This window comes from Haemaphysalis longicornis, unplaced genomic scaffold (genome assembly GCF_048455015.1).
Source record: "Haemaphysalis longicornis isolate Haplotype H1 unplaced genomic scaffold, Haemaphysalis longicornis Haplotype H1 scaffold_76, whole genome shotgun sequence".
NCBI lineage: Eukaryota > Metazoa > Arthropoda > Arachnida > Ixodida > Ixodidae > Haemaphysalis > Haemaphysalis longicornis.
Genome location: NW_027526436.1, coordinates 130,806 through 193,529, shown reverse-complemented (window position 1 = coordinate 193,529; position 62,724 = coordinate 130,806). Strand labels below are relative to the sequence as shown.

Sequence of the window (62,724 nt, the reverse complement as noted above, 5' to 3'; positions counted from 1 at the left end):
CACACTAAAAATTTTTACGCCCAAAAGGGTGCTTCAGCTTGTCGCCGCAGGAGCACCCTAAAAACTGAATATTTTACGCCCTTTAGGGTGCTTGGATTTTGTCGCCGCAGGAGCACCCTCTGTGAAGCACCCCAGAAGACAGGTGCCCTATAAACACCCTTTTCCGCCTAAAAGTATCCTAGGGTGCTACTTAGCACCCCAATCTGTAGGAGCATCTTCTGCAAAAGCACCCACCTAAAGGGGTACGAAACGGGTGCGTCATCCTCGGTTCACAGGTGCAGCAGGTGTGAGACCACATATTGCACAATATCACACACGATTATGGTATGAAACATTCGTGCTTTTTAAGCTCGGTTCTGTGAGACATTCCATTGAAGCTTAACATCAGCTGATAATTTCCTTGAACTTGTGTCACCGATTGTTAAAACATCAATTTAAAAAGTCAGGAGCCACATCTCAGTACAGTTATAACTTTAGAGCTAGTTGATTACCCAAAACTTCGTAAAAAACCAATTATATGTTCACTTTGCCGAACTGCAGTACACATCCTTCGAGATTCACTGCAGAGCCTAACCATGCTGTGCAGTGAAAGCAATTAGGTGTGCAACACTTCAACCACACAAAACTTCCTTGAACCTTAAAACCCGTGGTTTCTTAGTATTGCATCAAACTTCCAATCAAGGTAGCTACCTGCAATCAAGGTAGCTACTTCCAATCAAGGTAGCTACCTGCAAGGTAGTGCCTTATTCTTGAGCTGAGCAGGAAGGTTCAATATCAAGGAAGACAAAATGCAAAATGTATAGTTTCCTCTGTAATGCGGCTCATAATATAGTTCCCTCCGTACTGCGGCTCATAATCTACTTATAAAAGTTGGGTACCCAAGCCATTTATTTTTGTTTGCATTATTCTTTTTGCTTTACGGAAAAATATTCATATGGTACAGCACTTGCAAGGTTTGGTGGTATTTGGAGTTTTATAAACATACCTTTAGACTAAATGACCCCACATAGCAATAACAAGAACTGCAAACATCACAGAACAACGCATACAAGTTCCCTGGTGAAGCCCATGGTTGAAATGTAATGCCATTGTTCAGAAAACATTATTTTATCATGAGGCTAGCTTGTACATGGTGCCTTGCATTATGTCCCTGCCGGTGGATGTGGGTTCATTTGTCACTGTTGCAAATGAAAAGCCAACAGCCAGGGCCCATTAGTTTTGGCTAGTATTACGAGGTGCCTCACGGTAAGCATTCTACGTCGATAGACTTTTTTAGAGTTGACTAGAACTGAAATCAGCAAAAGATTCTCTACAAAACACTCATTCTATCCGCAGCTTTAGGGTTTGCTAATTTCCATAGTTGGGTTTCTTCTGCCTTTCTTAACAACATTTTTCTTTTGATAAGAAGGTGCACAACCAAAAGCAAAAAGCTTTTCTGTAAACCTTTGGTAGCTATATAATTGTTACAAAATATTTTACTCTAAATATGGCAGCTTAAACTAAAAATATTTGCATTTAAAAACATTAAAATAAGTTTAAATTGATCATAAATTTTTAGCTGTTTTTACGCAAAACTGTACATGGGATATGAAGTGCACCACAAGGAGGGCTTTGGATTAGCTTTAGCAAATTTGGGACATTTAAGGTGCACTGAAATCTCTACGCATGCGCTTTTTCACTTTCTGTATCCACCAGGAAAATGGCTGCCAATTTAGACAGCGATTCTAAATAGTAGTTGACGTGCATTTTAAAATAATCACAAACATTATAGCCACAAAATTAATTTTTACAAGTTGTAGACATTGCCCGTTACACCAGACATTGGACTACACTGTCAAGAGCTTTGACATCTACAATGACATCTACATCTACAATGACGTCTACAAAGCAGGCTTATACTGGTAGAATGTTTCATACCATAATTACTGTGTGTTCAGAGCTCACGTGTGAAGTATGGATACTGCTGCTTCAGCAAGAACCGAGGATGAGCACCCTTCCTGGTTCTGAAAAAAAATAACAGAGGAAATGCCTTAAGCAGGATTCTGAAACGGGGTTGAATGAAACAAGAATGAACAAGAAATTCTTTCAAAACATGTAAAGCAATGCAAACAACTATTTATTTCAACTTATTTCTACAAAAGACCACCTCATGAAGACTGGTGGTGGGGTATTGGCTCAAAAAAAAAAAGCAGAGAGCACTTATACAAATGCTACAGGGAGCCTTCGCAGCCAACAATTGTTTGAACACACCTAAACTAATTACTGTTCAACAAACTCATAAAAAATGTTTGAATGCATAAAAAACCAGTGGTAAACACAGGAAACAGTTAAAACAGAATGACGGCACAAGTTTGTCCCGTCGTTCTCTTCTGTGTCCTGGGTTTTCCTATGGTTTTTCATCCATTCAAACATGTACCAGCTAGCCCAGTCCAACGCCTTGGTATCATAAAAATATGGATAGTCAATCCTTACACAAAGTTGAAAAAAAAAGAAAGTATAAAGTAGGTGACAAAATTAAAACGACAGCAAAATGGTTGGCTTTTAATTTTAAATGATAATATAAAAAATAATGGCATGAATGAAAGTGCGCAGCACGCGAAGTACCTTGTTGCTAGCCCGACATTCCACTTTGAAGCAAAATGTCCGCTTTCAACACTACATAGGCTAAACATGCAATGAGGCATTCCTTTAGGCACACAAAATATACCATAATTGTTAAAAAAGCTACGAATTAGTTGAAAAAACCTGACCACGACAAATTGGAATTAGTGACTAGATACAGTTTCAGAAATACACAGCGACATCATATAAAAATATATGGTTCCCATACAAAGATTGATCATAACAAAAATTCAGGACATTTATCAGACTGGCATCAATGTGCAAAGCAGCTTAATGAAGGAAGACGGTCTTCACTAAAAACATGTTAATATTGGGAGCTCATGTGCTTCCCTGCAAGTTGGGTGTGTAAATCCACTGACATCTTAACTAACCCGCCTGAATCATCACTTGATAGACATTGAGGAATTTTACGAATTGGTTTATTGTAGCCAGCTGTCTAGTTTATTTCCCTATTTTTCTTGGCATTTCGTGTCTAATTCTAAATTTGGTGACTAGATAGCTTTTACTTTGGTCATGCACTGGTGACAACGAATATTTGATTTTACTTTTAAAAAATTTCAGTTTTGTTTTATTGCTCACCAGCCAACAATCTGAAATATCAGAGGTGCTTAAAATGTATGTTGGCATTTCCTTCCTGCAGTGTAGTACAACTAATCATGACTTTTACCATAATTTGTTCACAAATCGTAATATGTGGAAAGTATTCAGCTTAATGAAAATGTCATTTCAGAAGCATGCACAATCAACAAGGCCTCAATGACTCTCATGACGTGGTCCACTTGTTTCTGTCACAAATAACCTGAGTGCAGACACATTCCACCGAAGACGAAGGTAACATGCCCTCTTGGGTGATGAATAGTTAAAAAGCCTTACGAGTAAATTTGCTGCTCAGCACGTGAAATTGTGGCATTAAAACAAAAAATCCCTCTGCGGCATCTTTCACTTGGAGGAGCGCTTGACCACAAACTTTGAGAAGCTGGAAAATGCTCCATGAACCGCTCCAGCCAGCAGAAACGATGCAGGACACAAGTTGGTAAGCGGACCGTTGGCATCCTGCGATTGTGAAGATATTTCTGTTTAGTAGATGCTCTTCTTTTTGTACCACTGTTTATTTCACCTTTAACAAGCAGCTGAACTCCTTAACGTTCGCATAATAAAATGCTGCAACGCGGAACAGTTAGCAGGGTTAACTCAATTTTGCTTTTCTACGAATTAACACAATGTAGGTAATCTGTGTCAAGAAGTGTCATCTCCTTCTTGTAAACGGCAATGAACGGACGTGGTTTTTATGCATGTAAAAGTTCTCCATCATTTTTTTTGACAGAGTGTTTTGTTTCTAAACAGCGGGGCTGGCTGGTCGAGTACTGGCCTTCATGCGGAGTCCCCACAATCCTTGCAGTGCGCCGCTAAGTGCGAGTTGGAGGTGACTCCTTTCAGACTGCACTTCTGTTCGCTCAACCTTTCCATTTAAACACCCCCCTGGTCTGTCCAATATACATCCGTCTGCATCCGAGATGAATCTTGTACATGACTCCCCATGCGCAATTTGCGAACCTCTCCACGTGTTTTACACTGCAAGTTGACCGCTGGCGTTCGCTTCCTCATTGCAACCGCTTTTGAAAAGCTCGACAAATGCCGCTGAGCGGTTCCTTCCCGAGAAAACCACCTTAGTACGGTACCGGGTTCCAATCTTCTTCAGCCGGTGCCAAAAGCCGTATATGCATAGTATGACGGCCACCTGCTTGCGTGGTTCGTCCTCGCCCATGTTCAATGCCTGCTCCTTTTCTTGTTTGAAGCGCTTCAGGATCATCTGTGCTTCCGCCAGCGCAATCGACATAGGACACCCGACTTCATCCAGGCTTTTACTGCGAAGTAGTAAATGTGTAACTCCACCCTCCCGGTCTCATTCCTGTGAAGCCGATTTACTTTGAGCCTCTCCGTGGCTTCGCCTCGACAGAGCCGACCCGTTTTTCAAAACTGTCATTCCCCTCGTCAGTACGGACGCTTGTTTCACAAGTCATGCGATCGGCTGATAGCGGCGGTTGGGCGGCCATTAGCGAGTTTTAGCTGACCGTCTTTCACGGTCCGCTCCGCCCCGATAACAAGCGGGAGCGCCACTGCGCATTTGTGGCGTGCTTGACCGCGAACGGCATTGGCTCCGGTTGCGCTGAGCGTGCCGCCGATTCCAGATCAAACCGTCGGAAACGGTTTGCTAAAACCCTCTATTATCAGATGGTTGAGGAGAAAAAGAGGAGCGTGAATGGGCGTAAAAACGCCCGAAAGCCGCTTACGCCGCTGCCAACCATGCAGCCACCGCAGTTGTCGCCTGAAATTCCCCCTCCGTGCATAGCTGTGAACTGGTCCAGGTTGAAGAGAACTTGCCTGGTAGGTGTATTTCGCGCCTAAGCATGCGCCCATCACTGGTGGCGGTTTATGCGTGCAAGGGTTTGGGGTGGAAGGAGGCAATGTGTACGCACAGCTGGGCTTCATGCCGCTACCGATAACACACCCGTTGTTCTGGTGGGAGACATAAACGTGGAAGACTCATGTGTAATACACCCTGTCAGCTGCGCTCATGTAATTGAGCGGCTTGGATTTGGGCTGATGTGTTACGCCGACAGTAAGATGCGTACGGTGGGAGAGGAAAGTGGACAGCCACATCCTTGTTAGCTAGAAAAAAGCTTGAGGCCTTTCCCGCTTTAACTCGCTATGGGACGGACGCTTGTCACTCGCCTAGAACAAGAAAAGCGGGAATTGAAGAAGCGTCGGCCCGAACAGAAGCGCGAATGGGCGAAAAAAAATGAAAAGCCGCTGTGCCGCCTTTGCCGCCTCAAGTTACAGGTGGTCGAGTAAGCCGATAGTATTTATTCAGCCTAAAGGCTTTCAGAACGACAATTTCGACGGTGTTGTTCTCTTCTAAGCACGCGCACTCAACCGATTTCCGGTTTAGGCATGCACATGTTGAGAATGGAGGGAGGGTGGCCGTGCACGCACAGCTATAGGTTTCATGCCCTCACTGATAACATGTCCGTTGTACTGGCGGGAAGGTTAAATGCGGGCGTAAACAGTCCAATGCAGCCTGTGCGGTGTCTTCAGTGGTCGAGCGGATTAGGTTGGTGTGTTACGCAAACGGTAAGATGCCCACCCCGCCGCAAGGAAACACACACCTTTGTTTTCATCGGCAGAAATGAAGCTTAGGTTCTTCCAAGTTTTATTCAGCTTATAGGCTGGGAAGTATGCTCAATTGCAAGTTACAAACAAACATGCTTTCGTTAGTGCACTCCGTGGGCTACGTTCAGCTTCACAGATCATCCTTCATCACAAAGTGGAAAGACTGTAATATCTTTTTACCTGGTCCGAACCACCTCCCGCTATGTTGCGCACGCACCTCTTATTCAGCGCCGAATAAATAAATGAAGGCCTTACCACCACCGGGGTTAAGGCCACTGTGGAGCATGCTCAAAATCCTCCACCAACACGACAGACGCGCGAACCATAGAGTTTCATACTAATATATACTAAAGGGAAAGCTGGTGCTGCATTCGCGGGCCGCCATGGGCGGCGCCATCGCTGCTAGCGACGTTCCTCGCCTCCTTGGCTTGGTTAGCCACATGGCTTCTTTTTCGCCTTGGAGCCAAAATCAATAAAAATGAGTAGCATTGGCTTTTTATTCTTGCATGAAGCTTATAAATAATCTCTAACAAATATATCTTTCTGGAGGTTTAATTTTATAATAATATAACAAATTCGATTTATTTTCTGCAGTAATATTGTTGAATTTTTGCAGCCAGAAGCAATTTGTCAACCTATTCGTGAGCCATGCCAAGGACAAGTGGAACGTGCGAGCCCGGTACATGACCGAACGCTCGCTGAAGCGCGGCTCCCCTAGACAGTGGCCCCAGGTTTCCCTCTAGTGTATATGAGTATGAAACTCTATGGCGCGACCTTCGGATTCGGACTCCCTTTGAAGAAAACGAACTGGTCTCGGCCGATACTCCCGTCTTCTTCGACAGTCACCCAGTAACTGCTCGCGTCGATAACGGCGCTGATAATTCGGTCTTAAGCTTTCCCGCCCAAGCAAGCTGCGCAAAGCCACGACGCCGTGGTGTGGGCCCCAAATATGCACAGCTGGTGTCTGTACCACCCGAATCAGATTTCAAGCTGCCACCTTCCCCGGTTGTTTTGTTGTGCTGCGGGAATGCTCAAACCCGAGAACACTTGATTTGGACTTCCTTCGAGAATACAGAGCTGTTATCAACTTACGGGAGTTCGTTGTTGCATTTTTGACCTCGCGTCCTGTCAGCGATGAGGGACTTTGCGTCTACACTTTACGTGTTAGCGGCGACAGCGTTGCCCTACCCCCTAGAGCTAGCAAGTTTGTTACTGTCGAGTGCAAGCGATAGGCTTTTAGTGCGGGTATCGTCCAAGAAAGCGTTTCACTGCTGCTCGCCCAACAAATCTGTGTAGCACAGGGTCTTGTTGACGTCCCCAACGTGAGAACGGAAATACGCATTACGAACGTCAGCACGGAACGCCAGCATTTATCGAACGGGACTGCAGTCGCCTTCCTGGAAGCAATAAGTGATCAGAACACACCAGGAAACCTAGGAGTACAGTTGAACAGAATGAACCAGGAAACGCCATGAAAGTTGCCCTAAATCCTAACCGGACACCATCACAACCGCAACAGCTTCTCAGCGTTATTAACTCGTTTACTGACTGTTTCGCGCTGTCATCGCAAGTACGGCCAACGGTGATAACTAAACATCGTATCATCACTGGCGAAAGCGGACAACCTATTCGGCAGCACCCTTACCGAGTTTCGACTAAAGAAGAGGACGCTTATCGTCGTCAAGTGAAGGAAATGCTCCATGACGACGTCATACAACCATCGACAAGCCCGTGGGCATCAGCGGTCGTCCGCGTTGAGGAGAACGATGGTACTCTCATTTTCTGTGTGGACTACAGGAAACTCAACAAAGTAACAAAAAAAGGACGTCTACCCTTTGCCACGCTTTCACGACCTGTGTGACCACTTGCGCCATGCTTGATTATTTTCGTTCATTGATCTCCGCAGCGGTTACTGTAAAATAGAGGTAGATGAAGGAAATCGCGAAAAACAGCTTTTATAAGACCTGATGGGCTGTTCGAATCTAGGGTGCTTCCTTTCGGATTGTGCTCGGCCCTAGCCACTTTTCAACGAATGATTGGCACTTTTTTGTGTGAGCTAAACTGGAAGGCATATCGGGTGTGTCTGGACGACGTTGTGGTGTTTTCAAAGACGTTTGAAGAACATTTCAACCACCTTCGTGCCGTTCTTGAAGCCATCCTCTCCGCCCAGCCATCACTAAAGGCAGGAAAGTGCCACTTTGGGTACGAAGAGCTTAAATTTGTGGGTCACGTAATACGTCCTCAAAGCGTCCGTCCAGATCCCGAAAAAAACAGATACGGTTGCTGCTTTTCCAACGCCAACCGACCAAAATACTGTACGTCGTTTTCTAGGTGTTTGTGCCTACTATGGCCAGTTTGTGGAAAACTTTTTCAACAGAGCGGGACTGTTGACGTGGTTAACAAAGAAAGATGTGCAGTTAAAGTGCGGCCAGGATGATTCTGCAGCATTTGACGAGATCAATGGACGCTTTCGGAGCCCACCTGTAGTCAGCCACTCCAATGAGGGCGCTGTCGCTGAGCTGCACACAGATGCAAGCGCCGTTGGCTAGGGCGCCGTACTCGTTCAGTGGAAAGATGGCGTGGATCGGGTCATAGCTCAAGCGACCCGTACTCTGTCACGTGCGACAGCCATCTATTCCACGACTGATAAAAAATACTTAGCCGTCACATCGGCCATCACTGAGTTTCAACCATATTTGTCCGGGATACATTTCAGGGTGTCTACTGATCATCAGCCTCTATTTTGGTTGGAAAATCTAAAAGATCCTTGGGGGCGTCACGCTGGGTGGAGTCTCAGGTTGCAGGAATTTGATGTATCACTTACGAGTGAGGTCGTGAGAACAGCGACGCGGACTGCCTCTGCCGTTCCCCGATGGACTGAACCTCGAACGACAAAGACGGCAACGAAGGCTTTCTTGGAGCCATGACGCCCTCTGCCCTTGCTCAAGAACAACGTAGTGATGCGGAGCTGCGCCCTGTCAGCGATTACCTGGAGGGGCCCATCCCTCGATTGCGAAGCTCGCGCGCCCCTAGTCGTACGTCGTTTTGTTTTCGAAAAACATCCTGTGTAAGAAAAATTTTGCTGTCACAGAAATTACGTGCTTGCTTATTCCTCCGAAATCCCTGTGTGAAGACATTTTACAGTTACGTTACGATGAACCATCCTCAGGCCATCTAGGCTGGTCGAGAAAGATACAACTCGTCGAGAAGATACAAGATAAACTCGTCTAGAAAGATACAAAATTCGTCGTATTTTCTGCGAGCGGATTGCATGTTGAATGCAAGAGCTATAGAGGCGATACATAATTTCGTACAATCGTTTGCCCAAGCGTACGTGGACAAACACACGATTTATTCATGTTTGAGTTTTTCAGTGAGGCCATAATAACGCGGGCACATGTGAGGCTGTGCATGCAAAATAGTGAAACATCTAAAATACCCAGTGCAGGTAACATAGATGTACATTGCAAGTTCGTTTCGAAATCTTGTCAGCCGTTTGCAATAGAAGGTAATGCCGCAGTTTTGAAAACCAGGTGCAGAGAAAGCAGGCATAATTGACCACCAGGAGAACACCGAGGTGGCGTGTAAAAAGCGTTCACTAATCAAGAAAAACTTGGAAGTCATAAACGCAACGCGAAGTGTATTGGTACAAATTAAGAACAAATGAACGTGGGCAGCGCAAGTAATGCGAAGGAAAGATAACCGTTGGTCATTAGGGGTAGCAGAGTGGATCCCTAGAAAAAGCAAGCGTGGCAGGCGGCGCCAGAACGTTAGATGGGCAGATGAGATCAAGACATTTGCGGGGAATGGTTGGCCGGAGTTAGCGCAGGACCAGGATAATTGGAGAAAAATGGGAGAGGCCTTAGACCTGCTGTGATCTAGAAAGACTGGTGATCATGATGATGATGACGAAGTACTTCCTCAAGGAACGTTTCATTCCCCTCGCAGACTACACAATCTGACGTCGTTCATGTCGCAAGAACGAAGCTGTACTACACCCGCCCGACCTCACATTGAACTGCTCTAGGACTGCGCATCGGGACGATGCATCCACAGGAAAGGGGGTAATGCCGCAGGTATTACCTGTTTTGAACTGTGGCACACGGCTATTTTCCCTACCGGGTCATGTACGATAGTACAAAAACATGGCTCGGAGAAGAAGAGAAGCTTGACGAGCTAAAGCTTCAGCTTTTGGTGCTTCGGTTCCACAACATCTTGTGGGTCCTCTGCAAATCCGGCTGGTCCAGTTAATACTGGTTTTGTGTCGGTATTTGTCACAATATAAAGAATCATCCACCTTCGAAGTTTCATAATCGCCTTCAAGGTGCTTTGTTTTATGTCATAATATATTTCAAGAAATTCAACAGCACGCTCTCCTAGCACAGAGGAAGCGCCTGGTCACTGCAGGATCAAGAGAGTTCTTTTATAGTAGAGTAGCGAGCCACCGCAGAAGAAACAACTAGAATCCCAGATGGACACGTCCCCGAACTCGCGACTCTCCATAAAAACTCTCCCCGTGCAGAAAAACCTGTGTCGAAACCAACACAAGGCCAGGCGTCAATTCGGGACCCAATGTTTTTCGAGAAAACTTCTAGCAATATGAAAACATAGTATACACCGATGCGGTGATGTTTGAAAGTACGAAGACAATTTTCTCAGTATACTGCCCTGGTAACCTTTGTGTCTTCGTCAGCTCCCTTATCTGCTGTGTAACCGGGCAATATACGAGGTTAGGCTCATGAGTGGAACTGAATCATTACATAATGCACTATTATGGATACATGCGAGGCAGCCCTGAACAGGTCGTCACCTCAAGATTAGTGTGAGCTAATTGAGAGGGCAAGAGAGCCATGCTTCGGCTGCCTACAGTACGTTACCCCATTTTCTGAACTTCCAGTATATTTTGCTCAGTGAAGGTATTGCTGTTCTGTATTAGCAAAAGCCAAAGAACTTCAGTAAAGCCACGAATTCAAATTGTAAATACTTCTAAACGCTGACACCGTCGACTTGTGCATCCAAATAGCCAACATCACTAAGCCGCAATCTTTCTCGGCCACGTATTAAGCCACACAAGCGCAGATGGCCTGTGTCTTTCTTGTGCCACGAAAGATAAAACCTGTGGTGGCTAGTTGTGCTCGCTACGATGGCCTTTATTTTTTGGAGAGCACTGAAATTTAGCAAATGCAGCAACTCTGCTCGAAAAGAACCCTCGACACCGAATCAACGCTATCGCGTGTTATATCTTCAGAGCTAAACGTAGATGTTATCTGCAACTTTTTGTTTGAGAGATTATTGACGCCAACAGATTGGTGCCAGCAAGTCGGGAGCCGAAAACACGAGAAACACACGACTTACGGGCCACAATTTCATGCATTGGGAGAACCGGCACATGTAAGGTACCGCCACCGGTCGGACCTATTGAGAGTCCTTATTTGGCCCAGCTACGCTTCTGCTGCATAATATTTCGGTCACAAGAATCTCCGCCAAGGCCGTAATTGTTTCTTTTGAAACACCCGCCCTTTTTCAGCGGTGAACCGAGATCATTACGATTGGGCCAACATGACGCCCTCAGTATTTATCTACGGCAAGGTGCAGGTGGTTTTGGCAATTGACCGTTTCATAATTTTCGACTGGGAGGAACCACAGCTGAACATTCCTTTTTGAATTGCGGACAACATATTCAGCAAACATTTCCACAGCTACTGGATAAACAGACGTGAAGGTATCACCAACGCGCTGTTTCCAGGTGATTGCTTTTATGTAAATCTATCGCTATTGAACACTTTCAGTACGTCAGAGGTTCTGCTGTATTTACATAGTTGAATATTGATTAGCTTAAACCTTGTCAAATTTCTAATAGCAATGCGGTGTCCGTCTCGCTGATGAAAAGTATTAATTCGTCGCTTGGACAGCATTCTAACGGGCGGCAATTCCCCCCGAATGCAAACAACATAATCGTAAGTAGGTGAGGCCATGGTAACGCTGCTGCAGTCACCCACACGAAGTACACATTAACTTCCAATGCGTAGTTGGGGACGCACACAACGCGTCACAATGGTCGCGTTGTTTGTCTTCCAACAGTTTGTCTGCCTACTCAACTATCCCAGTGATACTTGAAGCATTAGAAACCGCGTCTTCACCCGGTACAATGAATGGAGACTGCCGCAATTGTGTGCTAATGCTCTGCTCTCGTGGATGAAGCCCTCAGAATTTTGATGAAACCACAAGCACAGCTGGAGAATAAAATGAGCACTGGAAGTGGGAGCGCCGATGTCCGTTCCAGGTTCTTTAATCGAATTGTGCTGGGCACATGAAGGGAATTGCTGCGATGCAGTACCAAGTAGCCCGCATAGCCACCTCAATTTGACTAAAGTCGTACACTCTTTGCGGCATGAAACAGCGCGTAAGAAGTCAGTACTCAACCCTCGCGGGATGTTGAACGGGGTGGGCATTTTCCAGCGGAACATCTCCCACATAGTGGCCATGGTGAGCGGCATGTGCACGTGGTCCTCCCAGGTGGGAGCCCGGTCACGGCCCACCACGGTATCGATCTCCCGCTGCAGCTGCACCTGGAGCGTGTCGGATCGGTTGGCCAGGTTGAGCAGGTGGCAGTACAGGAACACGGGGCCCGTGGTCACGGCGCCCATCAGCAGGTCTATCAGGTTGCCCACAAGCCGGGAGACTGCGCATGAGAAAAATTTCGCGTCTACACAAAGTGAACCACGACGAGCGGGCGAAGCAATGTGGATCGTTTTTACCGGAAATACCCCAGTAGAGTGCTTACTACTGCTAAAATGATTTCCAATCGAGTTCAATCCAATGCAATTAAATTACATCCAATCCAATTCGTTTCAATTCAATCCAAATCCAATTCAATCCAATCCAGTACAATCCAATCGTCCTCGCGCATGCGAAGCACGGCTCTGCAGGAGCACCTCTGAACATTTCATTTTGTTCTTGTTAACCTTTTCTACACATTTTGTTCACACATGTTTCGATTTACACGGTGCTGTGTATCTCTCTCTCCCTCTCTCACTGTATTTTCTCTCTCTCCCTTTCTAACTTTTTGCAACCTTTTGTTTTGTTCTTGTTAATTTTTTGTGAACCTTTTGTTCACAGAGGTTGTGATTTAGAGGGTGCTTTGCCGTGAGCACAGACGCCGGACGCCGGACGGAGAAGCCTCGCACTTAAGGTGCTTCACGCCTAGAAAACTTTACGGCTAGGCCTGTTGCACCACAAGACCATTCTCGCACGACACAGTAGTGTTGATACGCCAAAACCAGCATTGGGCTAAGTTATTTCTTTCGAATTAGACGAGCAATTCTTGAGACGGGCAGGTAGAGGCAGGTAGAGGGAGGTGGATGAGACGGGCAGGTAGAGGCAGGTAGAGGGCAGGTAGAGAACTTGGGAAAACACGGCGCCAGGTGCGATTGACGTATGTCCTTCGACTACGTGTGACTAAAACTAAAAACGCGCTAAAAAACGTGCGTGGCGCGGAGTGTGTGGTGCGGTAGACTGCAGAGGTTGATTATGATGACGGTTGAATTTTTATGGCACAAGGCCAACTGGGGCAAAAAGTGCAGAATTTTCGGATTGTGGAGCAACTCCTTCGAGCCACACCGACTTCCTCTAGACATGCCCGCATGCAAGGCACTAGGAATCACAAACCCCCTAGAAATAAAGTAGTTCTAGTCATACAGTACGAACTAAATGTACTTCAATCATGGGAACTCAGCGCCCTGCAGGGGAGCGATTTACTATAAGATTTCGCTGACATAAGCATAGGAACGATTGTAAAAAATGCGAGGTGTTTCGGGGTTCTCTTTGTAGTGGCCTGAGTGTTGATAAACTTTGCTTAGGCGCAGATATACCCGGAGCATTGTTCACAGAGAAATTTTAGTGAAGTTGTGCGCTGTGTTTTTTCTTGTCCAATAGACGTATTTGTTTATTTTTTGCATGAATGGTGGGCGAGATACAGCAATCTTGAGGGGAACGGTAATAAATCATCTGAAAAGCATCCGAAAGGTGGAGGCATTAAACTTTCTAAATTCGGCAGCTTCCTTTTTTGCTTTTGCAATAAATTTAGAAGGAAAGCGGAAACGAACCGCAATCAGAGTTGTATAAACTGCAAGAAAGAGTCTATGTGAAGCCTTAAAAGATTACCTGAAAAGTACTGGCTTCCGTCCTTCTCCGCTTGACGAATTCTCTCCATGTAGATGTCGATGTAACTCTCATTCCGTTCACCAGTCCGCGTGGACTCATTTATATCCACCAAATCCCTGGGGAAAAGAAGTCGTAATGCCTAAACAGACCTGATTTTCGTATAGGGTACATAAAACTACCAGGAATACTAAGAATAAAATTGTACGCACTATAACTGTCAGTGTCCTAACAGCAAATACAAGGAATAATGGTATTACGTCCGCTTTTTCTGGAACGGAGCAGAGAAGACGCTCTAATACCTGGAACTTCACCAGCAAATGCAAGACGCGAGGTTGATCGGGTGTGACCATGAGTATGACGATCGAAACAGTTAGAGGGTGTGATCTCGACGATCTCGATAAAGATTGTCGTCAGAGTAAGTGGGGTACAAGGCTCCAGAGGACTTCACTCAGCCATTTGGTGGTCGAACATTTCAAGAAAGATTTATTCCGTTTGGAGCTGTGGACGAGAAAGTATAATGAATTAACATTACGTACTTAAGTGCGGGAGCTAGGTGGACCGTTCAGAGTATTACTATACTGTCTTATTACTATACTGTTTTATTACTATATATTACTATACTATTTAGGACTTTTAACGTGCCACACGTGAAAAAAATAACTCCCTGAAAGAAGAAAACATCCACAAGAAGCAGGATCATTTAAACCCACCATTCCTTCTGATTTTTTTAGTTTTCCGCCTAACACGGAAGGGCTCCTTGCTTTCGATCCACAGCTGACCTGGCCAAAAACGCAGTTATGGCAAGATTTTTGCACTACACGTTTCCAAGGCGACGAGAGCCAGGTAGGTTACAAAATACTGACAAAGAACGTAGGAGGTTGAACGAAATGTTATGCGTAAGCCACCGGTAGGTCTAGAAGGCGCTATCCAGAGTGAGAGCAAAGTAGAAAATTTATTTCAAGGGCAGCGGGAGACGGCCGTAGACATGGCTCTTGAACCAGCCTCAAGAGCTCAACTTCATAAAACGCTTGAGACCACCTCCCTATGACCTAAACGCACACCAGCCCTCCCCAAACAATCGTTGTTAGTTGTGCGATGGCTTAGCGTTTGAAATTTAAACGGCAAGCCAGTAAAGGTGTTCTTGCACACCAACGCATGGTTGGGCTCCCCTTACCGGACCACTGCGTGAAGCTTCGTGAACAGGCGCTCTCGATTGGCGCTGGGCGAAGAAGGCATCAGGCGGTCTAGCAGCACCGTCCTCAGCCAGGCTGCGCGGTGCTCCACAGGCACCGTGGCGGACTCAAGCTTGAAGCCTTCCAGAGCTTCGTCTAATGGCCTCCGACGAGGGTCTTCTAGGTCGTAGCGGTAGCCCAGTAAAAAGCGACTGATCGTGTTCACGGCGCTCCTGTGCAGGTACTGGCGGCAGGCTACTGGGCGCCCTTCGTGAGCAGCCAGGGAATCTGCAAGCTGCTGGGCCTCCTCCTAAAATCGGAAGCGAAAGCTCAACATCCGCTGTGAATACACTAACCCGTGTTTCAATATCCATTAATATTTATTTCGATATTCAAGAAGACGTGAGACTTTACTCTGGATTGTTGGCCAAATTGTTGATTAGACGTCATGGTTTTTATCTGCGCAAGAAAGGGCAGTGGGTGAAACCTAAGAACAGGCGGAACCACTGCGCAAAATCAGTTAATTTGCACTGTCCTGTGCCTGTCGCTCGCTTACGTCCAGTGTCTCTTGCGCAGTTGAAACTATGGCGCTCAAGAAAATGTTATCACTTGCAAACACCAGTCTCTTACGTGGTAAATCATGTCCCTACTACCTGCCAAATGATTAGCCATATTTCGACCACGTTAAAGAATTTGGTGACGGCGTTGTTTGAATGGGGAACACATTTGCATAAGCAGCGGCTGCGCTCTCAGCGGCTGGGCTCCAGATACCACAGCTTACCGCTTTTCTACAGTGACCTCACAAAGCTACAGTGTCTCGTTCTTTGTGTCTCATCTTTGCTTTCGGTGTGTATATTCCATTGAACGTGGCATTATAAGCTAGATGCCTGCACCTTGTTCAGGTGGTTGGGATAAGATTTTATTTCAGCAATTTTTGTGCTTGAAAATATTACCGGTGCGATATTCCGCCAAAATATGTTATCAAACCTTAACCACCATCGGCAAATTTTATACATATCCACTGTGCTTAGCTCACAGTTGGACACTAGAAATTATTTTGGATGAAAGCAAGTCGATAACCAGCTCTCTAGCGTTATTGCAGTTGACAATATGCACTTTTGCGCATATTGCGATGAGTGGTTTGAAAAATTTGCGCCGGAAAGAGTTTGGGTACACCAAATGGCAATATAAATAAATATTAGTTGGTATATTCATGTATCGCTTCATATAAATTCGTAAACCATCGCACGTAGAAAGTACAAAATCCTTAAGTTTGTGCACTCCTTCAGCTGGGGAACAAAAAAGCCACCAGGGGGCTGCGCAGCGCACAGTCACGTCGCATGTGCTCCCGCTTTTGGACTCCTTGGCTCCGAAACGACAACCGCCACCACAGCAAATTTACTACGAAGGTGTTTGTAGCGTCACCAGCTATTCGCCGATACCACCCATGACCCAGTCTGTGCATCCGGTGGACCACAACCAGCGCTTCAAGATTTCAGGTGGGGGAACGCTGTTAACCCAAACCGGTTCCTCGCAGTGCGCGCAGCGGCTGCGCGTGCCGCCGGGCACGTCGCGATTCACATCGGCAGCATTATACTCCTCGTGCACGCCTCCACGTGCCATGGATGAATCAAACCAAATGGAACCAACGCATGATCCCGCCAGTGGACGCACACTCCCGCGCTATGACCCGTGGCAACAAGTGCGCCATGCCCGCCATCAACGCAAGAGAGTCCCGCAAGCCGATCAACCGCTTCCCGCTACTCCCACCCCACGCAAGCCAACACTCCCAAAGGTGCCCGCAAATGACTACAAGATCATCATTTGACCTCCAGGCGGCCTGCGAGTCGACGCCTGGACAGCCCGACAGTTGACCACCAGTATTCAGCAAGCAAGCAACATTCCTATACAGGTCTTCTGCTCAGAAGTCATCACGTATCCACAACCCGCTCAGAACCTCATCACGCTCAGCACATCCAACAAAGCCTGCGCAGACGCACTACGCAAACTTACCAGCATTCACTTGGGCACCACCGACTACGAAATCACGACGTACCTTAAGGACCCTCCGGGCACTTGTCGTGGCGTCATACAAGGCATAGATCCTGGCACCTCTCCCGAGCAGCTCCTCACACTCATCACAACAACAGGACCCCAGATACTGGAAGCTCGCATGCTCGGTATGTCCGACACGGCGACCATCACCTTCGACGGCCCCCACGTGCCTTTCTACGTGCGTGTCTACAGAACACTTGTTTGCTGCAAACCCTACCGCAACACCTATGAGTGCTGTGTGCGCTGTGGTGAACTCGGACACCGTTCCGATGTGTGCCCCTCTCCCCGCCCGAGCATCTGCCCCCAGTGCCACACACCGGATCTTGCTCCCGACCACCTTTGCCGCCCCCAGTGCAAGCTCCGCGGACTAGAACACCTTACTGCCAGCAAAGAGTGCCGCCGCAAACTGCGACCACCTCCACCCCCCGCACACGTGCGCATCCGTCAGCAAACACAAAAACGTCGCCATCTCGACCTCTCCACCACCAGAAGACCCCCACCTCTGAAGCCGGATTCCCAACGGAAACCACAGGTGAGCTGGTCATGCGTCGCCGCCCCCCCCTCCTCCCACTACAGCCGACTTCCCACCCCTTGATCCCCATCAGGAAACAGCGCCAACTACACAGTTAGACGCCTTAATCCGTGAAAACGCCCAGTTGAAAGCGCAAATAGTTGACAATGAACGTCAAATAACCCTACTTCAAGAACAAACATCAGAGTTGCGAACACTACTTAACACAAGCACTCAGCATACACAGTAGTACCCCCACCAGCCGACTGCCTTTTCTCTATCTCACCTTTGGCAGCCCTTACTTCTTCCGTTGCCGACCTTGAACTACTGTTCCAGTCAGAATTCACTGCACTTGTAGTCAGAATTCAGGCCTTGGAAGATAAAGCAACTGACACCACCAAACGGAAGAAGCAACGCAAGCCGGGCCCTGCTCTCACCCCTGCCTCGTTCGCTGACGCCATTATGGACGGCGATGCCTCCTCCAAGTTCTCCACGTAAACTCCGCGCGCCTACCCAACCCCTCACAATATGGCACTGGAACTGTCGATCATTCCGTAAAAAGAAAGCCTCCCTCCAACCATATACATCACAACACCTCCCAGCCGTCATCACCCTTCAAGAAGCTGTCGCACAGCCCCGACCCTTCAAGACTACAATACCTTCCAAAACGAATCATCCATACGCACAGCTACGCTCGTCCACAAGCGATATACTGCCCAGCACCATGCCTTGACATCCACCATCGATTGTATCTTCGTGGAAATACTACCAACTCGAAAGGGTGACCGCAGTATTTTTGTGCTAAACGTCTATAGTCCCCCTCAGCTCACTCTGGCCGATTTCCCCTCCCTTTTAAAACAAGTACTTTCCCTCGCTAAACACCACCAGGTTGTGATCACTGGAGGTTTTAATGCTCCGCATATGGCCTGGGGCTACCCCTGTAATGCCCGCAAAGGCACCATCGTACGGGACGCTATGAATCAACACCGGCTTACGCTCTGGAACCTCCCGAACACTCCCACCAGGATAGGCAACAGTGTATCAAGGGATATAACGCCAGACCTCACTTTTGTTCGCAACGAGAGGGAATACACATGGAAATGCCTCCCTGACACTTTTGGTAGCGACCACCACATCATATTCATCATATTCATAACTATCCAAGGTATTGCTCCTTCTCGCATAAGCACAGCCCGACTCACGGACTGGAAAGCCCTTCGCGAACATTTACCCGCGGAAAAAATTAACGACCCCGATAGATGGACGGCCGCTCTTTCGGATGTACTGAAAGCCCACTCAAAAGAATTCCCTCTCACCACCGACTATACAGCCGTCGACCAACGCCTCAACAACTTGTGGACTGCGAGAAACAGCCTCATCAAGCGTTGGAAGCGCAATAAAAGAAATCGGAAGTTGAAATTACGCATTGCGCACCTTACACGGCAAGCTGAAGAATATGCACAATCCTTAAGCCAACACAACTAGATGCAATTCTGCGATCGCTTGCAGGGCAATTTGGGCACCCGTAAAACATGGCACCTAATACGCTCCTTAATGGGAATGAAAGAGACAAAATCGACTATTGAACAGCGCATTCAACGCCGTATACACAACCACCCAGGCACCGAGCAAGAATTAATTTACACCTTAATAAAGAAATTCGCACGTGACCCGTCACAACCTTCTCCTCAATATCCGGTGTACTCGGGCAACTGGACACCGTAGAGCGCAGTAGGCAAGACAAAAGACGAAGGGGACACGGACGAGCGCTCCGTGTCCCCTTCGTCTTTTCCCCTTCGTGTCCCCATGTCCCCTTCATCTCCGTGTCCCTTTCGTCCCCTTCGTCCATAGCGCTCGTCCGTGTCCCCTTCGTCTTTTGTCTTGCCTACTGCGCTCTACGGTGTTTAGATGGAGTACCAACTAGCTCGTACCCATACGTTGTTAAATTGTACTCGGGCAGCAACAATGCCGCACTTGACGCACCCGTCACCATGCAAGAACTCGAAGCCGAACTGAGTAAACTCATCCGCAACACTACGCCGGGACACGACCACATCCCCAATAAGCTCCTCCGCAATCTGGACGACTTGGCTCTTGAGAATTTCCTCCAATACATCAATGACCACTGGGCCCGCGGCACGCTCCCACCACAGCGGCGCCATGCCGACATCACACTTATTCCAAAACCTCAGAAATTCGTCTCCCTTTCAAACCTACGTCCTATTTCTCTTACCTCGTGCGTCGGTAAGCTCATGGAGCATTTGGTTCACACTCGCTTGACTGATTATATAGAAGACAATGCATTACTACCAAATACCATGTACGGCTTTAGCCCACATCTGTCCACTCAAGATATTCTACTTCAGCTAAAGGAAGACATCATCCTTCGTATACCTAAAAATCACAAATACTGCATTCTTGCTTTGGATATCAAAGGAGCCTTCGATAACGTCCCTCACGACGCCATCCTACACGGCCTCGCCACCCTCAACCCCGGTTCTAACAACTACAACTACGTTAAGGCGTTTCTAACAGAGCGCACGGCGAGAGTGGTATTTGGACACCTACGCTCACTTAAGTTTACCGCTATTCCACGTGGTACCCCACAGGGGTCTGTCATTTCCCCACTCCTTTTCAACATCGCTATCAAAGATCTATCTGCCCAACTCTCTGCCATACCGGTCCTGAAGCATGCTTTGTACGCAGATGACTTAACTTTATGGACAACCACAGGATACATCGGAGACCAGCAAGAAGCGCTTTAAACAGCTGTTGATTACACATGCAGGTACTTACAGGAGCGCGGTCTTACATGCGCACCAGAAAAATCGGCCCTCCTTACCCTTCAACAACGCACAAAGGACAGAAGAATCTCCCCAGTATCACAGCATAAACTCCATATTTAAAACTTTCCCATTCAAACTGTTACCCACTTGCGCATACTCGGACTCACCATCCCACAGGACGGATCGGGCTCCCATACAATCCTACAACTTCAACCCACCATGACTCAGATAGCCCAATTAATTCGCCGTATCACGCACAAACGTACCGGACTGAAAGAACCAGACCTCATCCGACTCATTCAAGCCGTGCTTATCAGCCGTGTTACGTACGGTACGCCTTACCTGTCCCTCAAGCCAGCCGAACGGCAAAAGCTAAATATTCGTATCCGACAAACATACAAAACGGCCCTCGGACTTCTACATGCACATCGAACGCCAAGCTGTTGCAGCTGGGCTTGCACAACACCTGGGAAGAGCTCTGTGAGGCACAACGCACTTCACAACTCCAACGGCTCCAACTCACTAATGCTGGACGTGCGACCCTAGTGCGCCTTGGATATCCACCGCCTCCGGTCTCCAGATGCAGAATACGTGTTCCACTGTCTATACGAAAACACATCCGCGTTACCCCAATTCCTAGAAATATGCACCCTACTTATCCCATTGGAAGACGAAGGGCCCGCGCCAACTATCTTCAGGCAAAATTCCAAAATCAAAAGGAGGTGCTGTACACAGATGCCTCTCCCTACGTCACCAAAAACGCCTATGCGATTTCAGTTGTAAATGATACACTTCAGACCGTAGCCACAGCCACTGTCCTGACCACGGACACCGCCATTGCAGAGGAAGCAGCAATAGCCGTGGCAGCCACCACAACACAGAGCGACTACGTTACGATACTGACCGATTCTCAAGAGGCTTGCCGCAACTTCCTGCGAGGCACGCTCTCCCCAGCAACCCTCAATATTCTCAAAACCAAAACTCACCTACCTGACCTCTGCATTATCTGGGCACCAAATCATTCAGGCGTAGTCGGCAATGAAGCGCCGCATACCGCGGCTCGAGAAGCAGTACACCGGGCCATTGCGGACCGCCACAACCCTATGCCCACCACCCCCACTAACTATACGCCCCAACCCCTGCTAACATACAACGACATCCTCCCGCCAACAGTTTCCTCCCCCACATAAGCAACTGACCAAAGAGGAAGGAGTTATACTTCGTCAGCTCCAAACTAACACCTTTTCCCACAACACCCTCTGGCACAAAATATTCCCCACCCAATTCTCCCCTCAGTGCATCGACTGGCGCCGGAGAGGAGTCGCTGGAGGTCGATAGTAGAGGCCTTCATCGTGCAACGGACCTAGTGGCCTGCTGCTGTATGTGATGATGCAAAAGCCGCGTTTTCCACGAAATTCAAGGCGCCGCCAGCTTTGCTGTATCCCCAGCCTTGCACCACTTGTTTAAAGTAGCTTCGAATACGTTCACGGCTGCAAGCGAAGGAAAGCCGGCCAATAGTCACTTCACCTTTGTAATGATGTAATTTAAGCTCCCGAAGAACGCCAAAACCACGAACGAGAGAAACATCTTGGAGCAAGTCTCTAAGTGATCTGATGGGCATAGAGCAGTAATGTTTGGCTGAGGTACAATGCGATCTTGTAATATAAGTACTGGATGTGATGTTTGATCATGTTCTGGGAGCATTGGGGATTGTGGAAAAAGGAAAAAAAGTGTTGCACGGTTCTTTCAAAGCAGTTGTGAGAAATTTTCGTTTCTATGGGCAACGAACTCGTTTTCGTAGGCCTTAACGTTTCAGAGTGACGATTGCCTATCGTGATTGTGTTGCTAGATTATCCATTGAAGCATTAGGTAACTGCTTTCAAATCGTATTCTATCGATTTGTATCGGCTTTCGTATCGACGTTAACTTCCCCCTGCTCTACGATTGTTAAAACTACCGCCGTCATCGTCCCGAGGTTCTTGCATTTCTTAAGATATAGAAAGGCGGTGAAAACTTCACCTTTAATCGCACCAATGTTTCTGCTAGTATTTGCGCTGAACCTTTTCAGCAGCAATAAGAGTGGCAATGGTGTGATGAGATGGGGTGTGAGTCAGAAGGCGTCGACGACAAAGTTTTTTTAGAAGATCAGATATCAGAACGTGGACATTCACCCTCGGTGGGTACATGTCGGCAAAATGTCGCCACAACGGGACCGCTACATTAGCCAGAAAGAAAAAGGGACCGGAGAAGAAAAAGAGGCGATCGTGGCTGGTGATGGGGGTCATGGCAGAGGAGGGGAAAGGCTAGTGAGGGCTGCCCGCAAGACACTGTATCCGTGGTCTCCCGAGGCCGTTGTCGAAGACGCCCGGAAACCCAACCTGGATGCCTTGCCAAATGTGCCTACCTGCAGGACGTCGACGACCACGCATTGAAGCGCCGGCATCGACTGGGCGACGGGTTGTATCCCGTGCCCAACTACAACAGCCGCCTAAAATCGGGACTTTTTCAAAGCCTCAGCATCGAGTGCCGTACCACGTTAGGCGCTTAACCTTTTCACAGGCAGATTTATAGACTGAACTGTGTACTGTTATTTTTGCTTTGTTGCCCTCGCATGACTTTGTATCTCTAGGAGAGAGTTTAGTATCTCATTCTGTTTGTAATTTTAACGTCCTTCTCGTTAATCGTCTCGTCCTGATACATGTATTCTTGGTCTACTCCGTCCGTCTCAAGCGCCTGTCTCGTTTCTGTGACGCGAGTCTCCAAAAGTAGCTACCAATACCACTGCAAAGAGTAATAGTATGACCCGCCATCAAGGCTGAGTTGCAAAAATGTAGTGCCCAATGACATGGTCCAACCATGACTGCAGCGGCTGTTTCTCTGACGGAGGGAGAAAACGAAGACGTTCAATATTTTTAGGCAGTTAAAATCAACCGAGATCCCACCAATACGGCGTGCCCTACGGCCCGGTGCAGCTTTGGTGCGTCAAACACCCAAATAATTTAAATTGTCCCGGTGGGCCATTCTATTCACGGTTGCGCTTGATGTGGATGTTTCGAAATGTAGAAAAGAGTATAGCGCGTTAGGTTCTTCAGCATGCAAGTATTGCCACATCCTAAAGTGATGTCAAGTCCCATGATTACGTTGGCGCTATTTCAAAAAAAAAAAGCGTTGGTTAATATAAAATTTTGAACTGAACTCATGTATAATATCATGCTTGAACACAACGTGTCGTGATACAAGTATGAGGTAAATTTCACAAGAAATGAAAGTATGGCATCGTTTCGAAATATTATAATGCTCTGACTGGATTATCTGCATTCGACCACCAAGCAGCTCATGCGCATCGAGATTTTGTCCGCTTAGATGACTCTTATGTAGTATGTAAAATTCGCACTTGAGTGTGCTTGAGGTCGAGGTACAGATAAGCTATGAGGCAGTTCACCAAGACAATGACTTTCTTATGAAGATCCCGACCAGGAGGAAATGGAGGCTAAGGCTTAGGCACCAATACTTGATTGTAAGTTGCAAACTAGTCTTAGCTAAAAATCATTTTCTTCCATGGGTGAAAACCGAATACTGGAAAACGTAAGCGCAGTTTTGAAATTTTTCAACGTCCATAGCTTTGAACAACGCTACCTGCCAATTAATTTTTGGGTATTTCGCTTGGCTGGCTGGTCCGTCAAGCCGAAGATAATACGATGCATAACTGGATCGGAAGCAAGACAGTCTTCACTGCGATAGAAGACAGATCTACACAACTCCCAGAGAAAAATGGAACAAAAGGTAGCCTTAGGGAACCCCCTAGTGTAAGTCACCACCAAAGCTTATTATTAGCATGGTTCGTGGAAATAAGATTCAAATTATGATTTTGCGTAAAGCGGCGTACACAATATTTCGAACGAGATAGAAGATTGTGTTAATATAATTGCCAACCTGCCGTAAGGTAATTAACTAGCCGCGAGCAATATAAAATTCAGGAATCTTTACCCTCCAGTCCAGAGTATACAAATATATTCTGAGGTCGGAACAGGGCAAAGCACGCTGCCAGAGGGAAAAGCTAAGTTCGGGGATATGTTTCATTAGCTTTGTTGGTATCTAACGGTTGTGTTACGGTATTGCATAGGTTCAGACGAGCGAGACCAGTGACGGCATGGAACAACGAACGTTTAATGAAGAAGTAGAAGTATCATGCGCTCGCGCGAAGGAGCAGTCTTCTTGCTCTTCTTCTTCAAGTGCCGTGATGATGATATTTAACAGCATATATTTAGTGACATGCGCTTCAAGCGCGGCCTGTAGGGGCACCACTGAAGTCGCCCTAGCAGCCCGTTTAGAAAGCAGCCGCGGGAGTCCGCGTCCCTCTCCCCACTGTCGCCGCTGCTTTTGCGGTACGTTCACAACCGAGATTTACCGTTTTCAGGCGTTTAAAATCCATGTTTATGTGGAGCAGTCACTTTGCTCGCAAGTTGAGTGTGCTTACGAGAGTGGAACTGTTTGTGACGCGATCTTAGTGTGGTATATTCGGTCTGTATAGGGGCCAGGTGTGTGTCACAGGCCAGCGTTGCGGAACCGGCGTATGATGGAGCCGATTGTAGTTACACTGCCCTGAATTTACTAGCAGTGTCTTCGTAACCACCGGTTCCTGAGATGTTCATGCTACCGCTATACACTACGATGTAAATCAGTTTTGTGCGCTTACAAATTGAGCGGAGCACTCATAGTTGACAGCACGCCAGTTACGTTTTCCAATATTCTACCCCTGATATAGATCACCACCATTTACAAGCCAGTCTGTGTTAATTATGGGAATATTCAACAAAAGTACGATGGACAATGCATAATTGTACTCGTGGATCAGCACACGACAGAGTCGTCGTGTCGTCAGGTGAGCACCCGCAAACATTCATCTGCTACATATATCCTCTGAGAGCAGCCCGGAGACCGGCTTGGAATATAATCCGCAGCCGCGACTAAATGCTTCTTCGAAATATTGTCATTTGGCAGAGGGAGCCTGTAGAATAAAGCAGCAATGGAAATCAGAGGGCCTTATCACAAGCCACACTCTTCCAACGACCCCTTTCATCGCTTGGTGAACTACCTACCCTGTATACTTCCAAAAATGCCTATGCCGTACGATCAGCTGTTCGTTGAAGTTGAAAAACAAAAGGACAGTGAACGCGAGATTTGTGTGTGCGATTACTAAAACGTTCATTGCTTGATTTCGCTCCGTATTTGTACACAGCGTCCCCCTCATCTCCGCCCCACCTATGTCTCGCGAAATAGCAGTGCATTTCGCGTATAGTTGGTCTGGTGAACCCTACCTGGCTTAAGTTTCGACGAACGTCTTGAGCATGTCACAAGCTGTACTGTTTTTTTTTCATTTCCGTTACAGCTATTATTATTTTTCCGCACTTGCACAGCATTTATTTTTTCGTGGTTTCAATAACTTGCCTTGGTTCTTGGTATAAGGCGTGTGAGGGCAAATATTTAACAACGCACAGGCTTGGAATATACCTAACATTTTCGCATGCTTTATATTCTAAAAAAAGGCATAAGTTATGCTCCGGGATTGGGTAATCATATCTCTGAAACATATTTTTCTGCAACGTATCTATTCGAAACAAAGCCGCATTCGTTGTCTACGCTGCAAAATGATGCCAACCTCTCACTGCTCCAGTATCAGGTCTAAACGAGGCGACAGTAGAATTCATTTGTGCTTGACGTATGTAGAGGTAACAGTGGTGATATGCTGCTACCATCGCCGACGCTCGGAAGAGCGGCGACGAAGTGCGCAGTACCGAGTCTCCGGGTAGCTCTCGCATGCCATCGCGTACTCAACGAAGACGCAGCTAAGTTTTAAGTGACCTTAACCTACTCTTTGCTTAGTAACGTCAGCATAACAAGTTTTTTTAGGGCGTGGAAAGGCGAAAAGAAGCAAAACAGAACCAAAACACTGCACGAGCCCCTATCAGCCACGCAGCGCAAATCCCGTCAACGCCGCGGAGAAGCGGCGGCAGGCGGCGCAGTGATCGCGAAGCTCGAAGCCTATACTTGGACAACGTCTTCCAGTTTACGCTCATCCAGTTTACATCCTCTTTACATTGATTCATTCCAACGATACAGGTCTTCAGTCGTGGGGATATGGGCGGCGGCATTGACAGGCAGGTGCCTTTTATGCTTTTATGCAATTTCCCTTGTTTCAAAAGCTCATAAACATTGCGAAACCATGGCGACAATTGGCAAGTCTTTCAGTTAGGGATGTTTTCTTCCATGGGTAACAAGAACATTTCGGTAGCGCACTTGGCTACCTCTGCAATGAAATGTCAGAGATCTCCTTAAAAAAATACCATTTTTCGATGTAATGAAAACACACGATGACCTGTCAATAAGTGGTGGCACTCATCTTAAAAAATCATAAGAGTCAATCGAAAGCATGATAAGTGAGAGAGGTAATGGGTTTATGCTGCGACAAAACTTTAGTGGGTTATTGTTTAAAGTTGACGGTAATTTATCGCCAAATATGTAATGGTGTCTCTGATTAGGCGAGGTTTGATATTAGTGGTCACTTTCAAAGGTCGGCCTGTTTCTGTGGTGAGAATATAACGTAAACTGCGAAAAATACCGCCGCATGCTCTTGTGTATGCACGCCATGACACTTTCATAGCCGTCCTCACCATGCCCGCTTCATATTAACCGCTTTTATCAGTGTAATTTCGTTCTTATTTAAAATGAAAAGCACTGGAGGTTGATACGACAGGATCTTGATCCTACGAGGTCATCAAAATTGAGTTCCGCTGGCATCGCTCACGGCGACCGCTAAAATCATAGAAGGTGTGTAATGAAACACCGCCTATGTACAGGTAGCATAAACACGTAGACGGGGACCCACAAAAACCTAAGAAACAATTATTTGCGCGTGATGAGACGCACAAAAAGGATTGCTATGACGAAGTTGCAACGTGTGCAAGGAATTAGTTCCTATGGTTTTTGGAATCCCCAACAACACAAAAATGGCAACAGCTTATACAGTAGACGTGGTTGTACTAGCGAAAGCTTGCTCAACAGGCGTGGCGCAGATACACCAGCTTTCAAATTCCCTCCTACCATCGCGCGACGGCTGAACATTAACACCGGGGGGCTATAGCTAGAAGCTGCGAGGTGGCAGAGAGCGCGGCGCCGTCTCCCTTTAAAGATATCGGGTAGTCAGGTGGTTAGTCACCTCGATAAGGGTTGCGAGGCGGCGGTAGGTGCACGTTCTGGAGCTGCAGCGAAACACGTGGTATCAATGCTTTAATTCAAACTAAAACTGTCGCACACGGCTAAACTCGATCGACTAGGCCAGCAAAGCTTTCGCTTTAACAACGAACACAGGAATCCCACACCGCCAAGCTAAGATACGGCAAAACAGCGTCATTTTAAACAAACCTGATGATTCACGCCTTGCGACATCAGCACGGGTTTTCCCGTTGCGCTTCACTCCCTAATTTCCGCAGTCCAACTCTACATATCTGGATTTCATTTACTGACACTTTATTATACATCTTTGGGATCGCGTTGAGGAGTCTCCTGATGAGTGACATTCATGTGTGAAAATTCGGAAGAATTGGAATTATTGCGTTCATGTGGAAAGGGTAAGTGATGTCCCACGCACCCCTAACCGTGGAGATCTGACTGAAGAATACTGATTGCTGGCTTCCATCCGTTAGGATTACACCGATCTCATGTTCCGCGATTTGTCCGTTATACAATTATTCCTTTTGTATTGGATTCTTATTCCATCCATGCCCTGCAAACACAGGAGTTGCGATACCCGAAAAAAAAAATATTGGTTGCGCTCCGTGCAGAACGCAAAATATGTGAGCACTATTGCACTCACCACAATGTGGCACTTAAATTCTTATTGTTAGGTGTACCATGCAGCCCGTTTACCTTATTTTAGAATAAAGAATTTTAGAATATATTTATACGTATCTGCGCGCAAAAAAATTCGATTGTATAGTAACAAAATGGACAGTAGGGCGAGTTGGTCCTGTGCATTCTTCCTCTCCCCTTCTCATGTCTGCGCTGTAACGTTTCGACTGTATGATCGATCAATCAAAAAAGCACTCTTGTACGTCTTTTTAGTGGATGTGGAAGGCTGACTGTCCCATGTTAAGCAGTTACAAGTTGGCTGCAAACGCACGTATAGAAGTAGTCTGTTTCACCAAGGCCGTGTCAGAGTTTTTGTTATGGCGCCATTTTGCCCCAGGGCCTCGAAGTGATGGAAAGATACGCACTTACGTGGCGATGTAGATATAGGAACAGGCAAACGTAGCTTAGGTAACCACGCCTGAAGCATGTCATTAGGAGATGCGGCCCCTTACCTGGATCTGCCTCCGCATCCCCTCGCTGGACACCTTGGCAAGCGCTCGCGCCGACAGGTCACGGTTGGCTTTCCATTCCTGGCCGTTAAAGGCGGAGAAACCTGAAACGTGGCAAAACAGGTAATCTTATCATCTGCCATTGCGTTTAAAAAGAAGCCCATCTCATTATATAGAAAATCATCATAATCTGAGATTTGTTTGTTAGGGTTAAAATCTTCCCACGTTCACTTGGCCTACAGCAGCTTCCGAACCTATTCGCGCCTCTGCAAAATTTCCCTCTTGTATTTTGATCACGGTCAAATCCCTGGGAGTTTTCTTTGACACCTAACCTTCTGTAAGGGTGTTTACTCTACGCAACACGGAATTTTGACAGGGTGCGAATGGTTTCCTGAACCCGCTAACGACTACTACCTGTACGAAAATTATAATCCCATTAGAATGCAACTGCGGCTGCAAGCTATACTGGGAGTAACGTGGTTCTCCCGACGGTAGTTTGGCCCTCACTCAGAAAGGGTTAGTAAGGTATCAAATGTGGTCACATTTTGGAGACTTTCCAGGTAATACGCAGTTTAACTTTCTTTGTTAAATTTTTACATTACCTTTCTCTATGCGGGACAGACCCCAGGTTGACGGTCGATACTGCAGCTCCGGCCTGCTGAAGAAATCCCTTATCTGCTCGAAGTCACTCAGAATCACCACGTTCACGGAGCCGACCTTGATGCTTTAGCAAGAGCACATAAAACAGGCAGAATCATGAGACACGCGTGAAGCTTTCATGGCAAGTATTTTTTGTCCCGGTTTCACGTAAATATAACTACAAGCAGCCATACTGTTTGCACATAAAAATACATGGTCCGCTATGTCGTGTTTATGCTCAGTACATTTCCCCAATAACTGAAAGAGCCATTGTGGCAGCAGAGAACAGAAATTTAAGGATTGCAAAATTATTTCGTAATAAATACTCATACCATCTTGGCTCAAAAATTATAGATATATCTACTTTGCCAACCGGATTCACTACATCGACGGGAGCACATCTGTATGTTTGAATGGTTACAGTTAACTTCATTTATGGCAGAACTAATTCTCACCGATTGAAAATGTAAAAAAAAAAGAGAAAAACTTGGTGTTTGATGTACTCATTCCTCTGGTCCTATAGAGCAGTGCTTGATAAAGTGGGTGTTGGGTGTAGCAGATGGTGGTCTTGTTGTGCCGGCACCTTTTGTTTTTCATGATGGCAGATTCGGTTAGATGCAGCCATGCCCTTTGTTTCAGACACACTGGCTCCCTCCATTTTTTGAGAATATTCTCTGTTCGTGTAGGCAAATTGAGGGCTTTGCAATTTTGACCTTGATTGCGCCTCGGATGCGGAAAATGGTCGAATATAACTTATTCTCCCACACAATTTTGAGCCGATGTCTTGTTCCCCTGGTATTGTGTTACCTCGTACGGTGAGGCGTTGCTGGTTCCTTGGCAAGGAAGTTTGTGCTGTTCTTAGTTAGGCTACTCTAGACAGCACCGCGGCATCTATTCTACCGAGTTATAAATTCGCTCATGAGAAATAAGGTGCGTACACCGTTAGTTTAAAATGCAGACGGGGAAACGTTTTGTAGACTAGTTATTTTCTTTTGTAGTCTAAGTAGATGTGTCGCCAGTATGGATCATCATTGCTGCTGTTGGGTGCACGTCCGGGAGTACTGCAACTTTAGTTATAGCTTCGAAAATGGTTTCGCCTTTTGTTGTACAGTCGAGTTTTTGTATGGTAACACTGACGCTTGGGCCAGTTGCACCGATATTGTTTCGAAGTCACTATCAAAAACAAGACATATAAAACACACAGGCACACACAGAAGAAGCGTCCTGCGGGCATCCTTTTTATTCCTTGTATAGTTTTAAGTAAACAATATGCTCTTGTAGGTATGATCGTCTTTCAGAAATTTCGACTTTTGATTGAATTGCAGCCTGGCACCATTACTGAATTTGTTAACCTAAGCGATGCATGTTCACTTTCTGTGGTTTGCTGTGCTTGTTAATAAGGTTTTGTAACCTGTACGACAACGTGATTGGTCTTTTGAGGGTCTTTTAAGTGCGAATGCACTTTATAAGCGACCCCAAACCATCCACCGCCGGCGTCGGCGGCGGCGGCGTCGGCGTCCGCAGTGCTCCTCTATAAAGAAACAGCATCCGGCGCCAGGTTTCGATCCGCGGACTTCGCGGCCGCAGCGCGACGCTCTACCGACCAAGCCACGGACGCGATGTGATATCAGCGTTAGTGACGCGCCTTATATCTTTAACGCATTCAAACTACGTCGTCAGCGGCGTGCGTTGGCGACTCAGCGGCGTTATAGCGGCTTGATAACTGCGTGGTGTACACGTGATACTACAAACCCGATGGAAGAGATGGAAGAGAAGGCGGCGAGGCGGTGGGCTGCGGGGGCCGAGCGCAAGCGCCGCAAGCGGGCCGACAACCGTGCATTCGCACTTTCACATTCTCCCCCTCGGGGAAATGCGGGGGAATTTCGTCATTTTTTCGATATTTTGGTGGTACATTCTTCTACTCAAATAAGGAACTTTTTATGACGGTATCCTGTACTCTGAACGTTTACTCCATGTTCCGTAAGGTGATATGTCTTTGGGAAGATATCGGAATAATTTCGATATGCATTTTCAATAGTCTCTTTTGGGTTAATATTTTATTCCTGCCTATACTTGCGGATGTCTGACAAATATAGTCAAAGGGTGTCCTGGGAGGTGTGATCAGTCAGAGGTTTTTTTTGTGCGGTGTACTTCATTCAGCGTTTCAAAACCTGGGTTCTAATCCAAGCGAAAAGCTCTTAAACCATACCACGCTTGTGCAACCCGCACCAGTTAGCGTCTCAATGTCTCTGTCCCAGCTTCTCTCTCTTAGAAAACTATTCTTTGCATCAAATATTGTCGTTGCCACTACATTCCTGGGGTTAAGCCACACTGCACAGCGTTAAACGCTTTGTACAGAAATTCCTAAGAGCTTTGTAAATTATTTTTGAGCAGTTTCAATTATTGCGAGATTCAAATCGAATCTTTACGCTTTATCTGCGTTTTTGCGGCACCTACCACATCAAATGGGGTCTTCTGTAGGTTACTAGCTGTCCCAGTGTCAGCCGAAGCATTCATCACATTATTGACTGCTTGCTCCGTTTTACTTTACCTTGCAGGTGATAGAGACCCCTTTCTAATAACGTAACCGTTACGTTAAGCGGTAGAGTGGTAGCGTGTCCCCGACAAAATGTAATAAAATAAATAAACAAACTATGATGCCGTTTATTCTCTACAACTTAGGCAGTGATCTCTCCGTGATCCTTCTTATACTGAATATATTTTGCGGGAACAGGCCCGCTCGTCGCAGCCAACACGTACTAGGAAAACTGGTCCTAGGTGAACTGATCAAATCGGGCACCTGCTTCTAGGTGATCCCGTACTAGGGAAACAGATAGCACCGATCTTCTCGTTCTTGGGAATTTCGTCTCCCAGCTCCATTTTTGGCGGATGTCGAGTAGAAGCGCACGGGGGAAGCAGGGTGAGTATGTGGCTTCAACCCTGATAACTGGTACCAGCCTGACGTATTCGTAGTTCGTGGGTTGGACTCTCTGTTCGTTTGTTGGCAGGTGGTGGTTCAAAACTGGCTTTTTGGTTTCAACACAAGCTTTGTTTTTCCTTTTTTATTTTTCTTCTGTCCCACTTTTTTGGGGGAGAGGGGGGGAGGGAGTCCTCTTTGTTGTCTTATCTTCAATATCGGTGCTTTTGTTGTTGAACTACCAGTTAGTGGAGCTACACGAAGTGATGTTTTTATGTTTTCGAAGGTTGCGCACACGACCAAAGCATGGTGGGATGTGTGGTATCGGTGTACATATACATCAATGTGACAAGAATAGGGAAAGAAAAGTTACCAAGTTGAGCTCCGTTGGCAAAACCTGACAATCATTTTTGGTTAGAAGACAGAAAACAAAAAGATCAAAATATTGAAAAACCGAAAATACAAAACAAAATCGCGAAGGTCTACGCAATACAGCTCCGTCACCTGATTACCTAGAAGTAATGGTGAAATATTAAAAAAAACAGAAAAAGCAAAGGAAATCTAATATACCTAGTGTCCTCATGACATTGATTAACTAAACGAAGCAAACAAAAAACCAACAAAATGCGCTGTCTGGTTTGCCATGTTAGGTAAAAAGTGTGTAGGAATGTTTACACTCAAGTCGAGAAACAAATTTCTGTATTCTTTTCGTTTGAACATGACTGACGAAAAACGTAAATTGCGACTGGGAATTACATTTTGTCCAGTTGCCCTAGGTTACGAGTTTCCCTAGAGCGAGATGGCCTATGACGACTTGCCCTATTTGACGTGTTCACCTAGGACGACTTGGCTGTGGTGAGTTCTCCTAGACCCATATTTTCGAGAGGACTTCGGGGGTGTTAGAAAACTGCACTTGAGGTTACTAAGGACACACTTTTCAAGGAATACAAACGAACGACATGGACAGAACGTCTTTCCTTAGTAACTTCCAGCGCAGTTTTCGAACATGCAAAACCAACTAGCCCAACTCCTTGCCTTACGGACGTACGGCGGATAATTGCTTCGGCCTATTCGGTCATCTAGTCGCTCTGGAAAAGTTCATGGTCTGACGTCTCTACTTTACCTTTCTGCAGTTGCTGTGTGCCATGCTTTGTGCTCTGCTGCATGTTCTGTCTTCTTTATTTCAAAATACCTTCCTGGTAAACGTATAAATTGCACAAGAAATAAAAGTGCCTCATTAAATTCACTGGTATTGCGGCAAAAGAAAATCAAAAAAGAGGGGTGTGAAATGACCATCTTATTTGCAAGCTATACGCGGCGCTGTTGCACGCTTCTCAGCACGGGCTCGCTCAACGGCAGGGCAGCTCTAATAATCGTATTGTGTCGTAATCAAGCTCACCCTATTATAGAGCCATACTGCTTGGCCCACTCCGTCGCTTGCCTGTAGTGAAAACGAATGGTGGAAAGGCCAAGGGATCCCATGAAAGTCCAAGGGAATGATGGACCTGGTGGTGCCTTGCAGCTGGCACTGTTGCTGGATTTGAAATGCCTTCGCCAAGCGGTAACAAACACCGCTAGCAGTGACGTCAGAGCCATGGCCAGTATAGTCCACGTAAAGGCAGATAGTGGGACCTGTGGGATAAACCGTAAAACCGAATTCGGAAAAATTGCGACTTCGGATAGCACGTTAAAACTACAACCAATAACCTCTCATCAGTCCTCAAGTTAAGAGAAATGTCGTCTGTTCCGTCTTTCGCAGTTTTTTTTTTTTGAAAAGTCAAACAGAACGCAATGTTCGCCTTTTTAAAGTTCACATAAGCCCTTCATTGCCGCCCATAAAATAAATGCGTGGCATCGCAGAATGAATAATTTGCTGCACGATGAAATAAGGTGCGGGCAAAAAAGAACAGGAGTAGGAATTGTGGGCATATATATATATATATATATATATATATATATATATATATATATATATATATATATATATATATATATATATATATATATATATATATATATATATGTAACCTGGGTGGCAGAGCACTTATATGTCATACATAAAACATCATTAGAAACCTGTGTGATACCCGATGACTGGCGCGCTGCAAGGATAGTTCCGATTCACAAGTCTGGATCCCCTTTAGAATTAAATAATTACAGGCCAGTGTCCTTGACCTCCACAACTTGTAAACTGCACGAGCATATTTTATTTAGGGCAATTATGACACATCTAGAGAATAATCATTTACTTCATGCAAATCAGCATGGTTTTAGGGCTGGTTTATCCACAACACAGTTAGCTGAGATAACGGATGATTTTGTAAATACACTGAATATTAGGGTTCAAATTGACGCAGTGTTTTTGGACTTTTCCAAAGCGTTTGATGTAGTTCCGCATGCTGACTTAATAACCAAACTGTTCTCTATGGGCATTGAGCGCAATATTGTCGTCTATTGGATAGCATGCTTTTTTGTCCTCACGAAAACAATACGTGGCTGTGAATGACTGCGTTTCCGATACATTGAATGTGCACTCAGGAGTGCCACAAGGATCAGTGCTCGGTCCTTTAATGTTCTTAGTCTACATAAATAATATCTACTTATCTGTTCAATCGCCTGTGAAGATGTGGCTGTTTGCGGAGGATTGGGTTGTTTATGCCAATGTAACTCAACACTCCGATCAAATAAGACTCAATGATGCGTTGCACTCAGTTAGTGTATGGTGTGGAACATGGGGCTTAAAGCTTAATACTTCTAAGACGGCGGATATTACATTTACCAACAAAAAAGAACCTTTGGAATTTTCTTATGCTATTAATAATGCTTATATAAGTAAAACCCAGCGAGTGAAGTATTTACGTGTTACAATCCCAAGAAATTTAAATTGGGGACCCCATATAGAAAACGTTTGCAGCACTGCGCAAAAAAAGCAGCATTTTTGAAACAGAAATTGCGTCGTATTTCATCGGCCGTTAAGTTAACAGTGTACAAAGCTCTCGTCAGACCAAAATTAGAATATGCGGATCTGATATGGAGCCCGCATCAAATATATTTAATCAAGAAAAGAGAAAGAGCGCAAAATTTTGCGGTTTATATACTCCAGATACTCGCGTTTTTCCAGCGTGTCAGTTCTTCGCGACAGAGAAAAATTGAAAAAACTAGCTCATCGCAGAACTGTGTCTCGTATTAAGTTTTTATATCAGTTGTACCACGGTCACTACAAAATACCTCGTGAAAGTTACTTAACTGAGCCCCCCATGCGGTCTGATCGTACAAACCACAGCAAAACAGTTAGGCGACCATTTAGTAATATTAACGTACATCAATATTCTCTTTTTTCCGCATGCAATGTCACTATGGAATAAATTACCCGAACAACTAGTTAACGCTAATACAACAGAATCGTTCATTCAGCTTGCAAACAACCTTTCCTTTGACCAATAAATTTTTTGTTCTTTTTTCCGCAATGGAGGCAGCTGCTTCCTGCATTCGTTATTTCATTTCGTGTGTAGTACGTAATTTCTTTATGTATTCCATCGCTGTGTGTACATGTTTACTACTGTTATATTACTCTTGTGTATTGCGTTGCATTGATGTGTGTACATATTTTATTACAGCTGTATTACTGTCATGTTCCGAATTGCGAAGCACATTTTTTTTCTGATCAAATATATGTTAGCGGTAGTTGCAATTAATGTATTTGTACGATGTATGTACCCACTCCTGCTTGGGCCCGAATAGGGCCTGCAGTATTTGTACATAAAAAGATATATATAAAAAAAATATATATATAGAGATATATAGCGAATTAGACAATGGGAAAGGAGGGGCTCGGTGAAATAAGACAGAAAATAAGAGTTGGCAGTCAAGAAAACCTCAGAAAGCAAAGGGGAGGTTGTGGTGGGTCATAGAAACAAATCAAGAATTTTTTTAGTCAAAAAGAAATCGGTGAAAAAATCCCCGCCCGGTGGGATCCGAACCCACGACCTCCAGAATACTGGTCTGGTGCGATAACCACTACGCTACCGGCGGGGCTGTTTCCCCACCAGTTTCTCGGGTATTTATGTTAAGGTATTTTTTTTCCTGTACTTGGGGGTGGTAGGCAGCGCCACTCTGACTACAAGGAGTGAAGGGGACCTTCTTTTAAACCCCCGGGCCGTGACTCGAGTGCCTACAACATGTCGAGAGTGGTAGACCAGCATTGAACCCTCTTAAGCTACCGTTGGCATCAAGACTGCCAGAACAGAGGCCCTCGCTAAGCATGTAGCGAATCAGAGAATGGGAAATGAGGGGCTCGGTGAAATAAGACAGAAAATAAGAGTTGGCAGTCAAGAAAACCTCAGAAAGCAAAGGGGAGGTTGTGGTGGGTCATATAAACAGATGAAGAATTTCTGAGTCAGAAAAAAATTGGTGAAAAAATGCCCGCCGGGTGGGATCCGAACCCCCGACCTCCAGAATACCGGTCTGGTGCAATAACCACTACGCTACCGGCGGGGCTGTTTCCCCACCTGTTTCTGGGGTATTTATGTTAAGGTATTTTTGTTTCCTGTACTTGGGGGTGGTAGCCAGCGCCACTCGGACTACATGGGGTGAAGGGGACCTTCTTTTAAACCCCCGGGCCGTGACTCGAGGTTTTTGCATTAGAACGGTGATTGTTAAACCTCAAACGGAAGAGTGTTTAGTCTGGCCGATGTATTTTTTGGCTCAGAGGGCACATTCCAGCTGGTATATGACGTTGGTGGAGTCAGAGATAAAGTTCCCTTTTACATTAACATTATACTTTGAAGCTGTGCTGTCTGCGCGCTGTGTGGTGGTCATTTGTGGGCAAACCTTACACCCTGGTTTCTTACAGTGCATGCAACCAGTAGTCTGTGGTCGGCTGATGCTGGATTCGGTGAGACGTCACCAAATTTTTTGCTACGTCTATAAACAACGCGTGGCGGCTAAGAAAATATTCTTGTTAGGCGTTCACTTTGAACAAGAATATTGGGATTTTTCCTTAGTATGGATGCAACTTTCGGGGGAGAGGCCGAATGGGTCAAAATGAGGTTTCTTTGTGGATTGCGCTTAGGAGCATTTTTACGAGAATATCCGTGCAGTTAAGCTGGTTAGCTCGGGCAATCACATCGTCGATCACCTGCTCTGGGTATTTTTTATTCAAGAACGCGGTTTTAAGTTCTGTGGCTTTAAAATCGAAATCCGCTTGGCTTGTGCAGATTCGTCTAAAACGGTGAGATTGGGGATAAGATATTGCGGTCTTGGAGTGACTGACATGGCTGCTGTGGAAGTGCAAATACTGGTGCGTGTCTGTAGGTTTCCTATAGAGATTAGTCTCCAGACTTCCCTGAGAAACTGTGACTGTAATATCCAGGAAATTTATGCTGTGCGTAGAGTACGCATGAGAAAGGCAGATGGTTGGATGCGCAAGGTTAAAAGCCTGAATTTCCATTTCACCATGCTTCAATATCATGAAGGAATTGTCTATATATCTCTTGTAGTACAGGCTTTAAATTTTGGGTTGCGAGGAAGTTTGACTCTACACATCCCATAACGATAATCGCGTAGTTGGGCCCGATTTTGGTGCCCGTTGAAGTTCCGCTGACTTGCACGTAATTTACACCATCAAACTCAAAATTGTTAAGCTCAAGGATAAAGTTAAGGAACGATTCATGGGTGAGTCACAATCGGGAGGTTCGCGAGTCCTACCTTATCTATAAGTTTAAGTCAGCATCATTCGGCATCAATGAAAGTTATGGGAAACTGACGAGTCTTTACTCCGAATTATAATTTCGGCCTTCCCCGTCTCCTCCCCATGTCTGCTTATTCATATGCTGGAATTCTGCATTACTCAGGCTAGTGTTATGCCTGTTCATTTCTTTCCCTCGACAATATTCGCCCATGAGTTGGTGACCCCCCTTAGATGGCTATAGTTTAATGCTAGCACCGTGTTCTTTAGCACAGTGGCTTCAAGAAACCAAAAATGACCAGCAAGTCTGGACATTATGTTCGGAGAAGAAGGCTGCGGTACCATTCTTAGGTTTGACACTATCACCTTCTAATCGATTTGTGCACGCGAGCCTGTGTGATTGCTTTCCTCTCCCGTTCCTTTTTGTCGTCCTGTTTTCTAATATTCATTGCTGACCGCCTCGGCGTTCAGATGTGTACCTACAGGTGCGCGTCAAGTGTGTGCACCTGCTTTCTGTTAGCTTTGTTTTCTTTACTTGTTTGAGCCTCTCTTTTTTTTCCTCCATTTGTTCTGCTTTTTTCTGCACTTTGCAAAGGATATACACTCATTTCCTGTCGAAACTGCCTTTCTGACTGCTTTTGCACGCACTACCCTTTCATCCCACGTATAGTACTGTATAGTACTGTTTCATGTTTCAATCACCTGACTCTGATTCTTAGAACGGATGTATATGGCCAGTTGTGCACCATATGCATGCATATTTTCTTGGCCCCTGTCTTGCCCCCATTTGCGACGGGACACTTAAAATAGCAATTAGTTTTTTTTTTCTTTTTCTTTTACTTCTTTCTCATGTTTGTACCAGGTGATTGTGATGTATTTGTAATTTTTTTTATGACCATGCCAATTTCGTGCATGGGCATATCGTGTTTCGACCCTTCTCTCTCACGCCTCTTGTCAGGGGGGAAAGGGGTCATTACCTTGTTAAATATTTTTCGTTGTTCCTTTTCTTCTTTGTTTTTCTCATTTTCGCACCGCGTGACTGATTTCTTGTTACCTGTTTTGCTTCTTCCACTTCTCTCATTTTTAACTGCCCACCAACATCAGATGGGATGCGCACATATCTAATATTACTTCGGTTGCTCTGCGCAAGACCTTTTATCTTCGCAGATGCCTTCGGTTGACCCCTCACTCAACCAAGCTTTTAGCCTATACTACTTACGTAAGACCGGTATTAGAATATGATAACACAGTATGGATTCCTTATACAGTCACTAACACTCAAAAGCTAGAAAATGTACAGAGGAAGGCAGCAAGATTCATCTGCAGCAAATATAGGCACACTGATTCTCCCACAAATATGTTAGAAAGCTCTGGCCTTCAAACACTTGCGATTAGGGCAAAACAAGGACGCCTTAATATTACTTTTCAGCTACTTCACAACCATTATAAATTTACCCATCATTGTACATCCGCCCATCAGACTCCCGCGTTACCAGGCACAAACATTCACACACACTGAAAGAGTACTCCTACCGCAATAACACGTTCAAGCACTCTTTTTTTCCACTTGCCATAAGGGAATTGAACTGTTTAGATTTCTCATTAACTAATGCGAAATCATTATCTGACTTTGCACCAAAATTAGAATATATGTTCTGTTAAGCTGTAACACCCGAAACCCCAGAGGCATTGCGCCACCAGTGAAAGAGTATTAGGGGAGTATATAGGTGTTAACTGGAGTGTTTGCAAGTTTGCTCTTATTTGCCTGTGTACCACTGCATTTCATGCACAATTTCTCTTCTTTTTGCTGTTGGTATCTTCGTCTTGTCAGAAGTTAAAAAGCGTGACTTGATTACGCTTTTTGTTTGTTATAAGTGTGTACATTTTGTAAGTTTTCAAGTGTGTCTCGAAGAATTTTAGCACCGTATTCTTCCTATCTATAAATTAAAGTAAACTAATTTGTATATTTTTCGTTCCTATACTTTGTGATGACTGCGATTTCACTACATTCCTCTTTCTGTTTTCTGCACTGATATTTATTTATGTATCACCTCCATGTATAATCTATTTGGCCACCTGCTATGGTGTCGGAATGAGACTGGCAGTATTGAAAATAAATAAATAAATGATCCTATTGTCAAACTCTTCCGTCCAGTGCCTTGGTCTCGACCTTGCTACATTCTCTATATATATGTAACCCCAAAACCCATTCTCTACTCTGCAGAAAGGAAGTCCTCTTCCTGGAATATCAGTAAACTTTTATTTTTGAAATGTTTTTCTCGTGTCTCTCTGTCTCTACTTAGCTCACACACACACACACACACACACACATATATATATATATATATATATATATATATATATATATATATATATATATATATATATATATATATATATATATATATATATATATATATGTGGTAGCCTCAACCACCCTCTACCACCCTCAAGCGTCAGATACACTTCTAGTAAATATAAATAGCCCAGAAAGTGAAGGAGAACACAGTCGCCCAGATAGCCGAATTGGTAAGGCATTCGCCATGTAATCGAAAGGCGTGGGTTCGATCCCCACTCTGGGCGCGTGTTTTTCTTTCTTTTTTTCTTCTGTATATTAAAAAAAATGTTTACTTCATTAACCGTAGTGAAAAAGAAAAGAGCCTAACCACACCCCTATGCCTTCTTTGGCGTTGTAGACTGCTGACCTATCTTTCTGTATTTCCTCAACGAGCCCCTCATTTCCTTATTATATATATATATATATATATATATATATATATATATATATATATATATATATATATATATATATATATATATATATAGATTTATATATATAGATAGTATAAGTAAAGAGTCGGATACACAGCAAGAACAATAAGAAACAATGTTTACTTACGTAGCGGCAACGGGACTTGCCTTCATCAGAGTAAAGTTACATGATTTTGCTGTCGCAAACATTTCGAACACATTTCTTATATAGGTTTGCATAAAACTGTGAGAAGGAGCGGAAAATGTTTCGGAAATGGAGAGTGTGCATACAGTCAGGCTACGCCTATGTTACAACAACAACAAAAAAAGAAAAAAAAAGGGGGGGGAGCGAGAGAGAGAAAAAGGGGTTGTGTTAACAATGCAGCGTTCAAGGTTGCACCATGACGGGTCAACGTAGGCCGCGCGGGCTGCAAGTTCAGACAATGGGGGAAACTGGACAACCGCGGTTTGAAAAGAAAGGGAAGAGTGTACAGTAAGGTATTCAGTGGCTGGGGAGACTGGTTGGGGTGGAACCGAAGATGGGTGTGCCCCGCACGGATGAAGAGAATAGATATTGGGCACAAAAGAGCATTTCACAGAAGCTAGCAACTGAACAGGAAATAGGTAGGGTCAAAAAAGGTTAAACATGACTAGATCACAAAGAGTTAAACATTCTTAAGTGGTGGTGGAAATGAGGCCTCCTTCCCCAGGACGAATGGCATTGTTCAGCCGCATTAGGCTAATAACGCTGCTGTATTAGGAGAGTTTCTGCGAATTCTGATGGGAAACTCGAGGGTAGGAATAATGAACATAGTTATAAAAATTATGAAGCCGCTAAATTTAATCGAGGGCTTCATTTAGGGCCGCTTTAATTAGCTGCTTCATAATTTTTATAACGATGTTCATTATTCTTACCCTCAAGTTTCCCATCAGAGTTCGCAGAAACTCTCCTAATACCGCAGCTTTATTAGCCTAATGCGGCTCAACACTGCCGTTAAGTAGAGAGAGTTAAGTAGAGTAGAGAGTTAAGTTAAGTAGAGAGAGAGACACACCAGAAAAACATTACAAATAAAAATAAGTTTATTGACGTTTCAGGAAGAGGACTTCCTTTCTTCCAAAGAAAGGGACTCCTCTCTTCCTGAAACATCAGTATAGTATTATTTTTACTTTTAATGTTTTTCTTGTGTGTCTCTGTCTCTACTTGCCTTAGATATATATAGGCTGGTATTACGGCTATGCTCACGGCGGATTTGTTCTCGGCTTAGGTTTCTTTGTCCCTGTGTCATTCAAAAGTGACAATCACCGCATTCGGCGCTATAAAGCACCTTCAGTTATCCGTAGTTATACATATACACATACATATATATATGTATAGACAGAAAATAAGGGTTGGCAGTCAAGAAAACCTCGGAACGTCAAGAGGAGAATGCAGTAGGTCAATAAAACAGATAAATAATTCGAAAAGACAGAAAGAAAGTGGCGAAAAAATGACCGCCAGGTGGAATCCGAGACCACGATATCCAGAATACGCGTCTGGTGCGATGACCACTGCGCTACCGGTGGGGCTATTTTCCCCTCCATTTTATGGGGTATTTATGTTAAGGTAATTTTATTTCCTGCGCTTGGAGGTGGTAGCCAGCACCGCTCGGGCTACTCGGGGTGAATGGGACCTTCTTTTTAACCCCCGGGCCATGACTCGATTGTCTACGACATGGCGAGAGTGGTCGCCCAGAGTTGAACCCTCTTAAGCTCCCTATGGCACCAAAACTGCCAGATCAGGGGACCTCTTACAATCATCATCATCATCATCATCATCAGCCCATCTACGCCCTTTGCAGGGCAAAAGCCTCTCCTATTATTCTCCAATTACCTCGGTCCTGTTCCAATTGTGACCAATTTATCCCCGCAATCTTCTTAATCTCATCTGCCCATCTGACTTTCGGCTGCCCCCTGCAACGCTTGCCTTCTCTAGGGATCCACTCTGTTACCCTTAATGACCAGCTGTTATCTTGCCTTCGCATTACATGCCCTGCCCACGTCCATTTCTTCTTCTTAATTTCTACTAATATGTCCTTAACACGTGTTTGTTCCCTGACCCACTCCGCTCTCGTCTTGTCCCTTATGTTACACCTATCATTTTACGCTTTATTGCCCGCTGAGACGTTCTCAATTTAAGTTGAACCCTCTTAGTGAGCCTCCAAGTTTCTGCCCCGTAGGTGAGTACCGGTAAGATGCAGCTGTCATACGCTTTCTTCTTCAGCGACAATGGTAGGCTGCTATTGATTATCTGAGAATGCCTGCCATATGCACCCCACCCAATTCTGATCCTTCTCATTATCTCTGCCTCATGGTTGGGATCTGGGGTCACAACTTTGCCTGAGTAGATATACTGCCTCGCCACCTATCTCAAACCGCTGTGCTGTCCGAGATTTTTGATCATTACTTTGGTTTTACTCATATTCATTTCCATGCCCACGGTTCTACTCTGTTTGTCCAGTGCGGAAAGCATGCTTTGCAATTCGTCTCCCGGTCATCAGCAAATCTGAGGTTATTGAGGTATTCTCCATTAACCCTTACTCCCACCTGTTCCGAATCCAATGTTCTTAATACTTCTTGTAAACATGCTGTGAATAATATTGGAGAGATTGTGTCTCCTTGTCTGACACCTTTCCTTATAGGTATTTTACTGCTCTCCCTATGGAGGATGATGGTAGCTGTAGACCGTTTGTAGATATCCTCTAGTATTCTTACATAATGCTCATCTACCCCCTGGTTCCGTAATGCCTGAATGACTGCTAGGGTTTCGACCGAGTCAAATGCTTTCTCATAATCTATTAAGGCTATATATAGGGGTTCAGTATACTCAGCGCACTTCTCTATCACCTGATTGACAGTGTGAATATGGTCCGTTGTTGAATAACCTTTACGGAACCCTGCTTGTTCTTTAGGTTGACTGAAAATCTAAGGTTGCAGAAATTCTGTTAGCGATTATCTTGGTAAGTACCTTGTAGACGACTGACAGTAAGCAGATCGGCCTGTATATTTTCAAGTGCTTCATGTCGCCTTTCTTATGGATTAGGATGATGTTCGCGTTCTTCCAAGATTTCGGTGCCATTGCGGTCATTAGGCATTGCGGATACAGGTTTGCCAGTTTTTCAAGTACAATTTCTCCGCCATCCTTCAAGAGGTCTGCTGTTATCTGATCGTCACCAGGCGCTTTGCGCCCTTTCATTTCTTTCAAAGCCTTCCTTACTTCTTCCGACGTTACTGGTGGGATGTCAATTTCCTCTGAGCTACTGTCTCGTTCGGCATTATCCTGGATGTCCCGGCTACTGTACAGATCCCTGTAGAACTCCTCGGCCACTGTGACTATTTTATCCCTATTTGTGATGACATTGCCTTGCTTATCTTTAAGTGCATACATCTGAATTTTCCCCACGCCAAGACGCCTCTTCACAGCTTTCAGGCTACCTTCGTTCTTTACAGTGTATTCGATCCTCTCTGTATTATACTTCCGTATGTCAGCTGTCTTACGCTTATTGATGAACTTCGAAAGCTCCGCTGGTTCTATTCTGTCAGCTGCGGTAGAGATTGTCATGGTTTGCCGTTTCCTAATTTACACTAATTTACACTATTATATTTAACTGCAACTGCTCGTATTCTCACCTTTCCTGCTACCATGAAGTTCCACCGTCTTCTACGTCCGAGTTTTATTGTCGCGTTAACCGTCTACGTCTACCCCTATATGAAACCCTATAAATCCTCGCCTTTCCGTTTCCAATCTGTGTTCCAATCACCTCGTCTTGAGTCTCCCGTAACCTCAAATCACACAGTTAGTTTACAAAGTAAATGTTTTTGTCTTTGTGAGAGCGTTTCTCTAGCTCATCGGTCCTACTCTCGTCGACCTCATTTGAAATTGCTCCAAAATATTAGGATCTCTAATGACACCTCGCCCATGAGGAAACTTACACACTTGTTTTACCTCTTACCTGCATTGTCAGGGCTGAAAAAGTCTCTTCTATCCTTACGAGTCTGCAGCAGTATGTCAGGACGACTGACGGGAGTGGGGCTCACACACAAACCCGTACGAAAGCTATTATGGTTTGGAACATATATCACTGGGGCCGGATGTACGTGATACAAACACCAATTCCAGCTGGTTGCAGTGAATAAAATAACAAGAAACCAATACGTTCCCCGCTATTTTTGCCGACACACTTCTTCCTGGGCTTAAGCGCAACGACCGAAGTTGGCCTTTTCTATTTGGCACGTGGCAAAGCTGCTATTTTGAAGAAGACTGGTTTTTATTTCAACTACATCACAGCGACTTACAGGAGAACATTTCGGCGCAGGGCTCTGTAACAGAAATAGTTTTTCAGACTAATATTTTATCTGAAGTACTACAACTAACATCAGTCATAGGATAAAAACACCGCGCTTAAAATGCGCCACATGTGTGGTCGTGGCTTTGTTCTGGTAAAAATGACTTACCGTCAGTTTAGACGGTCACCCGTTTGCTTCAGTAATGGGAAGCCATATATTCAGAAAAAAAGATACAAAAAAATTTGCTAGAGTGCCTGCATGGGCGAGTTCGTGTGACCCTGTGATCGCGGAAAGCGCGAGGCAAAAGAATGCAGCTCAGTGTGGCACCGTCTTATAATGAAGAGCCAAGTTTGGCATCCCCGTCATCGAGAAAAACGTACGCGACAAGGAGTTCAGGCTGGAGGAGGACCACCTGTGAAACAGCAGCTTGAAGTCAAGTCCTTGAAGTTAGTGTTTCGAGGCGCCTGTTCTTCAACCTGCATTTAAGACAGCCAGGAGCCAGGTGCTCTACTGCCTTCGTAAAGACAGTCGACACTGCGGCACTAGATGGAATGCCATGGCTATTATCCCAATGCACTCCAGCCATCGCGAAAATAGAGGATACACTAACACACAATTGCGTACACTGATTTTACAACAGCAAATATTGCAGAAAGGCCCTATGCGTCGATAGTCTCTACGTAGCGTTCCAACTTTACGTGTCGCCAAAGCAAACACTGCCCCGTACCATGCAACATGACAATGGAAAATTGCGGGCGACGCTTGTAACTTTCCAATGCTCTGAAGGGGAATGCTAAGTTAAACCTACCGCTTACTTTATCTTGAACTTTCTGTTGAACTGTCATGCTGTACTCGTCGGCATGCTCCCGCGGCCAATTCAAATATTCATAAATTAGTAACCAATAAAGGACATGGTAAGATTTGGAATTAGACTAGATTTGAGGAGGGACTTTAACAAGCTAGTACGAAAGAAGCCGAATAATGAGCTAACAGTACGACGTAAAGTAGACGAATTCAGTATCGCGCTGCAGAGCCGATACTCAGGTCTAACCGAGGTAGCGGAATTAACGACACAGGAAGCCAGCGACAACCTTACACGCATCGCCTTATCACGGAGTGTGCAGTAGAAGTCGGGGGCACGATGGCTAAACAGGATACTGGTAAACTTTGCGAGGAGACGACATATTTTATTAGGAAACGGCGAACCATGGCAATCTCCGCCCCAGCTGAGAGAATAGAATTAGCGCAGCCTTCGAAGTTAGTCAATAAGCGTAAGACAGCTGATATACGGAAGTATTATCTGGAGAGGATCAAAGATGCTGTAAAGAACTGAGTTAGCCTGAAAGCAGTGAAGAGGCGTCTTGGCGTGGGGAAAAATCAGATGTATGCACTTAAAGACAATAAAGGCAATGTCAACACAAATAGGGATAAAATATTCACAGTAGCCGAGGAGTTCTATAGGGATCTGTACCGTATCCATGACATCCAGGATAATGCCGAATGTAGTTCAGAGGAGATAGACATATCCCAGTAACGACAGAAGAAGTAAGAAGGGCCTTGAAAGAAATAAAAGGGGGCAAAGCACCTGGTGAGGACCAGATAACAGCAGACCTCTTGAAGGATGGCGGGGAAATTGTACTTGAAAAACTTCCACACCTGTAAACGAAATGCCTAATGACCGCAAGTGTACCAGAATCATAAAAGAACGCGAACATCATCCTAATTCATAAGAAAGGTGACATGAAGGACTTGACAAGTTACAGGCCGATCAGCTTACAGTCAGTCGTCTACAAGGTACTTACCAAGGTAATCGCTAACAGAATTTCTGCAACCTTAGATTTCAGCCAACCTAAAGAACACGCAGGGTTTCGTAAAGGCTATTCAACAATATACCATATTCACAAGATCAATCAGGTGATAGAGAAGTGCACTTAGTGTACGGAACCCCTATATATAGCCTTCATATATTATGAGAAAGCATTTTACTCGGTCGAAATTTCCGCAGTCATTCAGGAATTACCGAAGCAGGGTGTAGATAAGCATTATGTAAGAATACTAGAGGATGTCTACAATGGGTCCACAGCTACCATCATCCTCCATAAGGAGAGCAGTAAAATACCTTTAAGGAAGGCCGTCAGACTAGGAAACACAATCTATCCAATGTTATTCACAGCATGTTTACAAGAAGTATGTAGAACGTTGGATTGGGAACAGGTGGGAGTAAGGGTTAATGGAGAATACCTCAGTAACCTCAGATTTGCTGATGACGTTGCCTTGTTAAGTAACTCGGGAGACGAATTGCAAAGGGTGCTTTTCGCCCTGGCAGAGTAGAATCGTGGGCCTGAAAATTAATCTGCGGAAAACAAAAGTAATGATCGAAAACCTCGGAAAGCACAGCGGTTTGAGATAGCTGGCGAGGCAGTGGAAGTGGCAAGCAAATACTATATCTACTTAGGCCATGTTGTGGCCCCGGATCCCAACCATGAGGCTGAGATAATTAGAAGGCGAAGAATGGGGTGAAGTGCATTCGGCAGGCATTCTCGGATAATGAATGTCAGGCTACCATTTTTCGCTGAAGAAGAAAGTGTATGACAGCTGCATCTTACTGGTACTCACGAACGGGGCAGAAACTTGGAGACTCACTAAGAGGGTTCAACTTTAATTGAGATCGACTCAGCGAGCAATGGAACAGAAGATGATAGGTGTAGCATTAAGGTACAAGGAGAGAGCAGAGTGGGCCAGGGAACAAACGTCTGTTGAGGACGTATTAGTAGCATTTAAGAAGAAAAAATGGACGTGGGCAGGGCATGTAATGTGAAGGCAAGATAACCGTTGGTCATTAAAGGTCACATAGTTTACCCCTAGAGAAGGCAAGCGTTGCATGGGGTGGAAGAAAGTTAGATGGGCAGATGAGATCAAGATGTTTGCAGGGATAAATTGGTCGTAGTTAGTACTGGACCGGGATAACAGGAGATTAATGGGAGAGGCCTTTGCCCTGCAGTGGGCGTAGATAGGCTGCTGCTGCTGCTGATGGTGATGATGATGATGGTGAATGACATTAGGCATACGCTCACAATTTAGGATTTATTATGGTCCACCCGCACCAGTTGGTACCAACTGGTACCAATTGGTACCAATTTACTAAGCGTCCGTACTGCAGCGAGTAGCAGCTGACGTCGCCAGACCTGAAAGCCTTACTTGGGGCAAAATGTTCCAACCGGGTGAAATACCCCACACTTTCTGCTTTCAACATTCACAGAACAGCGTCCGTACAGTTGCACATACCCTCACTGATGGGTATAAGAAACTTGGTGTAAGCATCCACCTATATTGCTTTCGCGTGACCTAATGGGGCTGACGCCGCCAAAAAGGCTGACCTGACGAAGCTCTAAAATCATTTCACGCTATTTTGCCGGAACAGAGTTCGAGGTAGAACACCGAGCGCTGAACGTACACGCTCAATCAAAATTCTCTATGCCACTCCTAACCCTTCTGGACCACACAGAATACCAAAAATAGGTTTTACCTTTAAATTTGAACAAACTATTGATTGACTGTAAGAAAGAAAGTTGCTTGCCTTAGCTTTCCGGCATAAAGCGTTTCAGCCTCATTCAAGACGTAAGCTTGTACATTAATTGTTTGGCGGCCCCCACATTTTTGGCTTGACCTGGAAAATTTTCACATAGACTGCGTCAAGCAGCGGGTACAGATGAATACTGTAAACACTAAAGGCGAAGTCCTACACCTTTGCTTAAGACCACAGAACATGCGAGACATGCACTGTTTTTTTGCCAACCAAAGTGACACAAATACGCCAGGCGTATCGAAGAAACGCTCATAAAAAGGAATGTGGGCTCCTGCTGCTGCGTGCGACTACTGACTCTGCTGTTCCATGTGTGCATGCATGCATGAGTCAATCAATCAATCAATCAATCAATCAATCAATCAATCAATCAATAAATCAATCAATCAATCAATAAATCAATTAATCAAAAAGTGGTTTGCAGACAAGGTGATGATGATGGTGTTTAATGGCAGAAGGCCAACGAGGGCAAAGAACGCCAGAAAAGTTATTTAATGAAAAGTAGTGATTACCAAGACGGGTAGGTTTAAAACGTGTAAACCGGGCATAGTAAGATCAATGAAGATAATGGTGATAGCTGGTGTATACGGCCAGATTTGATTATGCATGATAGGAAATGAGGTTTAAAAACTTAAGGTCTGACAAATACTTAAACACGCGTTTCACAGAAACCATGGCATCGTCACCCAGAAACAACGATGGGTGTGGGGATATATGTTGTCTGTAGAGTTTTCTGAAGTGTTTGTGTCGTGTTGTGTCAAGTGCCTTGCATTGTATGAGTATGTGGACTACGGATAGGCCCTCCCCACACCTGCTACACAGGGGTCTTGGAGAGCCCGTGAGCAGGTGCGAGTGCATTACATGTGTATGGCCTATAATCTAGCTAAGGTAACTTCAATGTGCCTGTTGTGTGAGTCAGTAGTGTATTGTCCCAAGTGCGGTTTTATGACGTGTAGTTTGTCTGTTCGCTCCAGTCTGCTTGCCAAGTTTTACGGAGTTGCTGCCTTATGTGTGGCTTGAGGTCTGTGTAAGGTAGTGTTGTTATGTTTACTGTGATTAGGAGTGCAACATTGGCGGCCATTTCATCCGCCAGTTCATTTCCGCCGATGCCATAGTGGCCTGGCACCCAACACACATTCACCTCAAGGTTGAAGAATACGCCACCATAAGTGATTTGAAGACAAGGTTAACTTCATGGTTTTTCGATGACTTTCCGGATGACAATGCATGGACGACGCTTAGCGAATCTGTATAGATGACGTGTTTAGGAATATGATGTTCAACTATCTGACTTACAACCAGAAAAATGCCGTATGCTTCTGGCGTAAAAATACTTGTATTAATATTCATGGTTCTATATGCTTCAAAATTGGGTCCATGTGCAGCACAAGACACCGCAGTGAACGTTTTAGATAAATCGCTGAAAAACTCTGCAGCCCTGCATTTATCCTGCAGATACATGAAATGCTGCAAAATCCCACTTCTTGGTGACTTGTTCTTATTGTATCGTACGAAAGACAGATCACATGACACAGGTCCGAGATGCCATGGTTCTACAAGATCAGTGTGAGATGATTTGAATGTGTCTAAGAAGGAGACCTCATGAATAGTCACCTCGTCCCTCACTTTCTGCGAGAAGGGAACAGAAATTGATGGGCGGTTTAAAAAGGGTTTATTTCTGGACGTATCATTAAAAACCGGTTTAAAGGGATGGTTATTCATTGATGAGATTTCGGAGGCATATAGAAGATCAACATAAATTCGCTGGTACGGTAAGCACCATTTGTCGCACTCAGCATAGAGACTGTGGACAGGACTGATACGGAATGCCCCACAAGGCAGGCGAAGCCCCAAGTGAAGCGCTGGGTCGAGCATTTTAAGTGCTGTTTTTTGGCTGACCCATACACAACACTTCCGTAGTCCAACCGTGACCCCACCAACGCGGCATAAAGTCGAAGCAAATGTTGTTTGTCTGCACCGTGTGATTAGTGAGATAAGGCTTTCAGAATATTCATTGTTTTGAGACATTTTTGTTTGAGTCGTTTTATGTGAGGGAGGAATGTGAGTTTCTCGTCAAACATCACACCCAAAAAATTTTTTCTCTTTTTACTGGAATTGAGTCAGCAAGGAGTTTTACTTCGGGATCGGGCAGGATGCCCCGCCTTTTTGAGAATACAACATAGGTACTTTTAGAAGGATTAGGTTTTAATGCATTTTCATCTGTCCAGCGGGAACGTTTGTTTACCCGAAGCTGGACCTGACGTTCACAAATTGATATTTTACATGATTCGAAAGATATTTGAACGTCCTCAACATACATCAAGCAGGATATACTTGGCGACAGTACCTTTCGGAGACAGTTCATCTTAACTATAAACAAGGTGCAGCTCAATACACCGCCTTGAGGCACGCCATTCTCCTGCACATGAACGTTTGAAAGTGCCGAACCGACTCTGACACGAAATGTTCGTTCAGACAGGTAACTGGAAAGAGTATTCAGCATGTTACCTGTTACACCATAGGATTTTAGGTCTGCAGAATGCCATAACGCCATGCCGTATCATAAGCTTTCTCGATATCAAAAAATACGGTCATGTAATACTGATTGTGTATAAAGGCATCCTTAATGTAAGATTCCAGTGCAACTAATTGATCGTTTGTGGATCGCCCTGCCCGGAAGCCTGCCTGGCAGCTCTCGAGAAGACAATTTTACTCAAAAAAGTACACGAGCCTACGGTTTATCATCATAGTGTATGTGATTTTGTCTGCACCTGGCGCTAAAGGCTTACTAGTGGTCAGGGCTGCCTTCAGCTCATGAATTGGAAAAAGAGAATTGTAAGAAGTGTGTGACTTATTATCACGCAGGGACTTCTTTTCAACAGATGTTTTGTGTTTCATGAAAGTGTTTGTGTAGTATGCTGACCTGGACACGTGTTGGAAGTGTTGTGCGAGTGTGTTAGCCTGGTCTTCCAGTGTGTCCCCTGTTGTACAGACCAGAGGCAGGCTGTGTGTCTGTTGTCCTTTGAGTTTGCGTATTCGTGTCCATACTTTTCGTGTGTCTGTGTAGGAGTAATTGATGTTAAGAATGTACGCCAACTCTCTCGTTTTGCCTCACGGCGCACACGTTTTCCGAATGCCTTGGCCCGTTTGAACAAAATAAGGTTACGCGACGTGGGGTACCGACGGAGGATACCCTACGCCTTGTTCTGGGCCTCTCGCGCTCGCCTACAGGCCTCATTTCACCACGGCCTCCTCTGGTTGCGCGGGGCACCTGAGGCCGTGGGAATGGACTTTTCAGCAGCGTCGAGGATGTGCGCCGTGAGGAGTTGGGTAGCTTCTTCAACGTGTAGGTGTCCAATGAATGTGTGGTGTAGTTTGAATGTCTCTGCAAATGTATTCTAGTTAGCTCTTGCTTCATCGAACCTGTTTTTGGAAGATGGACTGCATGGCCCTTTACCTATATATGTTAGTGAGGTGGGGAAGTGGTCACTGCCATAAGGGTCAATGCCCACACCCCACGCGAGGAGAGGAAAGAGAACTACGGAGCCACTCGCCAAGTCAAGATATGAGTACGTGTTGTGTCCAATGGTATGGTATGTAGGCTGTTTATTGTTGAAAACGCATGCTTCTGAAGATGTAAGGAATTTCTCTATCAGCCGACATCGGGAATCCGTGCGAAAAGAGCCTCAAAGACAGTTGTGAGCATTAAGGTCGCCTGTAAGGATGTATGGTTCTCTGCTGGTCAAACAGCGCCTCGAAGTCAGAGCTTGAAAGTGCAACATCAGGAGGAATGTATATGGAGCATACCGTTATCAACCTATTAAATAATATTGTTCGAATTGCCACAGCCTCAAGGACCGTGTTCAGAGTGACAGGGTGGCATGCTAAGGATTTCCGGGCGATTATGGCCACACCCCCAGAAGAGTGCGTGCAGCCATCCCTGTACTTTCTGTATACCAGGTAACTGTTCAAGAAATTATTGTGTTTAGAATTCAAATGTGTTTCCTGAACACACATTGCACTTGGCTGATAAGCATGCAGTATTTCGTATACATCGTCAAGATTATTGAGAAGTCCTCTGCAGTTCTATTGTGTTATGTTTTCTCTTCCCATTATGATGTGTTCGGAGCTACTGGAGTGTGACTATTTATGTAGGGTCTTTCGGGGCTTGGACTCTTGGAAGGGGTTTTCTGGCCTTCTCTGCTGACCTGGACGTCGCAGCCCGTTCCTTCCGCTTCGATGAAATCCGGAAGGGCTCGACGTTCACGTCGTCATCTGAAGGGAAGGGGGGTGCCTAGCGGACTGGGCCCCCTTGAATTGGTACCCTTCCGGGTGTTCTTTGCCTGCGCCACGGGCGGGGCAGGCGGTGGAGCTTGGATAGGCACTGCTGAGGGCCCTCCCGTCTCCATCTCCATGCCCTCAGGTGTCCCTAGGGCCGGTGGAGAGGAAAAAGTGAGAGCGGCAGAGCTCCCAGCGGCTATCACAATCGCCACATTTGCTGGAGTCGCCCCACTGGGCGATTCCTGACACCGCTAGACTACCGAAGGCAGTCCGGCAAGAGATGGGGCCCCCGCAGCCTCTACAGGTGTTGTAGAAGCAGCAGGTGGCTGCTCAGCTGGGGGCTGGGACAGCAACACATCAGCAGCAAGGCTGCACTGTGTCGCTGTGCTGACCAAACGCCGCCCCAGCCTCCGGCGGGCAGCGTGTGGCCGAAATCAGCTTGTGCTTTTGGCGTGCCTCAGCAAAGGTGATGTTTTCTGTAACTTTCATTTGTAGAATTACTTTTTCTGCTTTGAATTTTGGGCATGTTCGCGAATAAGCAGCGTGTGCGACACTGCAATTCGGGCATTTCACTGTGCTGTTTCGACAGTCATCCGACGAATGGTCAGACTCTGAACATTTAGGACAAGTCACCTTTCCTCGACAAGATAGTGTTCCATGGCCCTATCGTTGGCATTTAAAGCATCGCCTGGGGTTAGGGACATATGTTCATACATTGCAGCTTTGGAAGCCCACTTTGACCTTTTCAGGTGGGGTTGTGAAATCAAATGTTAGGACAATATGCTTTGTTTGGGATTCCTTCATTTGCTCTACGGATTACAATTCGTTTAACAGAGGTTACTCCTTGAGGTTGAAGCGCCTGAAGAAGTTCCACCTCTGTCTCAGACTGTAATTCTTTTTCTGAGATTACACGTTGAGAGGAGTTGAGGGTTCTATGTGGAGTCACAGTAACAGACAGGTCAGCCAACGTGGTCTGTTTCAGGAGGTTTTCGCTTTGATTTTTTTCTTTTTACTTAAACAAGTACGTCACCGGATGAAAGCTTCTTAGCATCATAGTCTGAGCCGACAACAGACTCAATGCATTTGGCCAAAAGAATGACTGACTTCTTGCCAACAGGGGTGTCCTCTGTGGAATGGACTACAAGATGTTTATAGAAATGTTCTGCCTTCTCTTTAGCAAGTACTTCGGTGCGGCCTCTTTTGGGAGACCGATCATTGGAGGGGGGGGGGGTTAAGGAAATACAATACAGCATGTATAAAAGCAGGCAGACGGGGGTACTTTCTTCTTTGACGTTACCCTGGTAGTCAAAGAGGTCCCGTAGCTCCCTGGCTGGTAGACAGGCAGGGAACCCATCGGCCGAAGCTTGACCAAGGCTCCGACGGCCACCGTTAAAGGTTTCTACACTTCACTTTAAAACTCATTAACACGGTCGCTTACAGCGTAAGTATGGGGGCTGGGGATCCGCGGTGTCGCCAACAACGTCTCCAAGATTGATCAAGGTGCCCCGTGAGGGGGGTTTGCAGACAAGGACTATGATAGTCAAGATAAAAAAAAACCTGCCCAAGCCTATAGCTCACTCTTTAGCCCAGCAAAAATTTACGCATGCACATAGTAACACAGCCACCATGTTATATAAGACAAAGTTTCATAAGGGATCAGTAAAGATCGTTTCCCCGAAGTCCGGTGTCTATCAGGAACCCAATCTCCCGGGCTCCGGTTGATTTGGCAGGAGGCTGGCAGGGCGATGGTGTGGAAGTTCTTGGAGGCGGCGGTCGAATTGGCGAACTCGAGGCGTTGGGGTTGATTAGGTGAAACGGAAGTTTATATACAGCTATTTACAATAGGTTAACTGAGTACATGGGTAATAAAAAGAAAAACTTCAAACTTCAGCTAGACGCTAGCTCCGAGTGCACACAAATCACTCGATCTCCTCAATTTCGTCCAACTCTCCAATTCTCGGAGCGTACACAAGCCGCTCGAGAAACCACGGCCGAGACTCTGTCTCACCGCAAGATCCCTCTAGCTGCCCGGTACGGCGCTGTACCCTAAACCTCCGACGCGATCTTAACCTCGACTAGGGGGCTCACAAATCCCAACCTAGCTTTAACGTTCGAGACTCCTTGTTCTGCCGGGAACTGCCCAGCTCGGCGCTCAGACGAGAACCATTTCCAACGGCCAAAATCGGCCTTATAAAACTTCGAGATCACACTCTCTCGGGAACGCCCCTGTAGCGTTCGTATACGCGTATGGGAGTGCCAAAATTCACGTAGACAGCTGTCACTCAGCACGCCACGGAATATTCAATGAGTCGCCACCATCTCTGGGTCAACAGACCGCCTGCGGGCCAGCAGGCGCGTACGACCCCGAGGGATGAGCGCGAAAGACGCTGGCGCAGTGCACTGCGCCGGCGGGTGCGCTTTAACAATGGTTTCTTGCACGGCGCGCGCTCGTCCCGACGCCGGTAATACCTCAACCTCCGCGCGTCTAGCAGACGTTCCCGGAATCCGGCGGCACTGTCTGCTTTCTCAATGGGGGATTATCCATGTGCATGCAATGGGCCAGACAAGCCGTCTCCCGTGCACGCCTTGACGAATTGGCGGTAGTTGCAGCGCAGTGTTGGCAGTGCTACGTCGCTAGACAGAGCGGCGGGTTCTCACGCGCAGCCCGGGCGTCCGGCCGCTAATCTCATAAGTAGACCTTGCAACTTCCCCCTTTAAGAGGGTTACTGGACCTCTTGGTTCAGTCAATCCGAAAAGAATTAAAAGGGCCACTCGTTTCATCTCTCCTTCAGCAATAACAGCGGGACAAACAAACAAACAAACAAAAAACACGTGAAAGGAGCTGGTATAACCACAAATGAGCCCTCTTCTATTTCTGCAGCTGATCCGTAGTCCCTCTCGCCTAAACTACAAACACAACCTATTCACTAGCCGTCAACAGGGACGGAATACTCTAGCCAAGCAGAAACACACCAAAAAATGCTAAAAACACTAAGTGCCGGTAAAAAGACATTAAAGGGACCCAGAAAAGCCTTCTGTAAAAGTTACAAAAGGCCTGTATTGTCACGTAGCACTAATATAGCGATTCAATGCCGTTGGAATTATTGATCTACATTCAGTATTAGCTGCGCCAGAAGCAATTAAAGGCACCTCTCCTCACTTGCCGATCGACTCCTCCTCCCTCTCTGCCTCCTTCAAAGCAGCTAGCTAGATTCCTGCGCCTAGGCTCGCGTCAATCACTGCGGACCCGCCTTTGCCGCCTTTGCCTCGGGATCGCGCAGGAAGGAGGAAGAGCAGCCGGAAGCCAATGGCAGTGACGCCGCCGGCGGCCGACCTTGCCGGCGATTGGGCGAATCAGGGGGCGCCTTCGCCGTTGCGTCAGCAGCGATCGCCGTTGCGTCACCCGCGGTCGCCGTTGCGTCAGCCGCGGTCAGCTCGCTGCGGCGTCGCGCTCATCGGCTGAGAAAGGCGATCTTCAAAAATTGTTTACAAACTATCTGTACAACGTATGGGGCTCACACTTGGCTCAAAAATCCCCCGTTATGTGTTCTACCACCTGAATGCATTTGATTGCCACCTTCACAAAGCTTTTCGGGGTCCCTTTAAGTAGTGTTTCCGGAGCGCGTAAACGCCACGAACAACGAGACAACTCAACCTAAAACACTGATGCGCGCTATAACTGCAAACACGCACAATTATTCCGGCACTCGACAACACGAACAAAAGGAATAAGGACTGGCAAAGAACACGGGCAATTTTGCAGTCAACAAAAATAAAATGTTGAGAAAGTTTGCATTGCCACTATGCGCACGCGCGCGAATGTCCTCCTTGACAGCGTAGCCTGATAACGTTCCTTCAAGAATGTTCGGCTCTGCTGTCGCTCACTTGCGGTGCACAGAGGGTTCGGTTTGGTGCGCCGATTGATCAATTCGGCACACGGATCGAGCACTCAAGGCATCTCATCGCGCCCAACCGCGGCACACACACACACACACACACCACCAACGAAAAAGGATGGATGAACGGGAACGTTCACGTCCGTCGTGGCGGTGTTAAGGCTCGGAGGCAATTCAATACTAGCCTCCCCAAGCAACAATCTGAAAGCAGGGGAGTGCATTCACGCACTTCCAGCCCCCTCTGCAGATGATCCAGACCGCGTAGCGTTGCAATGTCAACGCAAGTCTCGACAATTTAGCCCCAAGAGGCGAACACAACTTCGGGGAAGATGGAGTGGTATCGCAAAATGCGACTTCACTTCCTGTCTCATAGGCCAAGTGCCCATGCCTCTCCAATGCCCCAACGTACGGCAATGCCGCGTGCTAGCAGCGTGAGCGAAGGGCTTATGCTGGAGCGAAGTGGCGGCCCGCGAACGCGACGACCTTCTCGGGATCATTCTTTCCCTTACGCACAGACTGCCCCACAACAACAACCTCACAAGCACCTGTCACTACCAAAAACCACTCGTGCACGCTAGGTGCATTCTGAGCAGCGGCCTGACAAAGACAGTTTTTTGGCTGTCCCAGCACGCACTCATCCTGGCACAACTCAGAACTAGGGCCTGTGACACACTGCCAGGTCGAAGAACTTAGTGCGTCAACCCATCCAGCGCGGCTCCCGACTAAATCTCGGTAATGGCCGCAACCAACACTAAAGCTACGAAGCTCTATCTCAGACACCGGTTTCGCGAGATCGCCGATTGCGTCTCGTTCCTCGCTTTCAACTGTAGCTGCCTCCTCACACGGTTTTTCCCTCTCCTTCACAACCTCCACGGGAGCTCTCATTCTTGGTTTCGCAGTCTCCACGCCTGCGTTTTCGTGTTCTCCATCGGCCTCCTCGGTTACACTCTCACCATCAAGACTACCAAACCCACGAGGCTTCAAACAAACACCTTTCCTCACCCAACTTGGCTACCTCAGATGTACCCCACCCAATACCCTGCCACATGTAAATTCTGCCCTAACCCATATACCCTCATACACATGATCTTGGGGTGCGCACACAACCCAGCCCTCCCACCTTTACCCACTTCCCTTCCGCTCCCTGAGCTGTGGGAGAACCTGACGACCAGCGCCGGCTTGGATGCACAGCAACTCCTGGTGTCCAGGGCTGAGACAGCGAGGTCGTCCCAAGGTCTCCTGGACTGAGGAGCCACCCACATCACCAGGCTCACAATAAAGTTTTTCCTTCACCTCCTCGTCCGTATCGTTCCTACCCTCTTCAAACGTTCTGAGCTCCTCATCCTCCGTCTTTTCGCGTTCTCTCTCACTTCTTCTTCCATTTTGTACATGTTCAACCCAGTATACCTTCTCAGCTCCCTTATCCGGATCTAACTCCTGCTTTTCCTCAGCCTGATAGTCAACTCCATCTCTTTTTCGCTCCGTCTCGTCACATGATTTCTCGCCCTCTATCTCCTTTCTCTTCAGGGTGATCTCCTGAACGCCCGACCCGGAGTTCGCTTTCTCGTGCAACTTTCGAGCGTAATTGGGAGCGCGGCGGGCCCCAAGACTTTCCTGCGCGACTCCAGTCTCTTCCGGGCCACCGATTAGAATTTGGGTACCGCCCGTGCCAGCAAGTTCGGCACGCATTAGCGCAGTGTCCGGTGCAAAATCAGCTGGCGGCTCTACACCCGCGACAACGGGGCTACCCCATGACTGTGCTCCCACACCGGACGTGCTCGCTGGGATGCTCCGCCTGCTCGCTTCGCTTTCCATGCAGGTGTTTCCGGCTGAGCCGCTCGCCAACTGTGCGCAGCCACGGCCGCTTATCTCGTTCTCGCGCGGCTTCGAGTTGAAAAACGAGCTGGCTTCATTCAACTCAGCTGCCAGTGCATAACTGGGCCCACTCGAAGGGTTTTGCCCTATGCGCTGCAGCTCCATCCCCAAACTTTGCCTGCGAGGCTGCTCGTCGTGTTCGAGCATCACTTCATTACACCGCTCTACAGTATCCCCGGACGCGCTTACTTCGACGCTCCTCTTCCCAATGTCCGTCTCCACACGTTCGACGCCGGCGGAAATGCTAGCCTCGTGTAGGGAGTCACGGCTGCTTACTTTCTCATCGCTATGTTCAACTTCCGAACCCTGGCCGGAACCATTCAACTTCGCGGTCGCTACACGACTTGCTGGGTCTGTGCCCCATTGTTTCTGCTCGCGGGTGTCCGAGCGCAAGGGCGTCTGCCTTCTCCGCTCCAGCTCCAACTCATACCTTCGGAACCGCTCTTCAGATTCGAGCCGAAGTTTTTGCATACGCTCCTTTGATTCCCGCGCCTCTCTTCTCTCCCTCTCCTCCGCTTCGCGCGCTTCTTTTCTCTCTCGCTCTGCCGCGTCTCGCGCTTTTTCCTCTGCTTCGCGCGCTGCTTTTCTCTCCCGTTCCTGAAACTCCAATTCCATTCGTCTAATAGTTATTGTTTCGGACTCCGCTTCACCACCACTTCTTCAGGCTGTTCCTCCTTGAGGCGGTGCCTCATGCGTCTGACCATTTCCGTCTCCTTCCGCCATGTTCGCCAGCATGCTCCGCGTGACTACCATGCAACCCAAGACTCAGCCTACACCACCGCAACGAAGCGCAAGAAATCCCACTCACCCGCACCTCCGCTGGTCGGCTGCTGAGTCGTTGGCCCCGTGCGCTGGTTGGCTCTGCCGCTCCACTCCGCGCGGAGCTCGGCCGCAGCCGATGAAGGCGGGCTTGCGCCTAGCTTGCTGCTCCTGGTTGAGGCCTGGTGATTTCTTCTGCCAAATCCTTCCGACTGCGCCAGTAAAGATCGTTTCCCCGAAGTCAGGTGTCGATCAGGAACCCAATCGCCCGGGCTCCGGTTGATTTGGCAGGAGGCTGGCAGGGCGATGGTTTTGAAGTTCTTGGAGGCGGCGGTCAAATTGACGAACTCGAGGCGTTGGGGTTGACTAGGTGAAACGGAAGTTTATATACAGCTATTTACAGTAGGATAACTGAGTACATGAGTAATAAAACAAAAACTTCAAACTTCAGCTAGACATAAGCTCCGAGTGTGCACAAATCACTCGAGCTCCTGAACTTCGTTTAACTCTCCTGTTCTCGGAGCGTACACAAACCGCTCGAGAAACCACGGCCGAGACTCTGTCTCGCCGCAAGATCTCTCTAGCTGCCCGGTACGGCGCTGTACCCTAAACCTCCGACACGATCTTAACCTCGACTAGGGGGCTCACAAATCCCAACCTAGGTTACACGGTCGAGACTCCTTGTCCAGCCGGGAACTGCCCAGCTCGGCGCTCAGACGAGAACCATTTCCAACGGCCAAGTTCGGCCTTATAAAACTTCGAGATCACACTCTCTCGGGAACGCACCTGTAGCGTTCGTACACGCGTATGGGAGTGCCAAAATTCACGTAGACAGCTGTCACTCAGCACGCCACGGAATATTCAATGAGTCGCCACCATCTCTGGGTCAACCGACCGCCTGCGGGCCAGCAGGCGCGTACGACCCCGAGGGATGAGCGCGAAAGACGCTGGCGCAGTGCACTGCGCCGGCGGGAACGCTTTAACAATGGTTTCTTGCACGGCGCGCGCTCGTCCCGACGCCGGTAATGCCTCCACCTCCGCGCGTCTAGCAGACGTTCCCGGAATCCGGCGGCGCTGTCTGCTTTCTCAATGGGGGATTATCCTTGCGGATGCGGTGGGCCAGACAATCCGTCTCCCGTACACGCCGTGACGAATTGGCGGCGGTTGCAGCGCACTGTTGGCAGTACTACGTCGCTAGACAGAGCGGCGGGTTCTCACGCGCAGCCCGGGCGTCCGGCCGCTAATCTCAAAAGTGGACCTTACAGGATTCATGCATCTTTCTATGGATAGCAAAACAAAAGCGTCTCAGCGAAGCACTTATTGGGAATTTTGAGACCTTCAGAAAGCGCAACAGGGAAAAAATGCGACACGAACAAAGAGAACAAAGGACGAACGCTTAAAGCGCTCTTCCTGTGTTCCGGGTGTTTTTGTCGCGTTTTTTCAATGTTGCGCTTTCTGAAGGTTTCAAAATTGAATTCTACCAACTAGCCCAACTCGCCATTTTGCTGCCGTTTATTAAACACCCAACGTGCTTGCGCATAAACCACGTTCATGAAATTAATATTCATAGTTACTTTTTCTTTTAGATCACGAAAGGTTTGTATGCTTTATGTACGCCTTTCCCGTGCACCAGCTGAATACGCAAATTCACCGTCCTAGCGAAGTAGCGCTTACGCAATAAAAAAACAAACGCAGAAGCGGACGTGCAAAAAATGAGGCTCCTTCCCGGCGTACTAAGATATAGATACCTACTGTATTTTTTGAGAAGTGTATTATTATGCTCTAGCTCCTCGGTGCGACACGCGCCTTTGCACATCTCTGGTTTTACCCTTGCTGTACACGTGTGCATGTTATGAAAACAAAGTTGTGTTCATTTGACATAAATCAGTGTTATGGTGGCCCCCAAATTAGATAGAAACAGAATACTTACTGAAATATGTCCATCCAGACATTGAACCGTAAAAACGTGAGACAGATTTAGGAAAATAGTGACCATTCTCTATTTTAACGAGTGTGTGTCTTCACTATTGCGTGTTTCTTCCTGGCCTTTCCAGATGGTCATAACTTCTATCTCCCAATTCGACAATGCGTGGTTGGTCACACAGCACTGCCTTGCAAGGTTAATAGGCTGAGTCGTGTCACCTGTTTTTTGCATCCCGTTACCGTTGTCACTCAGTGTATTCTCCGCAGTCTCGTGTTGGCAACGCACCAAGTACTTCGAACTTCCCACGACTGTCAGCATTTTATTTTTTATCTAACATTACTTGCACTTCCTCTGGAAAAAAACGCCATCGTTGTTTTAAGCGTAAAGCCAATGAGAACGTAAAGCAAAAACAATATTGCGGCCGTCCTTCACCCTGACTCTTTTAGTATGTACCGCAAAAGAACTAAAGGAGAGGCTGTGGCTACTTTGACCCAGAGCACTAAAATATCAGAGCCTGTACAAATTGTTTCCTTTGCACCATACTGTGGAAAGCGCAGCTGAAAAAGTCTCCCGCGTTTCCGGCCGCTCGCCGGAAGTCGGCGCCCCGTACACGCATGAAGTCGCTTTTGAAACGCAAGTGGTGAATCAAAAACGGCAATGAACTCCGCTTCAAAAACACGTCGCGAATTTCGGAATAAATTTAAAGTTCAATTTTCTGAGTTGCAGATGCACAATGTGCACGTGGGCCACGGGGAGCCTCTTGTGGAGAGCAGCGGAACCATTTGGATTTCGATACCCAGTGTACGATGTTTCAAACATAAACGCAGCCTTGGATATTTTTAGGCAAGTGAAATGTACACACTCCATTTGGCTTATTTGAACTGATTTGCAAAATACTCGATTGGCAGCCGTAGGTCACACAAACGTATCTGCGAACGATATGTTGGGTATACTGTCATATCAAGGAATGGGGGCGCCGTCAAAACAGCACACGACGAAAGGGCACGCGACAAAAGAGCACCGACATAACAGGACGGCGTCAAAAGAGCACGCGACAAAACAGCACGAGACAAAATAGCACGGTGTCAAAAGCGCACGCGACGGAAGAGCACACTGACAAAACAGCACAGCGCCAAAACAGCACAGCGACAGAAGGCCACGATTTTATGGAATTCGTAACTGGGGAATTGTTTAGATTTTAAAGCGTCTACAAACCTTATAGAGGGCGCCAGATGCTCTGTAGGAGTTTCTCT

At 46.3% G+C, this 62,724-nt stretch overlaps 1 protein-coding gene and 1 non-coding gene across 2 annotated transcripts; both read right to left on the bottom strand.

Moving 5' to 3' along the window:
• Positions 1 to 4,189: 4,189 nt before the first annotated feature.
• Positions 4,190 to 44,918, bottom strand: LOC144148083 (farnesoate epoxidase-like). Its single transcript, XM_077679676.1, has 8 exons — positions 44,820 to 44,918; positions 33,793 to 34,025; positions 29,440 to 29,561; positions 28,841 to 28,941; positions 15,131 to 15,438; positions 13,957 to 14,072; positions 12,217 to 12,475; positions 4,190 to 4,487 (listed from the first exon to the last, which is right to left on the bottom strand). Exons 1-8 carry the CDS (start codon positions 44,823 to 44,825, stop codon positions 4,190 to 4,192), a joined length of 1,443 nt encoding a protein of 480 aa, XP_077535802.1. The 5' UTR covers positions 44,826 to 44,918.
• Positions 36,353 to 36,425, bottom strand: Trnat-agu (transfer RNA threonine (anticodon AGU)). The gene has a single exon. It is a non-coding gene; the product is annotated as a tRNA-Thr (tRNA).
• Positions 44,919 to 62,724: the final 17,806 nt, after the last annotated feature.

Excerpts from the sequence above, each read along its gene's own strand:
- LOC144148083 (XM_077679676.1), bottom strand. Across the intron at positions 29,562-33,792 it reads CAGTATGGCTCTATAATAGG|CATCAAGGTCGGCTCCGTGA; the intron begins GTGAGCTTGATT and ends CTCTTGCTAAAG. Across the intron at positions 14,073-15,130 it reads AAGCTTCACGCAGTGGTCCG|GGATTTGGTGGATATAAATG; the intron begins GTAAGGGGAGCC and ends TCTTTTCCCCAG.